At 44.0% G+C, this 60,719-nt stretch overlaps 1 protein-coding gene across 1 annotated transcript; it reads left to right on the forward strand.

The window, feature by feature from the left end:
• Positions 1–39,273: 39,273 nt before the first annotated feature.
• LOC117354616 (zinc finger protein 420-like) lies at positions 39,274–56,743 on the forward strand. The gene is made up of 4 exons (XM_033932414.1): positions 39,274–39,452; positions 42,541–42,667; positions 49,094–49,204; positions 54,563–56,743. The coding sequence occupies exons 1-4, from the start codon at positions 39,429–39,431 to the stop codon at positions 56,227–56,229; spliced, it is 1,929 nt and encodes a 642-aa protein (XP_033788305.1). The 5' UTR covers positions 39,274–39,428; the 3' UTR covers positions 56,230–56,743.
• The last annotated feature ends 3,976 nt before the right edge of the window (positions 56,744–60,719 follow it).

Here is a 60,719-nt window from a genome sequence, read left to right on the forward strand (position 1 = left end):
AATTTTCGAATCGAAGTGTAGTGCTAAGTCATTTGCAGAGGGTAACTTAGAGTTGTGTGTGGGTGTGGTGTAGCGAGCGGTGTCAAATAAATTTGTGATCAGGTTGAATAGCTCTTTTGTATTGATTCCTTGTGAACCATTACAAAATGAGTTGATTTTAATTGAGTAGAATGCTTTACGTTTGTCTTTTATCATTTGTTTGTAGATTTTTATGTTAGCTCTCCATTTGTTACGGTCTGTTAGTTCTCCTGTTTTTTTCCAAGTTCTTTCTAGTCGTCTAGCTAGTTTTTTCAGTTTTAGAAGTTCGGTGTCAAACCATTTGTTATATTTATTTGCATTGCTTTTGCTATTGCGTATAGGGGCGATTTTATCTAAAATGGATGTGCTGGTTGTCATCCAGTGATCCCAGAAATCGATTCCTTCTTCTATCTCTGATTGCAATTTATATTGTGACCAGAAATCTATTGGATTAATATAGCCTCTGGTGTGATGTTCTCTTTTTATTATTGGGCGTGTTTTAGATTTAGAATAAGACCAGATTAGCTTGAAATAATAAGTAAAATGATCAGACCAGATATGACACCAGGTGCCTTTACGTATAGAGATGGCAGGGTTTGGGATGTCCTTTGTGGACATGGCTACCATATCTAACTGATGGCCTTTTTCATGTGTTTGTGTGGGTAGAGGGAGGTTGTAATTGAGTAGGGATAGAAAGTTTTTAAACTCTTTCGCGTTTGTATTGTCCTCTTCATCTAGGTGTAAGTTTATGTCTCCTGCGATGATATTGTAAGAAGAACCGAGTGAATTGTTTAGGACAAATGCACAGAAGTCTTCTTTGGCTTTTGGCCAGCTTTTTGGTGGGACATAGAATAATATGCATGATAGGGATTCTTCTAGATGACGGTTGCTAATTTTACAGGCTAGAATTTCTAGTTGGTCGGTCATTTTGGAATCTAATAGTTCGAACTCAAATCCATCTTTAAGAATAATTGCTAGACCTCCTCCTTTTTTTCCCACACGGTTTAGCATAAGGATTTTAAAATTGTCTGGTATACCCAGGGATAGGGGGGGCTATGGATTATTGAATGTCCGTTGGTACGCTATGGTTTGTCAAATGAGACATATTAATGACTGGTTTAGGGGGACATCTGATTTCACAGCTACGCCACTGGAGTTGGCTCTGTTTCATGTGCGTCCTTTGGTGTCCCACTATCCGATATTTGCGCCGGCTCGGCATACCTGGAAGTGGGTTTGTAAAACTTCTAAATTGTCTTCTGGGGTTTCCTTATATTTACCCATCCAGGGCAATGGAGCCTTTCAGCCTGGACTGCACAATACTGCCTTCCGGAGATGGAGTGCACAGGGACTTCAATATCTATTTCACCTATTTACGGAGGAGGGGAAACTAGCAACTTTTGCAGAACTACAGCAGGCATTTGAATTACAGTCCAATGATCTTTTTGCATATTACCAAATCCGACTCTTTCGGAACTCTTTAGCTTTACTGCACAACAGAGGATTCCCTTTCGATTTCATATAGTGGGGATCCGGGATGGTCACTCTGGCCCCAATTTGAACATTTTAGCAACAACATGGGCTGAGGACTAGCACTGCACACTAACGGCTCAACAGCTAAAGCGGGTACTGAAGACTATCCAAAAGATGTCTCCCAATATCACTCACTGGGAAATGCAGTTGAAAATTGTTCTGAGACTCTATATTCCACCGGAACGTGCAGCACAGATGGGGATTGCAGCATCTCATTCATGCCCGAAATGCGCTCAAGCTCACGCTTCCTTGGGGCATATGCTTTGGACTTGCCCCAAAATTCAACAGTTTTGGAGACATCTGGGCCGTTATACTACGATACTTTGGGGGAGGCGTTGGCTTCCGCAACCGAGAGCTCTATTTGGATATTATAATATAGCCACGCCTAAACCCAAGGGAATGACAGCATTTGTCACTAGAGTGCTTTTGATGGGGAAGAAAGCCATTCTTACTAACTGGTTGTCCCTAGATCCCCCCTCTTATGCTCAATGGAGATCATTGATGATTATCCACGCTACGCTGGAGCGGAGACAGGTGGAAGAACTGGACTGTTGACCGGGTCATAGATTTAGCCAGACCTGGGAGTACTTCTGGCAGGACCTTACATCACATGCTCGAAGTAGACTTCTGAATCTTTAAGTTTGACTCAAACTCTTAATTTTGCTATGGCACTGGACTCGGGGGTGGGGTGGGGAGGGGTGTTGTATATTGCCTGATTCTGCTTCTTGTATTTGCTTGTTTACTGTTGAAACAATAAAAATCATTTGAACATAAAATTGTCTGGTAATAAGAGGGACTGAGGTAAAAATGCCTTCTATAGACACCTTCTGTAGGGTAAGCGCTGGGGGTGTTGCCCCTTGTGACAAACCCAGCGCCTGCACAGGCTTTGTCCCGAGATCTAACAGTAAGATCCTGTGCAGAAGAGCTGACCAGGTGAGCTCTACATAGCAGCTTGAGGGAGCTTGAAAGGGAGAGGGCCAGGTAGACTGAAACCCAGTATTTCTCAACTTGGCCCTGGAGTACCCCCTTGCCAGTCAGGGTTTTAGGATATCCACATTGAATTTGCATAAACTTGATTTGCATACACTGCCCCCATTATATGCAAATTTCTTTCATGCATATTCATTGTGGATATCTTGAAAACCTGGCTGGAAAGGGGATATTCCAGGACTGAGTTGAGAAACACTGCTGTAAACATGCAGCATTTTAAACCTGCCTGCAAACCAGCAAAGACAGTAAGTTCTAAAGTGCATGTCCCTTTAAGGCTAAGACAGAGCAGAGAAGGAAAGCTGGAACTTACACAACCTGTTGCTGAACCAAAGCCCATCCCCATCCCCCTCTACAGACTGAAGGGGAGTGGTTTTGGTCTGGCTCAAAAGTGCATCAAAGGAGGTGGAGAGAGAAGAGGAAAGAGAGCTGAACGAGTCCCAGAGGAGGCATGAGCTTTCTCCAAACCTGCCAGATTCTAGAGTGCCGGACTAGCCTAGGGAGGAGGTGGGAGAGATTCTGCCCACTTCAGACCTGTGTGAACTAGAAGGGTTGGAGACTATGGAATACTAGGAAAATTGGGCAGGAACAGAAGCAGTGCCAGAGCAGATGGAAACCAGCTGAACTGAGTAAGTTCTTGTAGTGGGTTCTCTTTTCTCTCAAGGCACATTTGTCTGTGTGCAAGAAATTTTTGCCAGGAACTTTACTTACCTAAGACTGTGTAATCTTTGTGAGTTTGAAACTGTTCCTGTTTCGGGAAGCAGTCTGCACTGCAAAGGAAAAGATACTGTTTGAAGCCCCCATTTTTTGAATTCCTGAAAGGTTTCTGTGTGCCGTTACTGCCTGTGATTACAGAGCTCCACTTGGCTGAGCTGGCTGCTAGCAGTTCCTACAGCAGTTAACCCTTGGGAGACTGGTTTTCCCTTGTTCTTTGTTATACTGCAGTTGGGACTCAGGGCTCTGCCCTTTGACAAAAGAACTGAAACATCTTTGTCAACATTGATTTTTGGCTGGTGTTACTTTTTAAAGCTTCAGGGTTTCTTTTGTGATGATTCATATATACAGTAAAACCTTGGATTGCAAGTAACTTGGTTTGCAAGTGTTTTGCAAGACAAGCAAAACATTTGATTAAATTTTAACTTGATATACAAGCAATATCTTGCAATACAAGTACATACAGTATACACACATCGCAACTGAGCCGATGGTTCTTCTCTCTCTGACGCTGCAAGAGTGTAGTGACTCTTCTAAACGAGCAAAGTCTTGGAATACAAGTACATACAGTATACATTCGTCACATCATCACACTGAGCTGATGGGGGACGCTGCGGGAGTGTAGGGACTGTTCTAAATGAGCGAGGTCTTGCAATACAAGTACGTTTAGTATTTTGTATTAAAGCTTTTGGGTTGTGGAACGAATCGTTTGAGTTTCCATTATTTCTTATAGGGAAGTTTGCTTTGATATACAAGTGTTTTGGATTGCAAGCATGTTTTCGGAATGAATTATCATAAACAGAGCACATTGGAGGGCAGCAATAAATAAATGCAAGGACAACGTATCTGAAACTAAGAGAAACTATTATGCCAGCAAACTAGGAAGCAAAACAACAGACAACAAGAAATTGTTTCTCCTAGTACGACAACTAACATCACCACCAAATCAAGATTTGGCAACCCGCACCAACAAAATCTCAACACAAGACCCAGCAGACTTCTTTCTCAACAAAATCAAATCGGTCCAATCAGAAGTTGCAAAATCAATAATCCCAAGCGCCCCCCCCCACACACCTAGTGCCACTAAATGCTACGAACCTATAAAAGTTGACCAAATCTGGACCACCTTCACTAACCTCATTTGGAGTATTGCGTTCAAGTCTGGTCTCCTTATCTCAAGAAAGATAAAGCGGCGCTAGAAAAGGTTCAAAGAAGAGCGACCAAGATGGTAAAAGGGATGGAACTCCTCTCGTATGAGGAAAGACTAAAACAGTTAGGGCTCTTCAGCTTGGAAAAGAGACGGCTGAGGGGAAATATGATTGAAGTCTACAAAATCTTGAGTGGAGTAGAACGGGTACAAGTGGATCAATTTTTCACTCCGTCAAAAATTATAAAGACTAGGGAACACTCGATGAAGTTATAGGGAAATACTTTTAAAACCAATAGGAGGAAATATTTTTTCACTCAGAGAATAAGCTCTGGAACGTGTTGCCTGAGGTTGTGGTAAGAGCAGATAGCGTAGCTGGTTTTAAGGTTTGGATAATGTCCTGGAGGAGAAGTCCATAGTCTGTTACTAAGACATGAGGGAAGCCTCTGTTTGCCCTGGATTGGTAACATGGAATGTTGCTACACTTTGGGTTCTGTCCAGGTACTAGTGACCTGGATTGGCCACCGTGAGAACGTGCTACTGGGCTTGATGGACTTTTGGTCTGACCCAGTAAGGATATTTTTATGTTCTTATGTGAGCCAATTAAGCCATTGTTACATCAGTGATGAGGTTGGCTCTGAGGCACTGTGAAATGAGGCATTATGACATCACAATCTCAGCTCTGGAATGTTGCTACTTTTTGGGTTTTGGCCAAGTACTAGGGACCTGGATTGGCCATCATGAGACCGGGTTACTGACCCAGTAAGGCTATTCTTATGTTCTGTGTACTGGGTCTGTGTACAGAAGCCTGGGAAGCAGCAACATCTCTGTTTGTTGTCCAGCTGATACGCATACACCTGTTCCAAATATATTTCCACACCCAGGTCTGTGGTCGGTATAATGTGCATACCTAAATATGTTTTTTTAACGCGTAACTTAGTGTATTCTGTAAATTAAGCTTATTAAGTGTGATTCCCCTCATGCCTCTCCCTTGTATTTATGTGCTAAAGTGTACCTACTATATAGACTTCCGCTGAGCTCTCCTAGCACTTAATGCACATAAGCACAATGTTATTTAAATGTAAGTGCCCTAGAGTGGGGGCTGCAGAGAAGGGGTTTAAATAGTGACTGATGCACCTGCATAGAGGAGCTTCTTGTCGGTAATGTAATGATGATGTCTTTGGACCTCAGTGGGTCTTGGAGGGATAAGAACAGAAATTTCAGGACCAGCTGTGAGGATATTGTTTGCACAGATTCAGATTAGCCATAGTTATATCTTCAATATTGTTTGCATACATTTCTGTACAGTGGTACCTCGGAAGCCGAACGCCCCAGAACTCTAACGCTTTGGAATCCAAACTTTTTTTTGTAGTAAATTTTGCCCCAGAATCCAAACTCTGCTTTGGAATCCGAACGCCCCAGAATTCGAACGTTTTGGAATCCGAACTTTTTTTTTGTAGTAAATTTTGCCCCAGAATCCAAACTCTGCTTTGGAATCCGAATGCCCCAGAATTCGAACGTTTTGAAATCTGAACTTTTTTTTGTAGTAAATTTTGCCCCAGAATCCGAACTCTGCTTTGGAATCCGAATGCCCTGCACATTGTATATGTGTGTTTCTGCCCCAGAATCCGAACTCTGCTTTGGAATCCGAACGCCCTGCACATTGTATATGTGTATTTCTGCCCCAGAATCCGAACTCTGCTTTGGAATCCGAACGCCCTGCACATTGTATATGTGTATTTCTGCCCCAGAATCCGAACTCTGCTTTGGAATCTGAACGCCCTGCACATTGTATATGTGTGTTTCTGCCCCAGAATCCGAACTCTGCTTTGGAATCCGAACACCCTGCACATTGTATGTGTGTGTTTCTGCCCCAGGATCTGAATGCTGTTTTGGAATATTTGTTAATATTTTACCTTAAAATCCAGTGTATTTACTGTTAAAATTTGAATTTGTGGAACCCAGGAATGGGATTAATCCAATTTCTATTATTTTCAGTGAGAAAAATTGTCTTGGAACTCGAACGGGGTTCTGGAACGGATTAAGTTCAGATTCCAAGGCATCACTGTATTTGTACAGGCAACTTTTATAAATGGATCAGTGCGTGCTGAGCCTTTTAGAAAAATATTATAACGCTCAATAAGCATTTCCAGATTTCAGACAGTTCCCAGATCATGACCAGGATAAAGTTAGGATAAGTACTGCTGAAAATCAAGTTTCAATAAGTCTTGAAAATATACTGCACAGTGAGGGACTTAGATGTTGCGGAATGAGGATATAAAAAGTAAATCGTTCTGAGCTCCCTGGGGAGAACAATGTAGAAAATTGAATGAATGAATAAGAACATAAGAATAGCCTTACTGTGTCAGACCTATGGTCCACCAAGCCCAGTAGCCCGTTCTCATGGTGGCCAATCCAGGTCACTAGTACCTGGCAAAAACCCAAGGAGTAGCAACATTCCATGCCACACATGGACACCTGGAATGCACTTCCAGAGGGTGTAATAGGACAGAGTATGGTATTGGGGTTCAAGAAGGGATTAGATAACTTCCTGAAGGGAAAGGGGATAGAGGGGTATAGATAGAAGATCACTATACAGGTGCTGGACCCTATGGGCCGCCGTGTGAGCAGACTGCTGGGCACGATGGACCTATGGTCTGATCCAGCAGAGGCACTGCTTATGTTCTTATGAAAATCTTGGTGCGACTTAACCTATCCTTCCTCTCATTATAGGTTCTCTCTTAGAAACCACTGCTGTTTTCTAACTCATGAAATCTACCTTCTGTTTATATCTAGATCATCAAATCCGACATGAATGGATGAGAATAAAGAATCAAGGAGAAGATCTGGTAGAAATGGAACAAATCCAAACACAGTCAGAGAATGTCTGTGAGAATATTTCCCAGAGACTTGAGAGAATTAACATAAAGAAGTGTAAGCAGGAATTAAAGGAGCAAAGAGACCATGCGGGAGACTCAAAGAATGGAGTCACTAAGTGTGAGAGAAATGACCGGGAGCTCATTAACATCCCTGAGGACCAGGGACACCTAGCAGAGAGACTCTTCCAAATTAATAATAATAAAGTGACTTCTGAATTCTACCATGACAAGAGGAAAGGAAAAAAACACCATAAAGAACTAAAAATGCACAAAAGGGATCATAAAAATCTGAAACCATTTACATGTACTGAGTGTAATAAAAGCTTCACTCTACTTTCATCTCTAAAAAGTCACAAAATGATCCACACAGGGAACAAACCATATACATGTACTGAGTGTAATAAAAGCTTCACTCAGCTTTCACATCTAAAATGTCACAAAATGATCCACACAGGGAACAAACCATATATATGTACCGAGTGTAATAAAAGCTTCACTCAGCTTTCACATCTAAAATGTCACAAAATGATCCACACAGGGAACAAACCATATATATGTACCGAGTGTAATAAAAGCTTCACTCAGCTTTCACATCTAAAAAGTCACAAAATGATCCACACAGAGAACAAACCATATACATGTACTGAATGTAATAAAAGTTTCGCTCAGCTTTCATACCTAAAAAGACACAAAATGATCCACACAGGGTACAAACCATTTACATGTACTGAGTGTAATAAAAGCTTCACTCGACTTTCATGTATAAAACGTCACAAAATGATCCACACAGGAAACAAACCATATATATGTACCGAATGTAATAAAAGTTTCACTCAGCTTTCAAGTCTAAAAACACACAAAATGATCCACACAGGATACAAACCATATACATGTACCGAATGTAATAAAATCTTTGCTCAGCTTTCATATCTAAAAAGACACAAAATGATCCACATAGGGAACAAACCATTTACATGTACTGAGTGTAATGAAAGCTTCACTCGGCTTTCAAATCCAAGAAACCACAAAATGATCCACATAGGTTAGAAACTATTTCATAAATATTAATGTAATGTACTTACATATACTAAATGTAATAAAAATTTCACTTAGTTTTAAGCTCAAAAAGACTCCAAAGAATTCACACAGTTCACAAACGGTTTATATGTACTGAGTATAATATAAGCTTAACTCGGTTCTCAACTCTAAAAATTCACTATTTAATCCATAGAGGAGACTAATCATATACCTCTCTGAGTGTAATAAAAGCTTCAAACAGCTTTCAATCTAAAAATTCACATGAAGGAAAAAGACACTGGCTGTGAATCATCAGCTACGTCTTGCAATCTCAAATAGCTTCCTATGCTGCCTTTAATCCTTACATTGCCTCTAGAGTCATAGCAGCCCGTCTTGTAAGACTGCCTCTGAAAGTCATAGTACCCATTTTGACGAGACATAGTTTGGGCAGGAGCGACTGGGGATTGATTCTACCCCAGTAAACCAATCAAGGAAGATAGTTGGTAGCATTTCTTTGAAACAAATACCAGAAAATCCCACAGTAGAGTGTTTTAAGAGAACGAGAAGATTAGTTTCAAGTTTCAAGTTTATTAGAATTTTAATATACCGACTATCAAGCAAATATCTAGCCGGTTTACATAAAGTGTAAAAAATTTTCTAAAAGAAATGGTACAAATAATTAAAAAATTTTAAATAAAAAAAAAAAAAATTAAAATACGTAGTGAACATTAATGACTTTAACATGACAAACTGGATAGTGAGGGCAGAAAGGGGAAGGGTGGGTAAAGTTACATTGTAGAAAGAAAATGGAGATAGAAGGGTTGGGTTATAACAAATAGGGTGGGGGAAATGTATGTGATGTAGAATAGTATGTAAAGGTATGATAGTGAGGAGAAATTTAAACAGAAGAAAATGCGTCAAGAAATAGGAAAGTTTTTAGGCTCTTCTTGAATTTATCGAGATGTTGTTCTTCTCGGAGTGGTTGTGTTAGGGAGTTCCACAGTGTCGGGGCAGATACGGCAAAATTTATTTTTCGTGTGTAGTAAAATTCTTTTATAGACGGAATTAGCAGGAAGTTTTGATTGGTAGATCTCAGAATTCGAGGGGAGTATAGAGGAATGAGTAATTTGTAAGATTAAAAGGTTTCAGAAACCAACTTGCGTAAGGGCATTCTGTCCTGTACCAAGCTCTTTTTTAACGGTTCATAATTTCCATCATAGACCCCTATAACTACCTCCTCCTTTTTTTATTCTTATTTTCAACTTTTATATCAATCAGCAGCAAAAGTTACTTATCTTAATGCGCAGAGTCTCTGGTATGCCCGACGGGGACCCATTTCCCCACAATTGTGGCTTTTTCAAGGGTAATCTGGGCACTCTGCCTATACTAAAAAACACAAACCACAATTAAAAATCCCTATATATACACCCTAAAACTGTTAAAACTTCTATTTTTAAATATGTTCGTACAAATTATTAATTAAAATTCATTTTGACAATGGTACACAGTAAGTACCTCAAAGTATCAAATAATCAAAATCCAATCGCGTTTAAAGATTTTGTCACACTCTACTATCCAATTTCAATTACGGGACTAACCCATGCAAGTGAAACGACTTCTATAGGCATTAAGCAATTTAAAACTGTTGGCTTTACAGTTGGTTACCTATTAATCACAGAATAACCTTCAAAATAGCTCTTTTAGTCTTCAAGGTATTGTTATTTAACACGCCCCAATTCATATCAAGAATGATTACTCCATACCATTCAACACGACCCCTTCGATCTTCACAACAAGATTTATTATCGATCCCCTCTCTAAAAATAGTGGGAACAAGGAGAAATGATATGTTCTCTGTTTTAGCCCCCCAACTCTGGAACACTCTGCCTCTATATATTAGAAAGGACAAAGATCTTATCTCTTTTAAAAAACAATTGAAGACTTTTTTATTCAACGACGCATTTACTAACTAATTAATTAGTCTCTTGATTTTTCTTTCTTCTTTTCCCCATCCTTTTGTTTTATCCATTACATGTTTTTTTTCACCTCTATATGAGTAAAATTTGTAACTTTTCCCCCCTTTCCTCTCAGTCGTGTATGTCACTAATCTAAATGTACAGTGTTATCCCTAAATTGCTAGTTACTATTGTTTTAATTGCTTTTAATGAGATATATGTTTTTATTTAAATTTGTTTCTTTTTTATAGATAAGTTGTTAACAATTTTGTTCTACGTTTTTTTAAACTTCTTAATAATTAGATAGTCATTCTCCCCTTAATTTGTTTTAACTGTACATCGCTTAGAATTTCTTATATAGGCGATTAATCAAATAAACGTGAACTTGAACTTAATATTCATTACAAGACATTATGCATAAACCAGCTGAAATTATCAGAAGCAATTAAGGAAAGATTTATAAACTATAGTTTATAAATCTTTCCTTAATTGCTTCTGATAATTTCAGATTTAAGATAATCCATATTTAGGATTTGTAGGTACTTACCTCATGCAAAGTTGTCATTTCAAGAAATCCATCAAAACAAACTAACACCGCAGGAAGCACTTCATTCTCCCAAAGTAACCCGTTCAACTCTGTAACTCTTCTGAAAATGTCCAGATAACCTCTTATGTAATCCGCCTTGAACCGCAAGGTAATGGTGGAATAAAAGTCACTAATGTAATGTATTTGAATTTATCATCATGGGAAATTTGCTGATAACTTGTTTTTCTTCATAGGATGTCACTTCATATTTGATTACTGTATAATCTAGGATGTAACTCCATATTTGGGCTTATGTATAATCTTGTATGAATGCAGGAAGCTAAAATATTGTGTGCGAATGTTGATATATAGGGAGGCCTCTCAGTGTTGTCTGACTCAAGCTCATCTGTGGAGTGGCTGCGCTGCCTAGAACAGGGGTGTCCAACCTTTTGGCTTCCCTGGACCTGATTGGCCGAAAAAAAAAAAAAGTTTCTGGGGCCGCACAAACATGAAAATGCTGCAGCAAGACAGAGGAGGGAGCCGGCAAGACAGTAAACACCCTGGGGCAGCAGAGGAAAACACTGTATCGCCCTTGACCGGGGCCGTACAAAATACTTCATGGGGCCGCATGCGGCCCTCGGTCCACAGATTGGACACCCCTGGCCTAGAATATCTCCAATGGAGCTCCTGCCTGGCTGTGATGGGCTTCCCAGTTTGTGAAAAAAGGCTAGGATGCCGATGCTGGTGATATATTGCTTTTCTTTTTATTATTAATAAATGTTATACTTAGTTTTAAAAGAAGCTGGTGTGTTAGTCTGTTTTACAAAAGAAGCCAATGAATTAGACTTTAGAGTTAGAGTTGTGATATTTAGAGTTAGGCAGAACATTTTTGGTGCTGTTCGGCAGGATTACAATGTTTAAAAAGGGGAAAACAGAACAAAAAATACACGGTACAAACTTTGGTTGCTGGCACACCAGAAGTTGTTAATAATCCAAGATGGAATGAGAGCCCCTATGGGATGTTGGCCACAGTGTGGTCTATATAAAGTGGATTGGAGAGAAGCTTTAAAGTAGGCGTTTGACAAGGTTGCATATGAATGACTACTTTGGAAAATCGTGAGCCATGGAATCGAGGGTGAAATACGTGGATTAAAAACTGGCTTGGGCATAGGAAACAGATAGTGAGGGTAAATGGACAATACTCGGACTGGAAGAGCGTCACCAGTGGGGTGCCGCAGGACTTGATGCTTGGACCCGTGCTTTTCAACATCTTTATAAACGATCTGGACATTGGTATGAAGAGTGAGGTGATGAAATTTGCAGACGATACAAAGTTATTCAGAGTAGTAAAGACGCAGGGGGATTGCGAAGATCTGCAACGTGACATAATCAGGCTCGAGGAATTGACATCGACATGGCAGATGAGGTTCAACGTGGATAAGTGTAAAGTAATGCTTGTAGGTAACAAAAATCTCATGCACGAATACAGGATGTCTGGGGTGGTACTTGGAGAGACCTCCCAGGAAAGAGACTTGGGAGTTCTGATCGACAAATCGATGAAGCCGTCCACGCAACGTGCGGCGGTGGCAAAAAGGGAGAACAGAATGCTAGGAATGATAAAGAAGGGGATCACGAACAGATCGGAGAAGGTTATCATGGGCTATGGTGCACCTGGAGTACTGCATCCAGCACTGGTTGCTGTACATGAAGAAGAACATGGTACTACTCGAAAGGGTCCAGAGAAGAGCGACTAAGATGATTAAAGGGCTGGAGGAGTTGCTATACAGCAAAAGATTAGAGAAACTGTGCCTCTTCTCCCTCGAACAGAGGAGATTGACATGATCGAAACATTCAAGGTACTGAAGGGAATAGACTTGGTAGATAAGGACAGGTTGTTCACCCTCTCCAAAGTAGGGAGAACGAGAGGGCACTCTCTAAAATTGAAAGGGGATAGATTCCGTACGAACATAAGGAATTTCTTCTTCACCCAGAGAGTGGTAGAAAACTGGAACGCTCTTCCGGAGTCTGTCATAGGGGAGAACAACCTCCAGGGAGGGATTCAAGACAAAGTTAGACAAGTTCTTGCTGAACCAGAACGTACGCAGGTAGGGCTAGTCTCAGTTAGGGCGCTGGTCTTTGACCAGAGGACCGCCGCGTGAGCGGACTGCTGGGCAATTCTTATGTTCTTATGTAAGTACAGAGAACCTTTAACAGTGGTGAATTGTCTTGAATAAATTCCCATTGTTAAAGGAAAGAATAGGGATTAGCTGAATGGGATGGTTATTACTTTTAGTTTACAGGAAGCAACATAAATGATACAAAGAATTGCAGAGTTGGAAAGGGAAATTTGTGATTATAGTGTCGGAACAAATTGTTAATGGATAAAGCAGAGAGAGGTGCCGAGGATCTCTAATCAGAAAATAATGGATTTATATTGAAGAATCTAAGCCCAGTACTGGGCAGACCTCTAGGTTTCTAAGAAAAAAAGACAATTTAATGTAATCATTAATTTATAATGCATGCACAGTTTGGTCTATACAGTCTGCCCTTCAGGTCTTCTATCTGCTGTCATTTACCATGTTACTATGATATTCAAGTTGATTTCAAAATTTGATTTGATTGCAAAATCATAATCCAATGCAATTTACAAATAACAATAAAATCAGGGTAAGAAAAAGAAAAACACATTGATTAAACCAGACAATTAATACAACTTTTGACTAAACAGACACAAGAGGAAAAAAAAAAATGAAATTATTAAAGCTCAGCTGTTTGTTTTTTTGTTGTTTTTTTTGCAAAAGCTGCAACAGACTGCTGGGGATGCCATGGAGGATTTTAATCGGCAAAAAATTAATTATATTTGACATGGATGGTTAGGATATATGAGGTGGGGACAGCACGGATTACTCTGCATCAAGAGAATGCTAAAAGAATATTTTTTCCACAGTTGAGTAAAGAACCAGCGGTACAGGAAGCTTTTTGATCTTCTCTGGACATCCTGGAACTCTGCAAGATGGCAGTATCGGCTTAAGCCTATCGTAAAAAGTTTCTGTTTTAAGATTGTCCACTGCGTCTTCGGTACTATTTCTTCCATGCCAAGCTTTGTGAGTGAGAGCTCGGCGTGGATACTTCCAGTGATCGCCTGGAGATGTGACTTTCTAGCTACCAATATCAGATAGAACAGAAATTAAACAAGAAGCAGAGTTCCGCTGTTAGATTCTTTCAGATGTTTAGCTAGCAATCAGAGTTTCAGGTAGTTACCATAGAAGTCACTGGTCTACCAATAGGTGAGCATTTTTACTGGCAAAATATTATTTTAATTAATTGACGTGGAGGGGCATAATAGTAATAAAAAAAAGTCTAAGTCCCCTTTTGGCCTAAGGCCCTAAAACGCTAAAAGTAGCAGCAGGGAAAATGTCCATTCTCAAAAAAAAACCAACCAAATGAGTTTTTTTTGAGAATGGCCAACCTCTATGTTCAGCAGTTTAATCACCCAGACCATCACTACGTCTAAACTTAGAACACATTATCAACCAAAACATTGCCCAAGTCCCAAAAGCCCAAAACAAGACCTTTTAGGCCAGGGGTGTCCAATGTCGGTCCTCGAGGGCCGCAATCCAGTCGGGTTTTCAGGATTTCCCCAATGAATATGCATTGAAAGCAGTGCATGCACATAGATCTCATGCATATTCATTGCGGAAATCCTGAAAACCCGACTGGATTGCGGCCCTCGAGGACCGACATTGGACACCCCTGTTTTAGGCGAAGAAGGGGGCCAGTCCTTCGCCTAAAAGCTGGATTCTGTAACCGATGTCTCAAAAACAACACTGGTTACAGAATCCGCCCCCCCCACCACCACCTACAACAATCGCGGCAGGAGAAATGCCTCATCTCCCCTACTGCGATAGCAATTCCCCCCCCCCCCGAACTGCCATGACCCACGGAAGGAGAGATGCCCAATCTCTCCTGTTGCGGTTCGCGGAAGTTCGATGGGGGGATTGCGATTGTGGCAGGAGAAATGAGGGGGTTGGGCAGGTTGACTTATACCTCTTTTGCTGAAGTTTTTGGTTATACTTGCTGTACTACTAAGGGGTCCTTTTATCAAGCTGCAGTAGGGGTTTAATGCGCGTTAAACCGCCTGCCGTGCTAGCTGCTAACACCTGAATTGAGCAGGCGTAAGGTTTTTTTTATAGCCGGCTGCAGGGGTTAGCGCCTGAAGAAATGTCCGACGCGCTAACCCCACTAGCGCGGCTTGATAATAGGACCCCTAAGTCTAGGTCAGCCCACCTCCCGCCCACCTTTTGCCCTTTCCCCTCCTCTAAAAACGCCTTTTTTCGCTCTAGGTGTATAGAGGCAGAGGAGAAAGGCCTAAGCTGGTTTTAGATAAGTCTACAACCAGCTTTGATTATCGGTACTTGGAAGATCTGGCTTTTTGATCGTAAGTCAGGTTTTCAGGATATCCACAATGAATATGTATGAGATGGATTTGCATGCATCCTTGAGATGCAAATCTATCTCAAGCATATTTATTGTGGATATCCTGAAGACCTGGCTCTGGCTCTCGAGGACCGGGATTGCCTACCCCTGTCCTAGACTGAGAGTTTACCTCCATATCCTTCATAACCTTTACTCCATAATAATTTAGGAATATAACTTTGAAATCTGATATTATGGCTTCCCGATTTAAACTGTTGTGCATAAGAAATGCAATAAAATCACTCTATGAACATTACTTCACTAATGAAAGAGAAATTAGACCTTCTAGGAAAGATAAAGGAAAAATACATCTTAGTTAATAACACAAAACATTCAAATATGATGCTAATACTTGATTGATTCTTATACAGTTTCAAAAATCTACTTCTGTTATAATACACAACCTGTAAAAAGACACAAAAGTCTTATAATACAATTTATATTCATTTTATAAAAATTATACATTAGCATACAAAAGTTTTCAACCTTTTACATTACATTACATTACATTAGTGATTTCTATTCCGCTTGTACCTTGCGGTTCAAAGCGGATTACATAAGAAGAAGCTGGACATTTCCAGGAGAGTACGTGACATTTAGGGTAAGACATAGTTACAGAATGAGTATAGACTTGGTAACATTGGATGAAAGCAGTTATATTACATTACATATCAAATCTTTTTCCAGGCGTTGGTAGGTAATATGAATCGGTAGGATGAATTAGTTTTGTTTTTTTTTTGGTCAGTTGAGGATATGGTGTCAGGGAGTGGGTAACCTGGTCAGTGTATGTGGAAGAGGAGATTAGGTGTTTTGAATATGCTTTTTGAAAAGTAGCGTTTTGAGTTCTTTGCAGAATGCTTTGAAGTCAGATGTTGAGGTTAACAATCTGGTTATGGAGGGTTCGAGTTTTGCTGCATGCGTTGCTATGAGGTTATCGTAAAGCTTTTTACGATGAGTGCCGTTGAGTGGTGGGTATGAGAATGGTGTCAGTGTTCTTCTTATTCTGGGTGGAAGGTTGCGGTGTAGGCGATCGATTAGATAGGCAGGTGCTGTACCGTTGAGTACTTTGAAGATTAGACAGTATAGTTTGAATTGGATTCTGGCTCTAATCGGTAGCCAATGTGAGTCTAGGTAGGCGTTGGTGAAGTGGTCATATTTTCCGAGGGAATAGATTAGTCTGAGAGCCGTGTTCTGAATGGTCTGTAGTTTTTTGATCATTTTTGTAGGACATGGTAGATATAGGATATTGCAGTAGTCCACAAGTCCTAGTACCAGGGATTGAACAATGATCCTGTAGTGTTCTTTGTCGAAGAATTTCCTTATTTTTCGTAAGTTGCGCATTGTGAAGAATGCTTTTTGGGTAGTTTTGTTGATTTGAGTCTGCATAGTGCAGCATCTATCTATCAGCACTCCCAGGATTTTGAGGGAGGTCTGGATTGGGTATTTGGTAGTTTTGATTTCCAGGTCTGTACAGGATCTCCAATAATTAGCTTTAGTCCTTAATTGAGCAGGTAAATTATTCCAAATTGTAATGGCAGCATAAAGAAAAGAGGTGGTAAACTGATGTTTACACTGAACACCTCGAATTTGGATAATGCAAAAAAAATAATAATAATAAATAAAATCTAATAGAAGAATAATGCAACTGAGAAAAGAGCAAATTTGCATTGTTGGAAGAATTTGTTTGTAAAATCAGGCCGAAAACCAGTGAAGATTGTTATAATCTAAAATGACGCTAACCCCCCTCTTTTACTCCGGTGCGCTCACCGTTAACGCATCCATAGACTGACATGCACGCGCTAGTACTTAGTGCGCGCTAAATTGGTTAGCACACCTTAGGCCCTCTTTTATTGAGGTGTGCTAAATCAACGCGTGCGCTAAACGCTAGTGCGTCTGTAGGATGACATGCGCGTGCTAGCGTTTAGCGCGTGTTTCGTGCACGCTAACATTTAGCGCGTGCTAAAAAGCATAGCGCACCTTAGTAAAAGAGGCCGATAGTGTCTTCCTTCATAAATTATTTAGTCCATTTTCTATACTGTTCTCCCAGGGGAGCTCAGAATGGTTTTCAGGTACTTGAGCATTTCCCCCTGTCTGTCCCAGTAGGCTCATAATCTATTGAATGTACCTGGGGCAAGGGGGGGGATTAAGTGACTTGCCCAGGGTCACAATGAGCAGCGTGGGTTTGAACCCACAACCTCAGGGTGCCGAGGCGGTAGCTTTAACCACTGCACCACTCTAGAAATCAAAATGTAGTAAAAGTGAGCCAGGTTTAGGCCAATCGAGCCATTGTGACATCACTGATGAGGTTGGCTCTTAGCCATTGGTGGAATGAGGCATTATGATGTCACAATATCAGCTCTGGTTATCAGAGGCTGAAGCTTCTCACATTATTTATTTATTCAATTTTCTATACTGTTCTCCCAGGGGGAGCTCAGAATGGGTTGCATGACTTTTTTTCAGGTACTCGAGCATTTTCCCTGTCTGTCCCAGTAGGCTCACAATCTATTTAATGTCCCTGGGGCAATGGGGGGATTAAGTGACTTGCCCAGGGTCACAAGGAGCAGCGTGGGTTTGAACCCACAACCTCAGGGTGCCGAGGCTGTAGCTTTAACCACTGCACCACTCTAGAAATCAAAATGTAGTAAAAGTGAGCCAGGTTTAGGCCAATCGAGCCATTGTGACATCACTGATGAGGTTGGCTCTTAGCCATTGGTGGAATGAGGCATTATGATGTCACAATATCAGCTCTGGTTATCAGAGGCTGAAGCTTCTCACATTATTTATTTATTCAATTTTCTATACTGTTCTCCCAGGGGAGCTCAGAATGGGTTGCATGACTTTTTTTCAGGTACTTGAGCATTTTCCCTGTCTGTCCCAGTAGGCTCACAATCTATTTAATGTCCCTGGGGCAATGGGGGGATTAAGTGACTTGCCCAGGGTCACAAGGAGCAGTGTGAGTTTGAAACCACAACTTCAGGGTTTGAATCACTGTATCGCACTCTCCCTTCGTAAATTAGCAATCTGATCCTCATATGCGAGACCAGAATCTAGGAAATGCCTAGTACTTTTTATGGTTAATCAACACCCCCCTTTTTTTTTTTTTTTTTTAAACAAAACCGTGAAGGCGGTTTTTAGCACCAGCTGGCATGCTGCAGGAAGCAGCCGGTGGAGGTACGATATTTACCAGGGGGGGATGTATAGGCCACCTCATGTGGTTTTAAGATTCTTACATAAGCCACGGCTTGTAACATGGGGTGGCTTATTTAACAGTTTAAAAACATGTATAGGCATTTTTTTGCAGCCTATACACGAGGAAATATGGTAGATCACACCACAGAGGTCCCAAAAGACCTGTTAGTGACGTAATTCTTTGCTATCTCTTCCTGTCAGGCATTAATTTCAAACCTGCAACCTTTGGTTTAACAAAAAGGCCCAATGTATTCAAAGCACATTTAAGTCAGTTGATTCTTGCTGCGTCAAAGAAAACAGGAAGTCAAAAAGCAGAAGTTATTTCTTTTTTATTTTACACTTACTACATTAAACTGATTTTCACAGTCACAATTACTTAATCCCAGAATATTTCTAATTATTTTCTATTTGGCAAGACAGAAATCAAAAGGACATCCTTAAGTCTATTCCAAGTTGACAATGTAAAACTTGATTCACTTAGATCTCAGGAAGAAGATCATCAGTTAGACAACACTGTCACACTGAATTCACTTGCATCCAATATATGAATATAGGTTACACAATTAATGAGGCTTAAATAATTAGAGAAAAAAACAAGTCTTCATCAAGTAATTTCCTGTTACATTTCCCAGAATTTTCAAACGCTGATGACATACAGAAGCCTAGTTCCTCTAACAGATTCAATAAAAAAATGCACACAGGTTATGTTCAGAAACTTCATTCTGCCCCCGGGCATGGAAAAGCAGAGCAGATAAGCATTAGCAAGCCAGATCTATATCATTTTCTTACCCATCCAGCACATGGAATCTCAGGAATGTCCTGTGTTCTGGAAATATCAGAATGTGCAGGTAGGCTTCTGTCAAGTCTAGGGAAGCTAGAAATTATCTCGGAGCCACCACTGCAATGACTGACTGCAAAGTTTCCATGCAAAAGTTTGGAATGTTCAGGGCCTCATTGACATGCGTAAGATCGAGAGTAGGTCTGCAGTCCTCTCAGCCTTTCTTGGGTGCTATGAAGACTCTGGGAGTATCTGCCAGAGCGCAATTCTTCTGGCAGCATTGGCTCTATGGCCTAAACTGCTACAAGTCTCTGTATTGTTGCTAAAACTATGCACAACTTTTTCTGGGTGCCCCACCAGGGAGTCTACAAACCAGTCTGTTAGAGGATGGGCAAACTTGAGCTTGTGCCCTCCCCAAATGATCTCCAGCACCCAGTGGTCTGTTGAGATCTGCTCCTAGATTTCTGCATATGTCAAGAGCCTTCCTCCTATCTTCAGGGGTAAGACTTCGGCCCTGGTGTCGTTGCAACTTCTTGGAGGTTGAACAGGGATGAGAACTGAAGGTTTGGCTTTGCCTAGGTCCTGTGAATCTCTGTCTTGATCTTTGAGATAAGACTCCTCCCGGGTGCTGACAAAAACACCTGGAATTACAAAAGTTAGACCTCCCTGAACCTCTAGAGCAGTGTTTCTCAAAGTTTCTCGAGCCGGGGCACAGTAAAGGTAATGGCCACGGCTTGAGGCACCTGGAAGTGCGCAGATGTCACCGTAATGACATCACATGCATGCGTGGATATGAGGTGAACAGCTGCGGTAATGAGTAGACCCCTGACGAAACTTCAGTGAAACATGTCGGGTCTTACCGTACAGTCCGTATCAAAAGCAAGATTATACCATTACTAAGCTAAGTGATAATACTAATAAGATAAGAGATGCATGACATTTAAATTGTGAAGAGACCGGTGAGGATTTCACTACTGGTATCTCCCCGTATATACACCTTGGTGGGACGGAGGAGTGGTGGTTCTGAGGTCTCATGATAAGATAAAAAGAGTGTCTTTAAAGCATTGTGAACATTCAGTTATATTAGACATTGGATTTGCATCCATCTTTGGCATTAACTTAACATTAAATTTTTCCATTTTTCTGCTTTCTTCTCAAAATCTACTTTTCCATGTCTTACCTTTCCATCTCTCTCTCCTTCCATTGTCTGACATCTCTCTCCTTCCCTCCCCCCCCCCAGTAATCAAACATCTCTCTCCTTTCCTCCAAGTAGTCCATCTCTCCCTCCTCCCAGTGGTCCAACATTTCTCCCTCCTGTCCATCAGTCCATTTATTTCTCTCTTTCTCCTGCATGCTGCTTCTCCTCCGGTCCTCCTTCCCTCCCCCAACCAACTTCTCTCCATGAGTCCAACTTTATACTCTCTGCCCTCTCCCCCTTCCTCCGAGTGTGACATTTTTCCTTCCATCCTTTCTGTCCTCCCAATCCATCTTGCCGTCTCCATGAGTCCAACACTTTCTGCCTCCTGCACGCTTTCTCTCTCCTTGCCTCTTCCCTCGAGTGAAATCCCTCCTTCCCACCCCCAACCCAACATGCTCTCTCCCCATGCATTATTTCTCCCTCTCTCATTACTCCCATTCCTGCAACAATTTTCTTTATTTCCTGCCCCCAACCCCACTCACAACTAATATGATCTCTCCCCATTCACCATCTCACCCTCCCCTCCAGTGTGCAGCACCTTTCCTTTCCCTCCTGCCAGGTCCAGCAGCGCCTCTTCTCCCTTCCCTTTCCCTCCCTCCTGTCCAGCAGCACCTCTCTCTCTCCCCATGTCCAGCAGTACCTCTCTTCCTTTCCCTTTTCTTTCTCCCCTGTCCAGCAGTATCTTTCCTCTCGAAGCAGCTCACTGTGCTTTTAACTTCGCCACACAGCTGCCGCTAGCATTAGTTTAGACGTGATTCCATCAGGGAGCCTCAGGGTCTTTGTTAGGCTGGCCTGCCTCTGACGAAAGAGGAAGTTGCATCATCAAAGTGGACCGGCTTAGCAAAGGCCCCAAGGCTGCCTGATGGAACCGTGTCTAAACTAATGCTAGTGGAAGCTTTGTGGCGAAGTTAAATGCATGCTGATGGGATGGTGAGAGAAGGCGAGGAAGGCAGGAATCCCGGGAGATACACAGCGGCAGCAGGAAGTCGCTAGACATGTAGTGTTGCCACCGTATCGCGTGCTGAGAACCTCTGGCTCTACAGGACGTGCCTCTCGTGGCGCGAGGCACATCCTGTAGGCAAATCAGCGGACTGGCGCTTCTCTTCCTCCTCACTGTGCTGTGGCACACTTGGAATCTCAGGAGGCACACAGTTTGCGATACACTGATATAGGGGCTTTGCCCTGGAGCGGTAATCCTTTTGGCGCAACTCCCTGCTGGACCCCACAGGTGCACATTTATATTTTTGGTAGGTTGCATACATCAGGGTAACAAAATTGTGGTCAAAGATCTGACCTGGATCCTCCAGGGATTTCTGCAAGTCTAATGTGTGCTTCCCCACAGAAGCGCTTTGCCTGCGATGCATAGTTGTATTTTATGGGCTCTAACAGGGCTTTGAGACCTAGCTCTCAAGCTTTCTGTTACTCATGACCTGCAGAAGGACCAGAGGGAGCTAAACCCATGGTTCCCACCTCCCCATTGCTTGTTACATGGCCAGAGGAACACAGATGTGCCTCAATAGCCTATCCAGCACAAATTGGGCATGCTATAGGGGTAAAACCATCTGAGTTCATCACAATTGATTTAAACCAAAATTGAGCTGTTTTGGAGGCAGAGGCTTTTAAAATAAAAATGGGAAATCCAAGATGACCATCACAGCAGCGTTTTAGCACCAAAAGACCTGTGGGAGCAAAACTATAAATCTAAAATCACTCAAAATAGGATTTTAGAGGTAGTGGACCCTTGGGACACTCTTAGAAACATTTAGTTTTGCCATAGGCAGTAATGAGCTGCTATATTAGGATGGGAGGACATAAGAGAAGTGGAAAGACAGTGGTCTAAGCTGAAAGGAGCGATAAAAATGGCTACGGACCTTTATGTGAAGAAAATCAATAAAAACAAGAGAAAAAGGAAGCCGATATGGTTCTCCAACCTAGTGGCTGAGAAAATAAAGGCGAAAAAGTTGGCGTTCGTGAAATATAAAAAAAAACAAGAAGAGGAGAGCAGAAAAGACTACAGGGTGAAACTGAAAGAAGCCAAGAGAGAGATACGTCTGGCGAAAGCATAGGCGGAAGAACAAATGGCTAAAAAATGTAAAAAAGGGAGACAAAATTTTTTTCAGATATATTAGTGAAAGGAGGAAGATGAAAAATGGAATTGCTAGGCTAAAAGATGCTGGGAACCAATATGTAGAAAGTGATGAGGAGAAAGTGAATGTGCTAAACAAATACTTCTGTTCTGTGTTCACAGAAGAAAATCCTGGAGAAGGACCGAGATTGTCTAGCAAAGTTACACGAGAAAATGGAGTAGATTCTGCGCCGTTTACGGAGGAGGGTGTTTATGAGCAACTTGAAAAACTGAAGGTGGACAAAGCGACGGGACCAGACAGGATCCATCCCAGGATACTAAGGGAGCTCAGAGAAGTTCTGGCGAGTCCTATTAAAGACTTGTTCAACAAATCTCTGGAGACGGGAGTGATTCCTGGGGATTGGAGGAGAGCCGATGTGGTCCCTATTCATAAAAGTGGTCACAGGGATGAAGCAGGAAACTACAGGCCGGTGAGCCTCACTTCAGTTGTTGGAAAAATAATGGAAGTGTTGCTGAAAGAAAGGATAGTGTATTTCCTTGAATCTAATGGGTTACAGGATCCGAGGCAACATGGCTTTACAAAAGGTAAATCGTGCCAAACGAACCTGATTGAATTTTTTGATTGGGTGACCAGAGAGCTGGATCGAGGACATATGCTAGATGTAATTTACTTGGATTTCAGCAAAGCCTTTGATACAGTTCCTCATAGGAGGCTGTTGAACAAACTTGAAGGGCTGAAGTTAGGACCCAAAGTGGTGAACTGGGTCAGAAACTGGCTGTCGGACAGACGCCAGAGGGTGGTGGTTAATGGAAGTCGCTCGAAGGAAGGAAAGGTGTGTAGTGGAGTCCCTCAGGGATCAGTGCTGGGGCCAATCCTGTTCAATATGTTTGTGAGTGACATTGCTGAAGGGATAGAAGGAAAAGTGTGCCTTTTTGCAGATGATACCAAGATTTGTAACAGAGTAGACACCGAAGAGGGAGTGGAAAAGATGAAAAAGGATCTGCAAAAGTTAGAGGAATGGTCTAATGCCTGGCAACTAAAATTCAATGCAAAGAAATGCAGAGTAATGCATTTGAGGATTAATAATAGGAAGGAACTGTATATGCTGGGAGGAGAGAAGCTGATAGAAACATAGAAACATAGAAATAGACGGCAGATAAGGGCCACAGCCCATCTAGTCTGCCCACCCTAATGACCCTCCCCTACCTTTCTCTGTGAATAGATCCCACGTGTCTATCCCATGTGGCCTTAAAATCAGGCACGCTGCTGGCCTCAATCACCTGTAGTGGAAGACTGTTCCAGTGATCAACCACTCTTTCAGTGAAAAAGAATTTCCTGGTGTCACCTCGTAGTTTCCCGCCCCTGATTTTCCACGGATGCCCTCTTGTTGTCGTGGGACCCTTGAAAAAGAAGATATCTTCCTCCGCCTCGATGCGGCCCGTAAGATACTTGAACGTCTCGATCATGTCTCCCCTCTCTCTGCGCTCCTCGAGCGAGTATAGCTGTAATTTGTCAAGCCGTTCTTCATATGGAAGATCCTTGAGACCCGAGACCATCCGGGTGGCCATTCTCTGCACCGACTCCAGTCTCAGCACATCCTTGCGATAATGTGGCCTCCAAAATTGCACACAGTATTCCAGGTGGGGCCTCACCATGGATCTATACAATGGCATAATGACTTCCTCCTTACGGCTGACGAAACCCCTTCGTATGCAACCCATTATTTGTCTTGCCTTGGACGAAGCCTGCTGCACTTGATTGGCAGACTTCATGTCCTCACTGACGATCACCCCCAAGTCTCGTTCTACTACCGTTTTTGCTAGGATCTCGCCATTAAGGGTATAAGACTTGCATGGATTTTGGCTGCCCAGGTGCATAATTTTGCATTTTTTGGCATTGAAGTTGAGTTGCCATGTCCTAGACTGATATGCAATGACGGGGAGAGGGACCTTGGGGTGATAGTGTCCGAAGATCTAAAGGTGAAAAAACAGTGTGACAAGGCAGTGGCTGCTGCCAGAAGGATGCTGGGCTGTATAAAGAGAGGCGTAGTCAGTAGAAGGAAGAAGGTGTTGATGCCCCTGTACAGGTCATTGGTAAGGCCCCACTTGGAGTATTGTGTTCAATTTTGGAGACCGTATCTAGCGAAGGACGTAAGAAGACTTGAGGCGGTCCAGAGGAGGGTGACGAAAATGATAGGCTTGCGCCAGAAGACGTATGAGGAGAAACTGGAAGCCCTGAATATGTATACCCTAGAGGAAAGGAGAGACAGGGGAGATATGATTCAGACGTTCAAATACTTGAAGGGTATTAACGTAGAACAAAATCTTTTTCAGAGAAAGGAAAATGGTAAAACCAGAGGACATAATTTGAGGTTGAGGGGTGGTAGATTCAAGAGCAATGTTAGGAAATTCTACTTTACGGAGAGGGTGGTGGATGCCTGGAATGCGCTCCCGAGAGAGGTGGTGGAGAGTAAAACTGTGACTGAGTTCAAAGAAGCGTGGGACGCTTTGGAGTTTATCAGAAAATTAATGTGTGTGTGTGTGGTAATTGATCATGAGATTGGATATGATGGATTTGTCATCCCTAACTATGGTCAGCTATGTTTTTTTGTTTTGATCATGAGGATGTGGTTTTGGTTACTGTTGTAGCCAGATATGTTTAGTCTATGGTGCAAATATTTAAATTCCAAATCATGGACAGTTGTAACAACTTGTGCAACAATCAAGATGGCTCCTTTGCCATGAAGGTTTTAAGGGGGAGAGTGTTGGCTGAACCCTTGTTGAGTGCCCTTCATTGGTTGGGCCAAGGGCTGGGTCTGGGCTTTCAGGGGGTTCCCTGAGCCAGAGGAGAGGGAGAGAGACTTCACTGGCCCAGAGCAGGATTAGGGCTTTGCTCAGCCCAAGTTGTCAGCTGCCGCAGTGCTTGCTGGGGGAAAACTCCTTCCTGTTTCCTCTTTGGAAAGGAATTGGGGGCTCTTTTACTGGCTGCGGGAGAGAAACTAGACAGAGCTGACAAAAAGATTTGGGGCTGGAAGTTTCTCTTCAGTCTTCCCACATTCCAGCGGGAAAGAAGACAAGGCTGGTGACGTCACAAGGGCTGAGAGGCGCGCTTTTCTTCAGGCTCTACTGGGGCGGGAAGAGGCGGGGGAAGCTCCGCCCCCCTTTGTGATGTCATCGAGCAGTCGTCGTCCATCTTCTGCTGGGAAGCTGAGAGCTTCTGCTCTTCTCTCTCCTCCCAGCCCAGGGAAATGGCTGCAGGAGCTTCTGCTCAGGTAGTAGCTCCCCCCTCCCCCACTTTTCCTGGCAGGGGGAGGGGCTAGATGGGGGGAGGGGACTTGGAATGACACCACCACACTCCAGTCCAAGGGAGGAAGATTCTCAAAGCCCACCCTGTCTTTAACAATGGTCATTAAACCGGTTCCAGCCGGTTTAGTGTGGAAGTACTCTACCTCAATTCTCAAAAGGGGCTCACCCTGGTCTTTTCCGAGCTTCCTAGCAGTCTCCAACTCTTCCATGGAAATATAGTACAATGAGATCATTAATATTTAAACCAGGGATCTCAAAGTCCCTCCTTGAGGGCCGCAATCCAGTCGGGTTTTCAGGATTTCCCCAATGAATATGCATTGAAAGCAGTGCATAGAAACATAGAAAGATGACGCAGAAAAGGGCTACAGCCCATCAAGTCTGCCCACTCTTCTGACCCACCCCATCAAGTCTGAGTGCCAATGACCCAGATCCTTAGCTCGACCCCCATAGGGATCCCACGTGGATGTCCCATTTATTCTTAAAGTCGAGCACGCTGGTGGCCTTGACCACCTGCACCGGAAGTTTGTTCCAGTGATCTACAACCCTTTCTGTGAAGAAATACTTCCTGGTGTCACCATTAAATTTCCCTCCTCTGAGTTTGAGCGGGTGCCCCCTTGTGACCGAGGGTCCCCTGGGGAAGAATATATCGCTTTCCGCCTCAACACGACCTGTGATGTACTTAAATGTCTCAATCATGTCTCCCCTTTCTCTACGCTCCTCAAGAGTGTATAGCTGTAGTTTGCCCAGTCTTTCTTCGTATGAGAGACTCTTGAGTCCGGAGACTATTCTAGTGGCCATTCGCTGGACAGATTCAGCTCGAAGCACATCTTTTTGGTAGTGTGGTCTCCAAAATTGCACACAGTATTCCAGGTGAGGTCTCACCATGGTCCTGTAATTGTCTATTCCTTATAGTACGTATTCTTACTGTGTTCTTGCTGTACACCCCCTTGAGTGAACTCCATCAAAAAGGCAGTAAATAAATCCTAGACCTATATGAAAAATGAGTTGATCTTACATTTTTGATCTGTGCAGAGCCAGGACCAGGAGTAGTGATGAAAAAACAGACCTCTGTGAATCTATTTTGATATATTGATAGAGAGATAAAGTGATCATGATTTTTAAAAGAATTGCAAAATACAGTTTTAGAAATTCTGTTACTGCAACTTTAGAAAAACTCCTCAGCGCTTTAGCACTGTCCAAATAAGGTCTGACCTGGAGCAGATTTTGGCTCCTCCTCAATTTACCCCCGACTCATCTCATCCGATTGCTGGTGATCACGGCTGACATCAATCTTCATTGGGCAAACGATCAGGACAGGAGAAAGGCATGGAGATGAAAGAGAGCCACTGAGCACACATTCAGCCACTGACCATGTGTCCTGCTGGAAGAGAGATGAGGACAAGGCGGCAGACTGGACAGATGATGAAACACGGTCCTGGCTGGCTCTTGCTAAAGTTCTGGAGGCAAAGCTGGTCAGGCTTTTTCACTTCCTGTGCTGGATGGTCCTGGGAGGCTCTTCTGTCTCTGATACAGCCCAGCTGCCTTGGACTTAGGTGCTGAGCTTGACCAGGGATCATTTCCAGCTCCTGCCTGTACATCAGTGATTTCAGAGAAGTTTCGAGACCTCTATCACTTTTGGGAGTTCCTCTTGCTCCTTTCTCCAACCAAATGAAGGTCTGACATGAGAGAGACACTTTCTCCTGCCAGGGTTCTGCTCTCATAAAGTCCCATTATGACATCAGCACCTCCCCTTCTCCTATTGGTTACCTGGGGATTCTCTGCAGGTTGTACCCAGAGAGAATTCTGCCCATGAGCTCTGGAGATCACTGCAAACCTCCTTCACATTCCACTTACACAGAAGGAAAATTTCCTTAAACTCATCGGACACTGACCTCTCGGTACAGATGAAACTAAACGAATCTAAAACAAAACTACTCTGGCTCGGCCCAAAATTCGAACACCTGCCCACACTTTTCACACTACCCACAGGCGATACACTACAGCTCGAGTTCTCATGCAAGGTCCTTGGTATCTCTATCGATTCCTCTCTCTCCCTCAATGACCACCTCAACTCCTTGGCAAAATCATGCTTTTTCAGCCTTCACATGCTGAGGAAAGCTAGATCCTACTTCAGCCAACAACACTTTGCCATCCTTGTCCAATCCATCATCCTCTCCAAACTAGATTACTGCAACGCCATCTACTTAAATCTATAAAAAAAAAGTATTCTAAGACTCCAGCTAATCCAGAATACTGCAGCCAAACTGATCTTCTCAAAACGCAAGTCTGACCATGCCTCCCCACTCCTTGCCAAACTTCATTGGCTCCCAATAATCTCCAGAATCCATTTCAAATATTCCTGCCTGGCTTTCAAGATCATTCACGGAATCCTGCCTCCTCTTATGCCCACTGTCTTTCAATTCCTCCAGTCCCGACTCCTCCAGAACTGCCCAAAGGCTTAAACTAGCCTTCCCCTCTCCACGCGGCATCCACTATTCAGGCAAACTGGGAAAATCCCTTCTCTTCAAAATCACAGGTCTTTGGAACGACCTCACCACCCCTCTGCGGAACCTGAGCTCCCTTCAGTTATTCCGCAAACAACTGAAAACCTGGCTTTTCAGCAAATTGTAGCTCTATCCTTCCCCCTTTTCTCTTCCCCCTTCTACACATAAGTTCATGTAATCCTTTTTCTTCTTCTCTACCCACTATTTTAAGTTCTTGTAAACCGTGTCGAGCTCCATTCTCATGGAGATGATGCGGTATATAAGAACATAAGAACATAAGCAGTGCCTCTGCCGGGTCAGACCATAGGTCCATCCTGCCCAGCAGTCCGCTCCCGCGGCGGCCCAAACAGATCACAACCTGTCTGAATCATCTGAAGGGGCTCCCCTGCCACCTTGGCCTCCCAATTTGGTCCTGCCTTCCCATCGAAGTCCCAGCCCTCCGGTCCTGCACATGCACGACCTGGTTGGTTTATACTCATTACCTGACAAACTTTCTATACTTTTGTTACATCCCAGCTCCTCCCTCAGTATCCCATGATCCCTTTATCCCTCAGGAATCCGTCCAATCCCTGTTTGAATCCTTGGACCGTACCCTGCCTGATCACTTCCTCCGGTAGCGCATTCCAAGTGTCCACGACCCTCTGGGTGAAAAAGAACTTCCTTGCATTTGTTCTGAACCTATCTCCCTTCAGTTTCTCAGAATGCCCCCTTGTATTTGCTGTCCCCTTCAGTCTGAAGAATCTGTCCCTATTCACCCTCTCTATGCCCCTCATGATCTTGAAGGTCTCTATCATATCATATTAACTAATCTAGATCTGTATAAAAGCCTGACCGTGTTTGCTCCAATGATCTGCACACATGGTTGAGATATATCTTGAGATTTGCAGAAAAAGCTATTTTCCTTTTCAATGGAACACATGATCTTAAAAATAGATTAAAAACGGCCTGTACAGAAGCTGATAACAGAAACTATTGTAGCTGGTGCATGGGGAACAGCTCCAAGGATCAACGGTTAGTTGGGGTAGGGAATCCAAAGAACACAAAGAGAGGAATCCAACAGTCCTGCAGTAGACTTCGAACAACAGAGAACCAAGGAAAAATACTGCTGAAACGATGTACTTGATCCCAAGTCTTTATTTCAATCAAACATTATGTTAGTGTGTTCCACCTTTGTAGTAAAGGAACAAGGACCCGACACGGTCCGTGTTTTGATTAACACATCTTCCTCAGGGATCTGAAAATATCCTTTATAGGCCAGAATAATATGCAAAAAAACTGAACTACGTCATGAAACGGGGGTACTTGATGAGCTGTGTATCAACGGATGGCTGATAGATCATATTGGGTCCTTGTTCTTTTATTACAAAGGTGGACCACACTAACAACGTTTATTGATTGAAATAAAGACTTGGCATCAAGTACATCATTTCTGCAGTATTTTTCCTTGGTTCTTTGGGGTAGGGAATCCATCTTTTCTCACCATCTCTGTATCTGAGTAGCAGGGTGAAGGAGAAGATTGCTCTTTAAAGCCCTACTTCACTGAATATAGATTCCACAATCATGTTCTCTACAGACTTCTAATCTGTTAAACAAATTTATATGTACTCCAGAAATCTGTATGTGATAAAAATTATCTATCTATCTATCTATCTATCTATCTATCTATCTATCTATCTATCTATCTATCTATCTATCTATCTATCTATCTATCTATATGAATATATTGCTTGTTTAGCCTATGGTGCAAATGTTTGAACTCCCAATTATGGACAATTATAACAACTTGTGCAACAATCAAGATGGCTACTTTGCCAGGAAGTGGCATAAAATTCTGGGTCAAGGGTGATTTTTAAGGAGGCAGAGTGTTGGATGAACCTTGTTGAGTGGCTCTTCCTTGGTTGTCCATCCGGTTTTGGAAAAGTTTCAAACTGCTGTGTCTGGACTTTCAGGCCTTACCTTCTGGCCGCTCCCTCAAAACTGAAACTGCCCGCAAACGCTCCTACTCACATTTCATACCCAAACTTTGGCACACAATCCCTCAATCTGTCAGATCACTAGATGGACTCTGGAACTTCAGGAAGGCCGTGAAAACCTTCCTCTTTACTAACCCAGCGCTTTAAAGTCATTCACCCTGAAATGCCACCCAGTCAACGCACATATGTCACTTAATTTCACCAGATGCTACTTAGTACATATGTTTTATTGTCATGTCTCTCCCCTCTCTGCCCACACTTTTCAACCTATTCATAGCTTCCCTAGGCACAGTGGCGTACCTAGGGGGGGGCGGGGGGGGGGGGCGGGCCGCCCCGGGTACCAGCCCTGAGGGGGTGTTCCCGGCCTTGCCGCTCAGTCCCCCCCCACGCCCGAAGGACCGCTCGCCCCACTGACCTTCCAGCACACCTATGAAGCAGCCCGCAGCAGGATCGCGACGTCAGCAATCCCTCAGCTGCTTGGGCGCTGCTTCCTGCGCCGCGGTCCCGTCCCTCCTCTGACGTCAGAGGAGGGGGCGGGACCGTGGCGCAGGAAGCAGCGCCCAAGCAGCTGAGGGATTGCTGACGTCGCGATCCTGCTGCGGGCTGCTTCATAGGTGTGCTGGAAGGTCAGTGGGGCGAGCGGTCCTTCGGGCGTGGGGGGGCAGTAGCTTAAGGTAGCCCGGCGCAGGAAGCAGCTCCTAAGCAGCGCAAAGATAGCTGACGTCGCGATCCTGCTGCGGCTGCTTCATAGGTAGTGCGGGGAGGCCAGGGGGGCGAATGGTCCTTCGGGGTGGGTCGGGGCATCAGGCCTTCAGGGTGGGGCGGGCGGGCGGGCAGGCAGACTTTCAAGGGGGAGGGGGGGTGACAGGCAGGCAGGCAGGCCTTCAAGGGGGGGTGCAGGTCTTCGGGGGGGGGTGCAGACCTTCAAGGGGGTGCAGGCCTTCAAGGGGGGGACAGGCAGGCAGGCCTTCAAGGGGGGGACAGGCCTACAAGGGGGGGGACAGGCCTACAAGGGGGGGGGACAGGCCTACAAGGGGGTGCAGGCCTACAAGGGGGGGGACAGGCCTTCAAGGGGGGACAGGCCTTCAGGGGGGGTGCATGCCTTCAGGGGGGGGTGCCGACCTTCAAGGGGGTGCAGGCCTTCAAGGGGGGGACAGGCAGGCAGGCCTTCAAGTGGGGGGACAGGCCTTCGTGGGGGTGCAGGCCTTCGGGGGGGGGGGTGCAGACCTTCAAGGGGGTGCAGGCCTTCAAGGGGGGGACAGGCAGGCAGGCCTTCAAGGGGGGGGACAGGCCTACAAGGGGGTGGGACAGGCCTTCAAGGGGGTGCAGGCCTTTGGGAGGGTGCCAACCTTCAAGGGGGGGGTGCAGGCCTTCAAGGGGGGGGGACAGGCCTTCAAGGGGGGACAAGCAGGCAGGCCTTCAAGGGGGGGGACAGGCCTACAAGGGGTTGGGACAGGCCTTCAAGGGGGTGCAGGCCTTTGGGGGGGTGCCAACCTTCAAGGGGGGGGGACAGGCCTTCAAGGGGGGACAAGCAGGCAGGCCTTCAAGGGGGGGTCAGGCCTTCAAGGGGGGGGCAGGCCTACAAGGGGGTGGGACAGGCAGACCTTTAAGGGGGGACAGGCCTACAAGGGGGTGGGACAGGCAGACCTTTAAGGGGGGGATAGGCCTTCAAGGGGGGACAAGCAGGCAGGCCTTCAAGGGGGGGTCAGGCCTTCAAGGGGGGGGGACAGGCCTTCGGGGTGGGTGCAGGCCTTCGGGGTGGGTGCAGGCATTCGGGGTGGGTGCAGGCCTTCGGGATGGGTGCAGGCCTTCAGGGGGGGACAGACCTTCGGGTGGGGGGTACAATCCTTGGGGGAGGGTGCAGGCCTTCAGGGGTGGGGTTTAGGCGTTCAGAGGGGGACAGACCTTCGGGTGGGAGGTAAAGTCCTTCGGGGGGTGCAGGTCTTCAGGGGTGGGGTGTAGCCCTTCTGAGGGGGGACAGACCTTCGGGGGAGGGGGGGTCCTGGTGTAAAAGTACACAAAGGGAGAGAGGGAAGGGGGGGTTCAAAGATACGTGCATATGCCAGACTTTGGGGGTTAGAAATAATGGGTCTAAAAACAGAGGAGTGGGAGAGAGATGGTGCATAATGGGATTTAGGGAGGGAAGGAACAGAAAGGGAGAGAACTTGGAAACAGGGGATGGTGTGGAGGGGGGATAGAGATACTGGATAGGAGGATAGTTGGGAACAGAAAGGGAGAGATGGTGGATCCTGGGGTGGTGGGGAGTTGAGAAAAGGTGAATCTGTGGATGGAGACAAAAAAAAGGAAAGATGCCAGATCTCCGGGAGAGGGAAGGGAAACGGAAGGGGAGAACAGAGATGGCAGACGGATGGTTAGCACGGAGAAAGGAGACCCTGGCAAGCAAGACAACAAGAGCCTGGGACCAACAAGATTTGAATATTGATCAGAGAACAAAAGGTAGAAAAAATAATTTTATTTTCTGTTTTGTGATTACAATATGTTAGATTTGAAAAGTGTACATGAGACAGCTTGAAATGGGAACTTTTCTATTTTTGTGAATGGCAAGGCTGAGTTCAGTTAAAATATATGCTTTATAAGAAAATATAATAATGTGTTTTATAAAGTTTATAAGCATTGCTGGCATACTCGGTGAGGTGTTCCTAGTGTTGGTGGTGGTGGTAGCATGTCAGTGTGTTGAGAGGAAGAGGTAGTCTGGGAAATTCTGCTGAGCAAACTCTGGGCCCATTTCCACCCCCAGTTAGTCCACTCCACTCAACTGGTTCACACACTGAGTGGGTCTTTGGGTGTTATTTCTGGGTAGTTGTTTTAGAATCTCTTCCAGTGGTTTGTCAGTATCTCCTTCTGGTCCAAGGAAGGAAACTTTGTCAACCTTAGCATTGACCTTCAGAATATGTTTGTAACAGCGCTGCTTGTGTGGCATTAGGCTATGTAGTGATCGAAAGAAAAAAACAGACCTTTGCACATTTTTGCACTATATGGTGGGTGTATGAGGAGATTCATTTCCTGCACAGTTAAGTCCATGTGAAGTTACCTTGTGCTGTATTTGACATCTAGCAAGGTCTCTGTTTGGAAGGAAAGATCTAAACTTAAAAATGAAGTGGCCAGAAGTTATGTTAAAAGTAGATAGCGTAGCTGGTTTTAAGAAAGGTTTGGACAAATTCCTGGAGGAAAAGTCCATTGTCTGTTATTAAGACATGGGGGAAGCGTCTGCTTGCCCTGGATTGGTGCACTCAGCAGCAACAAATACTAGTTTTGGCTGGCTCTTTCCCCGCATTTCTCCTCTCTTCCCCACGATTTAATATCCAGTTCAGGCAGTAAGTAAATGCATCGGCAGGGGGGGTCTGGTAAGTCTTGGGGGCTGGGGATGGAAGGTGAGAATCAGTTCTGTAGGCTATCAGAAATTTGCTTAATTATCTACTCACACAGAAAAGCAGTAAAGTCAATAGGTTCTCTGAGTGGGAACAACCTGTTTGATCTTGCACTCTTGTGATTGACCAATTGTTTATCACTGTTTAATTTATCACATTGATTAATTTGAGCACACCTGAGGTGTCCTATGATGGTGTGCACTGCAGGCAGAGGAGCCTTATTGTGTAAAGCACTGGAGAATTCTCTCCTCTCGCTTACCTCTCACGCTGAGGACACCCTGCTTCAGTATAATCATTTATATGATTTATCTTATAAACATTATTACGTGGTCTTTTCCTCAAGTGCTGAGACATCAGGTTGTTCCCACTTGGAGAACCTATTGACTTTTACTGCTTTTTCTGTGTGGCTTTAACATTTTTGCTATTCAGTATACCTAAACTATTATTCAGTAGAAAAAATATGGTTTGTTCAATCAAATCCTGTGTGGACATTGGACTTCTATGAGTGAATGTTCTGCTTGATTGAACAAACTAAATTTTTTCTACTGAATAATAGTCTAGGTACAATGAAAGTAAATAGCAAAAATGTTTGAGTAGATAATTAAGGAAATCTTTTTCATATTGCTTGCTTATGGACTGGGAAAAAAGACTGTTCAAGCAAATGTCTCCAGAACTGCTTTAATGGAAAAATGTGATTTTTTTTTTTTAAGTACTTTGTGAAATTTATTGTTGTTGTGAAATTTATTGTTATACTTTGTTTAAACTTAAAAAGCGGTGTCATTAACAGTGAATCTAATCGAAAAATCGATTCAACAGGGTGAATCGAATCGAATTAAATATTTTTCTCTGAATCGGGCAGCACTATTGGCTACCATGAGAATGGGCTACTGGGCATGATGGACCATTGGTGTGACCCAGTTAGGCTATTCTTATGTTATGTTCTCATCTGTAGGGGCCTTTGTTTTCACTTCTTATTTTAATGTATTTTTTTCCTGGGAACTTATCAGTGTTTTTTTATAATGGGAACAAAAATGGAAGAGAATTAATGTGTGTGGAATGGGGGGGTAACTAATTTCTTCAGCTAAATAATTCAATCCACTTCAAACAGACATAGGAGAACTCACGCACCATTCACACACCCTCCAACCAAAAACGTCAAAAGAAAAAAACTGTTCGACAACCTCCTAGCCATTCGAGCTGCAACACTTGACCCCCCAACTCTACAACCTATTGACCTCGACCACAAACTACAAAACCTTAAAAAAAGAAATAAAAACCCTTCTATTCAAAAAACACATAAAACCAAACTAACATAATCAGAACTGTCCCAAGCATCACCTGCAACTACTCCATATGTACTTCTGATGTCATGACAATTCCGACATAATTTTATGTTATGTTATGTTTGGAATAATGGTTACATAAATGAGGTTCAATAAAAGAAAATTTTCACTGCCTGTTTCTATTCTGACCATTTATTCCATTTCATGGTTATTGCAAAAAAAAAAAAAAAAAAAAATTTTTCCATGAGGGGGGGGGGGTGTCAAAAAATGATGGGCCCCGGGTGCCACATACCCTAGGTACGCCACTGCCTAGGCACCACCCTGGACGCCCTAAATATTACTTCTTTTAGCTATGTGGACGACATAACCATCCTCCTTCCATTCGACATCCATAACCCAATCTCCACAGGACGCCTGAAAACTACATTGGAAACAGTAGAAAAATGGATGACAAATCATAAGTTGAAGCTGAACTCAGACAAAACTAAATTCCTACTACTAGAGAAGGACAAAAAACCATCCCTAACAGAACTGGAAGTAAACTCAATCAAGTACCCAATACAGAGCTCCCTCAAAATCCTAGGTATACATTTAGACAGATGCTGCACAATGCAAACACAAATCCATAAAATCACCCAAAAAGCATTCTTCACAATGCGAAATCTAAGAAAAATCAGAAAATTCTTTAATAAAGACCAATTCAGGATCATTGTCCAATCCCTTGTGCTAAGTATTGTAGACTACTGCAACAGCCTTTACTTACCTTGCCCTACCAACACAATAAAAAAACTACAGACCATCCAGAACACAGCCCTCAGACTCATATACTCACTCAGCAAACACGACCACATTACCAATGCATACTTAGAATCTCACTGGCTACCAATAAAAGCAAGAACCCAATTCAAACTCTACTGTCTCATTTTCAAAGTAACCCACGGCACGGCACCCAGTTACCTAAACAACCGTTTTCACTACTACCTCTCACCCAGAAGAAGGAGAACACAGAACCTTTTCACCTACCCACCTCTCAACGGTACTCGTCGTAAGAAACTTTACGACAATCTTCTGGGGACACATGCAGCTAAAATCGACTCTGACATCTCAAAACTACTGACCAAAACAACAGACATAAAAGAGTTCCGTAAAGAAATAAAAACACTACTGTTCAAAAAATATCTCCCATCACTCTAACCACCACCCAATGAGTTCCCAATCAACGCCTTTGGAAACACCCACCTATAGTATCTCTTTGTCTGTGATCTAGAATGTACTGTAACTCTTTTACACTACACCCGATTTAACTTGATTCAGTTGATATGTATTATCTTCTGTGATATGTATTATCTTCTGTGAAATTGAAGTATCATAATTCTTTACTGTTCCTGTAACTTACTCTTATCCTGTAATGTAATTCTACTGGAATTGCCCAGATATCTTCTATATTGTAATCCGCCTAGAACCGCAAGGTACAGGCGGAATAGAAATCCCTAATGTAATGTCTATATTGTAATTTATGTAAACTGTCATACCTGCTCTGTCTGGATTATTATGGATGTACTTTGTAACCCGTTCTGAGCTCCTTTGGGAGGACGGGCTAAAAATCGAATAAATAAAATAAGATGAGGGTCCTCGAGTTCCCTGCTGGCAGCTACATTTGAGCCAGAGCACGTTTTCGGTTGTATATAATTCAGTCACATGACACACAAGGCAAGGTGCACAAAATATGGTCGCTGTGGGCCGATATTTTGGCCAATTCTGAAACAGCGATGTTCCAACAAGTTTGCCTGGGAATGATTTGCGCAAAGGTTCGCCATAATCCCATAGGATCGGTTGCTGTCAGAGCGACTTTAACATGTGCGCAGAGCTGGTTTGGGGAATCCTGAACAGCTGAGCAGTAAGGAAAGCCCCAAAGCAGGTTCCTGCCACTCAGCTGTTGGCGCGTTTTCCTTTTTTTTAATGGCACAGATGTGCGTGTGTTACACATGCACAATATTTGCCCCATTGAAAAAAAAAAAAATGAGACCCCCCCCCAATGATGCCCTGCTGAGCCCCAGAAACAAAATAGAGGTAGCAGGGATGCCCACGCCCCCCTGGCCGCTGCAATCCCCCCCCCTGCACTTCAATAAAAATCAGCTTCAGGGATGTCCACTCTTGCCACTGCAACCCCCCCACCAGGACCCCACAAACTGACCCCTCCCCTTCTCCACTTTAACAAAAATTGACCACTCCCTCCTGCCACCAGATGCTCCTCCCCAGCCCTGGGAGGGGCCTTAGGCATCTGAGCCTTCCCCATGCAACTTAGGATGCACCGGCAAGGGGAAGGACCACCATTTTGGAGTGGTGGGACTGGGTATCCTTCCTGCTGTCATCTTAATTTAGAGGTACGGGGGTGGGGGGTTCAGGGAGGGGCATCCGGTGGCAGAAGAGAGTGGGCATCCCTCCTCCCGATTGTTGGTAAAGAAGAGTGGAGGAGGAGTCGATTGGGAGGGGGGGGTCGCAGGAGGGAATTATCCTTCCTGCTGATTTATTGGTTCTGGGAGGTCAGCGGCTTGACATTTTTTTTATGGGCCACATTTTGAGTGTTTTACACATCATTGCCCATTGAAAAAAATTTGAAAAAACAGGCAGATCTGTCGGATTTTTTTTCCAGGTTGGTATTAGCAATCCAATTCTGGCATGCAGCGTTAGGCCATCGATGGGATGGCTCATTTTAATATTAATGACCTCATTTACATGCCAGAATCGGAGAATGTATGACAACACGGAAATCCATGCGGTGAACCGTTTTGAGAATTGGATGGGCAAATTCCATACACGATCGGAGCGTTTTTTGCATCTTGCCCTTGGTCCCAGAGGAGAGTCTGGGATTCTGCAGAGCAGAGTGTGTATCATTCACTGGCCAGAGCAGGAGTCTGGCAACTAGAACCCAGTTACACATGCAATCTCCCAGGTCGCAAAGGGCAGGGGTGTCAAAGTCCCTCCTCGAGGGCCGCAATCCAGTCGGGTTTTCAGGATTTCCCTAATGAATATACATATATATAAAGGGTATTAACGTAGAACAAAATCTTTTCCAGAGAAAGGAAAATGGTAAAACCAGAGGACATAATTTGAGGTTGAGGGGTGGTAGATTCAGGGGCAATGTTAGGAAATTCTACTTTACGGAGAGGGTGGTGGATGCCTGGAATGCGCTCCCGAGAGGTGGTGGAGAGTAAAACTGTGACTGAGTTCAAAGAAGCGTGGGATGAACACAGAGGATTTAGAATCAGAAAATAACATTAAAGATTGAACTAGGCCAGTTACTGGGCAGACTTGCACGGTCTGTGTCTGTGTATGGCCGTTTGGTGGAGGATGGGCTGGGGAGGGCTTCAATGGCTGGGAGGGTGTAGATGGGCTGGAGTGGGTCTTGACGGAGATTTTGGCAGTTGGAACTCAGGCACAGTACCGGGTAGAGCTTTGGATTCTCGCCCAGAAATAGCTAAGAAGAAAAAAAAAAAAAAAAAAAAATTTAAATTGAATCAGGTTGGGCAGACTGGATGGACCATTCGGGTCTTTATCTGCCGTCATCTACTATGTTACTATGTTACTATGAGATCTATTAGCATACAATGAAAGCAGTGCATGCAAATAGATCTCATGTATACTCATTGGGGAAATCCTGAAAACCCGACTGGATTGCGGCCCTCGAGGAGGGACTTTGACACCCCTGGATTTAGGTCTCCCAAGTTGGAAGCTGCAGCAGGCATTTTCCTTTTTGCAGGATTAGAAATGAAATTGAAGCTCTTTCTCTACTGCAGACAGAACTGGGATTAAAAGGCAGGAAGAGATTTGGAGCTGGAAGTTTCCGTCCAATCTTTCCAAATTCTAGGAAGAAATAAGACTGCTGCTCAGCCAGACTGGTGACGTCACAAGGGAGGGGGCGGAGCTTCACACCGAAGGCTGAGCCCGGTGAGAGACAGACGTTCTTTTCTTCCGGCTCTGCCCCTTTTAGTGCTGATTGGTCAGAATGGTCCCTGGGGCGGGAAGAGTCCGCCCCCTAGCGCGGATAAGGGAGAAAAGAGGAGGAGTTTCAGCTCCCTCCGGTGCTGATTGCTCAGAATTTCCCTGGGGGCGGGAAGAGGAGGAGTTTGGGCTTTGTGCTAGCCCCACGTCAGTCCTAAGTGTTCGGCTTCTTTCTGGAGTAGTGGAATGTGGGTGGATCTCAGCTCTGAACAAGCCCCGCCCCTTCCAGGAGGAGACTCGGCAGCGCTAGGGCGGAATCTAGGAAATGCCGTGTGAAGCTCCGCCCCTTTGTGACATCATCGTTATGCACCCGGAAGAAAACCGAATCGTCCATCTTCTTTGTGCAGCTCTGCAGAAATCCTCAAGTGTCAAATTCAGCTTCTGCTCCTCGCAAGAGGCAAACTCTCGTCTAGAGGAAGAACCCCCCCCCCCGAAAAATTGACTTCTAATCCTGCAAAAGCAGAGAGGGAAATGCCTGTAGGAGCTTCTGAGCAGGTAGGAGATTCCCCTCTGAACACTGCCCCACTTGCTTCCCCTGGCAGTGGGGCTCATTCTCCTCTTATCTGGAGGGGGGAGGGAGGGCAGAGTCCGCTATGAAGATGGGAGAGGGGTTTGGAACCTGTACATTGCCTTTTTATAATTGCTCATCCACACTCAAAATGGTTTACACTATATACAGGTGCCTACTTTGTACTTGGGGCAGTGGAGGATTAAGTGACTTGCCCAGGGTCACAAGGAGGAGGGCTAGGAGGCAGCAGCTCTACCACTAGGCCCCCTCCTCACCTGCATGGTCCATTCAGGCTGCCCAGCAGTCACATTCATTCACAAGGCTATGTTGAACCAACAATCCAGTGGGTTGCTTCATTTTACTTTTTGAGTTCCACTATAAGATGTGTTCCCCTCCCCTTGAGATTTTCTAAGACCTGTACTAAGATGATAGGAATACACATACTTGCTCCCTGATCCGACCTTGCCATTTTCAGGGCTCAGACCGCGAGAAAATCTGCCCTGCGCTGGCCCTACTTCCCAGCTACCGGAGTTGCAATTGAAACCTACTCCATCTGTCTTGCCACATATGAGATTCAGACCATAGAAGTCCATCCCAGCATTGGCTACATCACTCCACTGCTGGGCTGGAGTTAGCTTTGCTGGCAACTCCATCCTGATCTGTCTTACTATGTAGAGCACAGTTCTTCAACCGCCGGTCCGCAAAAAAATCTTGCCGGTCCGCAAAGGATTCGGTCCCCGCAGCAACAAAAGGCCGGCGTCAGCTGACTTGCAACTTCCTGTTGCAGTCGCCGTGCCGGGACTCCTGCCTTCCACCGCGTTTGCCTCTTGCCTTGTCTCCTCACCTCCAGACCACCAGCAGCAGCTCTGTTTGCTTTTAACTTCGGCACAGAGCTGCCCCTAAGCAGTAGTTTAGCGCGGTTTCATGAGGCAGCCTTGGGACCTTTGCTAGGCCGGCCCACATCGCATCATCGAAGCGGGCCGGCCTAGCAAAGGCTCCAAGGCTGCCTCATGAAACCGCGCTAAACTATTGCTTAGGGGCAGCTTTGTGCCGAAGATAAAAGTACACAGAGCTGCCGCTGGTGGTCTGGACTCTTGGGCCGCTGAAGAAAGGCAAAGAGCAGCTTCCTGGAGGTCTCCCTTCCTCTCGCCTTTGCAGGTCCCTTTTTTTTTCCTTCAAACGGCAACGGGCCCCAGCATCGACATCAATCAAGTAAGTTCCACTGTTCCTTGCAAGCGGTTCTGCTCAACCAAAGCTTCCCCTCTGACATGAGCCACCCTCAAGGGAAAGAAAGTGACCTGCAAAGGTGAGGGGAAGGGGGGCAGAAGGGGGGGAAGTTGGGGGGGGGATAGAGAGAAAAGGGGCAGATGATGAAATGGAGGAGATGAGAGAGAGAAGGGGACAGATGATGGAAGTGGGAAGAAGGGAGAGAGAGCAGAAGGCAGATGGATGTCAGTTGAGAGGGGAGAGCAGATGCTGAATGGAAGTGGGGAAAGAACACATACTGGATGGAAGGAGGAGATAAATAAAGGGGGAAGAAAATAGTAAGATAATGGAGGGGTGAGGGAAAGGGGTGACAAGCTGTGAGTAGACACAGTGAAAAGAGGGAAACGGGACTAAATAGTAAGAAAGAATTTAATTTAGATGGAGGCAGAAAATAGAGAAGGAAGACCAGAGAAGAAAAGGGAAGAGAGAGCAGAGAATGATATCAGATCTGAGTGAAGGAAATGAGAAGAGAGAGATGCTAAAAACCACAGGGGCGAGGGAAGGACAGAGATGCCAGACCATGAGGGGAACAGAAGGAAGATGATGGATGCCAGACCAAATTGGGGGGGGGGGGGCAGGAGGAGAGATGGCAGGGAAAGACAGACAGTGAATGGAAGGGGCAGATGCTGGACTGAAGAGACAGAGAAGGTTATCATGCCACTGTACTGGGCCATGGTACGCGTGAGTGGACTGCTGGTCATGATGGACCTCTGGTCTGACCCAGCAGTGGCAATTCTTATGTTCTTAGGGCAGACACTGGCTGGAAGAGAGTGAAAAGGCAATGAAAGCAGAAACCAGAGACGACAAAAGGTAGAAAAAAATAATTTTATTTCTATCTTGTGATTCAAATATATCAGATTTGAAATATGTATCTTGCTAGACATAACTGGGGAGTGCAAAGCCCAGACAGTGCTTCTTTAGCTTCTGGCCTGTGCGCTGCTGGCTGGGAAGGATGAGAGCCATCTAAGGAGGGAGGAGTTTAAAAAGGGACCAAGCAGGTATGATTAAAGGTATGGGGGATGATTAAAAAAGGTACTGGGGGTACGTGGGGGAATGATTTAAGGTACTGGGGGGCAGATGGGGGATGTTTTAAGGTACTGGGGGGCACATGGTTGTTTAGGGGGGATGATTTAAGGTACTGGAGGGTACGTGGGGGGTATGGGGCCTGCCTGCCTGCCTGCCACTAGGCCTTCTTGTTCTGTCCCAGCCTACCACTAGACCACCAGAGGGGGGACAGGGGACAGAGCTTGGCAGGGAGAATTTGGTTCAGAGTGTTTTTTTTTTCTTGTTTTCCTCCTCTAAATCTAGGGTGCGTCTTATGGTCAGGTGCGTCTTATGGAGCGAAAAATATGGTAATTATTCCCATATCATTCGAGTAAATACCATGTTGTAATAAGAAGTTTATCAAATTGGTAAGCCATTGAAATAAACTATTTGGCAATGAACTTAATCTTGCAGCTCAGGGATCCAATCTGCAATCCAATTTAGAAAATCGTGAAAGCATCGTCTTAACATCATGCATGTCAACCAACTTAAATAAGTCCAAATACGATCTCCTGGAAAATCATTTGAGGTTTCTGTTGTTTCTATTTGAGCAATAATTATCCCTAAATCTACTTGTATAGATTTTACAATCCTTTTTATCTTAGACTGGAAAACATCTGCGAGGTCCTGAGCAGTAAATGGTATAAGACAGTTTTGTACAAGTACACCTCTCCTTGTATTTGCACACTAAGCAACTTATGTGCACCAGGTCTACAATGATGGTGATGCAGAAGGCACTGAGTGTGTTCCTGGTTTGTGTTTCAGATGCAGGTGACGTTTGAGGACATCGCTGTCTCTTTCTCCCAGGAGGAGTGGGAATATTTAGATGAAGGGCAGAAGGAGCTTTACAGGGAGGTGATGAAGGAGAATTATGAGACTCTGATCTCCCTAGGTAAGGAGACATTTTTCTGCACTTCCTTTGCTCCTGAAACTTCTAAGAGTGATGAGGATCTCTCTGTACTAACCCCTTATCTGAATCTGACAGAGTGAGGGACCATAAGACCATCTTGTGTGTCCTACAAGTTTTCTCCCTTTGAAATCAGAGACAGGTTATTCTATGTTTCTTGAAGAAGAGCTAAAATCCAGGGTCAGAATAGCCCAAATACTCAGAACCTGGCTGCAGAAGATTAGGTCTTTGAGACCAGTGAAAACGAAGGGAATAGGGCCAAATTATAATATAGAAGCAGAAAGTGGCATAATTAACAGCAGCATGGCATGCTCTGAACAGTCAAAATGATGACCTCATCTGGTTTTGAATATCATCAGGAAGAAACTTCATAGAAACATAGAAAAAACATAGAAAGTGACAGCAGAAAAGTGCCTCAGCCAACTTCAAGCAGATTACTATGTTTGTTTTGTCTGTGGAGAAGGCTTCATCAAAGGCAAGACAAATGATGGGTTGTATCCGTAGGAGTTTCGTCAGCCGGAAGCCCGAAGTCATAATGCCGTTGTACAGATCCATGGTGAGACCTCATCTGGAATATTGTGTACAATTCTGGAGACCACATTACCAAAAAGATGTACTGAGAGCTGAGTCGGTTCAACGGATGGCCACCAGGATGGTCTCGGGGCTCAAAGATCTCCCATATGAGGAACGGCTGAAAAGATTATAGCTATACTCACTCGAGGAACGTAGAGAGAGAGGAGACATGATTGAAACGTTTAAATATATCACGGGCCGTATCGAGGTAGAAGAGGATATCTTCTTTCTTAAAGGTCCCTCGGCCACAAGAGGGCATCCGCTGAAAATCAGGGGTGGGAAATTTCATGGCGACACCAGGAAGTATTTATTCACTGAAAGGGTGGTTGATCATTGGAATTAACTTCCACTTCAGGTGATTGAGGCCAGCAGCGTGCCAGACTTTAAAAGGAAATGGGATATACATGTGGGAACTCTAGGGGTGTAATGTCATGGGGGGTGGGTCATTAGAGTGGGCAGACTTGATGGGCCATGGCCCCTTTCTGCCATCATCTTCTATGTTTCTATGATTTATGATTGTTCTCTTGTGAACCGCCAAGAGCTTTAGTTTGTACGGTATAGAAATATTCCAGTACAATAGGTGTGTCATTCCGGACACGGAGGTTATCACCCCATGGGTGCAAGTCATATACAGAAGGAATCCACTCCAGGTTTTTTCTGTGACCCTCCTACTTCATTGGGAGCTGTACTGCCACCTGCAGTTAGTACCCAAGCATGCAAGTGCTCCATCAAAATTATGTGACGTAAGGACGCAGCACTGCTTGTCCAGAATGACACACCTATCTACTAGAAAAGTTATTTGACACACCTATCTACTAGTGCTGCCCGATTCAGCCTCTGAGGCTTTGGATGAATAGAGGCATTTGGATTTATCAGATGAGTTGAAGGACACTTTTTTTGAGTGCGCACCATTCTGATTGGGTCAATTCCACATTTATTTTTGTTCTTCAGCATTGGATAATAGTCATCAGGCTTGATCTTCCCACGCTCCTGCTCCATGCAGATCAATTATAGGAAATGGCTGCCTTGAGCTCCCGTAGTCTCTCGAGACTACGATGGGAGCTCAAGGCAGCCATTTCCTATGAGCGATTTTCACGGGCCAGGAGCATGGGAAGATCGCTCCTGCTCTGAAAACCTGCTAGACCACCAGGTAAGGCTTAAGGGGGGCTTACAGGGCTTAAAATAGCCGGGGGAAGCAGGGGTTAGGGGCAGAACTGGCCCGAATATTATTCACGTTTTTTTTTATATTCGCGGGCCAGCTCTGCCCCTAACCCCCGTGGATACAGAGGGAGAAGTGTAGAGGCAAAAGCTCAGCTTTAGAAACCCAAATGAAAAACAAGTGAAGTTGAGCCTCTTGATCAGTCAACTCTAGGCACACACGTTTGCGTTGCCTGTGAGACCATCTGATTTCTGATCAAAGAGCAATGTCTCTTTCACAGTTGCATGCTCAAGTCTCAATGACATTAGCACAACATGAAGAGGAAGGTAATAGGCATCTCTGAGAGCTGGAGGACAATCACTGGGACACTGGGTTATCGGGGTACAAATTATATCACAGTGATAGAGTGGATTAAATTGGAGAGGGGAGGCGTTGTACTAAATCTTAAAGAGGAATTGAGTCAAAGAAAATAAACATTCTGCGTGAAACAGCAACGTGGATTCCTTATGGATAGAAATTCCATGTTAGAAGTTAAGGCGTATGCTGGTAGGAGCTGTACTACCATCCCCCAGGGCAGACTGAACAGACGGATGTAGAAATGTTTACAGAAAGCTGGCAAATTGGTAACAGTGTTGGGTCCGCTGGGAAAGAGTGATAATGACATGAGCTGATATCTGGTGACTAGGGAAATCTACTGTAGCAAAGCATTTCATTTTCACAAGGGTGACTATGGTAAAATGAGGAAAATGGTTAAAAAGGATCAGCCGCCAAGGTTAGCCTTTTAAATCATGCATGGACGTCGTTTAAAAATACCATTTTAGATGCTTCATTGCTATTGTTTTATAGCATAAAAACGCATTTCTGTACCGCAAAACCATTAAGTTCTATGCGGTTCACACAAGATAAGGATCAACAAAATGAATAAAATAAACAGAATCTATCTAACTTCCAAGAGATTGACTAGAAAGATGGGTTCCCCTTCCCTTATATTTTAATCACTTTGTAAATCATTTAGATTTTTGCTAATTGGACTATTATTCAGGACTTGCACCGGTCACCCACCGAGATCTAACTTACATCCTCAGGAAGGTTTGTTGCTGGTCTTTACTCGGTTATGCTCCACTACCTTCTTTCACATTTGCTAAAAATTTGTAGAGCAAGTTTGTAACTCGCATCAAAAATCATATACAAAGGGACCGTTTTAAGCTCTTAACGATAAGTGCATTCCGTATTGTAGGAACAACTCCAGTAAGAAGTGCTGAGCGAGGATCTGCTAAGGGGAAGAAATACTCCATTTGACTATCTTAGCTGCTTGCATTCAAACTTGGGGAAAGTTGCCTTTTAGTTATACAGTAGTACCCGATTAAAGGGCAAAGTCAAAAGGTCAGGGGCAGTGCAGGGTGACTCATCAAGGAAGTGTAGCTTGCATCATTTTGGAAACACAAACAATTGTCCTAGTGGGTTTATTGCAGTGGCAACTCTTTTAGGAGGGGTAATATGCTGTTCCCCCCCCCATGTATGAGTTGTGAAGACTGAGGACCCCTTCCTTCACTAGTATCATTTTCTATCAACCCCTTATTTCAGGGTTGTGCACATTTTCCCTGCTGCTCTTTTCAGATTTAGGGAAAGATACTTGTGCCAGTACTTGTTTCAAAGCAGAACAGAATACAGTGGTACCTTGGATTATGAGATTCTCGGAGAGAACGTAAACTCACAGGCCTTGAGCATGCGCAGATGCTCAAGGCCCAGCAAGAAGAGGAGGCTGATTTTCGGGCACTGGCACCAACGCACAGGACATGCCGGTGCCCAGAAGACAGTAAGAAGCGGCGGGGGGGGTGCCCATTTGCAGCGGAGGGGGTGCCCAATCGCGGGAGGGGGGTGCCCAATCGCGACGGGGGGGGAGGGTGCCGGATCGCGGGGGCGCTGCTCGCAAATCGAGGCACGCTCGGTTTCCGAGGTGCCGATTTTGCAAATGTTTTGCTCGTCTTGCAAAACACTTGCAAACCGGTGCACTCGTAAACCAAGGTACCACTGTATTAATAATTTTAATAATTGTTTTCTCAGGTATTTTAGCTAGATTGTGAGCCTTCAGGACAGTTAGAGAAGTTTCAAGTACCTAATTTTATTTTTATTTTATTATAACCCGTTCTGGGCTCCTGGGGAGGACGGGATATAAAAATGAAAAATTAATTAATTAATGTTTGGGGTGTTCTCCCCTTTGCCCTCCTTCCAGTGATGTCTCTTATTACAGTGGTTCTTGACTGCTTTTGTACAAACTGAGAGAACAGGAGCAAGCATGCTGGGAAGGAGGCGGAGCTGAAAGACGAGTGATATCATTCTGCAAGCAACTTGCGGGTTCAGATGCGTAACCCTAGCTTTCAGGACTACTAGACACATCTACAAGAAAGAAGATTATTGAGGTATGAACCTAGCCTTTCTAAAAAGCTCCAACGCTCATAGGGGAGCCAGAGAGAGAGAGTCGGGGAGGCAGAGAGCAGGTTGTGGCAGAGAGCCGGGGTGCCAGAGAGAGAGTTGGGGGAGGCATAAAGTAGGTCACGGCGGAGATTAGGAGAGCCGGGGAGGCAGAGAGCAGGTCACGGCAGAGAGCCGGGGAGCCAGAGAGAGAGAGTCGCACCCACCCCGACTCTCCCTTGTTGAGCCGCGGCCTGCCAGAGCCCGCCGAGACGCTCCCTTGGTTCCTGCGGGAGGGCCGCCGCACACGCCACGGGAGGGAGGGGTTTGCACATATCACTGCAAAATACATAATGGCCTCATATGCATTCATTTTAATGCAATTGTGGACATGTATTCGGCGTGAGTCAACAATTCTCTTCTGAATTGCTTGGGATGTACAACTGCACAGACTTGTGGAAGCAGTGGCATAGTAAGGGGAGGGAGCGGACCGCTCCGGGTTTGGGGCATTCGCACTTCTCTGTCCCATGTGAGTAGTTGCTCGCGCTGTGAACCACCTAGAACTATGTGGTGTGGTGGTATACAAAAATAAAATTATTATTAAAGAAGTTCAGGGTTAGGAAAGGGAGGGTGTAAGTGCTCCTTCTGCACCCCCTATGCCACACTTACACGCACCCTGTACCTCTTTTAAATCTTCACCAGTGTGAGCAGCTTCTCTGGTCTGCTGCTCACGCCAGCCTGGCTCCTTCTGAAATCACTTCCGGGTCACGGGACCAGGAAGTGATGGCAGAGGGAAAGCCAATGCTGGTGCAAGCAGCAGGCCAGAGAAGCTGCTCACACTGGTGAAGATTTAAAAGAGGTACAGGGTGCGTGTAAGTGTGGCATAGGGGGTGCAGAAGGAGTGGAGGTTGGCATGGAACGAGAGGGGAGATGGAGAGGAGGGCACGGTGAGGCACCACTGTGTGGTAGCTTTCTGCATCAGCCCCTGAGAGAGTGATTTGCCAAACCATTTACTTGAGGAAATTCAATTTCATTTATAAATGGGCAAAAATGACCTGAGAGAAATGTAACCCCACAACCACCACTGCTTTCCTCCTTTAAATGCAGCTAAGAATATAGATTGATACCACAGCACGCATACTTTCAGCTGCTGGATAAAGAGGAATTCCTATGGGCTTGTAGAGGTCAAGGGAGAAAATCATTGCATAGACCTTCAGTTTTCAAATATACAGAAGCTGAACTATCCCTGTTCCGCCATTAACACAAATGACAGAAGCAAAGGATGCAGGCAATTTATAACATGTATCCTTTGAACTTGCTAAATTCCAGAAGCCTGGGTAGTTTCTCACTGAAAATGTGTGTAACATATGGTCTGTAAAATCACCCACACATACTGTCTGAAAATCATTGCCAAATGGCAATATTTATTTGGCAGAAAGGGAATTTTTTAAAAATAGTATAAGGGAACTGTGTGAACCCTGCACCACAGTGGCCGAGGTAGAGCCCTGCAAATGCGTCCTTCCCCTCCCTGGGCGGCCCGGCTGTGTGGGAGGGAGAGCCGGGGAGGCAGAGAGCAGGTCACGGCAGAGAGCCGGGGAGCCAGAGAGAGAGAGTCGCACCCACCCCGACTCTCCCTTGTTGAGCCGCGGCCTGCCAGAGCCCGCCGAGACGCTCCCTTGGTTCCTGCGGGAGGGCCGCCGCACACGCCACGGGAGGGAGGGGTTGTGCGTCGCCGACAAGCTGTATGTTGCCGACCCTATCTTAGACGCAGAAAGGGGAGGTGGGAAGGGAGACAAAGTTAGAGTGAGAGAGAGAGAACGGAGGAACGCTCAGGGGCGAAATGTGCAGTACACATAATCAGGGGCGAAATGTGCGGGGGGCGAAATGTGCGGGGGCGAAATGTGTGGGGGCAAAACATCCGGGGGGCGAAATGTGTGGGGGCGAAATGTGTGGGGGCGAAATGTGTCTGGGGGCGAAATGTGGGGGGCGAAATGTGAGGGGCGAATTGCTGGGGGCGAAATGTGGGGGGCGTTTGATACTATTTCACGGCAGTCCCATTATTAGGTTTCATTTTGCTGTTTTCAACTTTACCTCATTTATTTTATTTATATATGATCATTTTACTATTGTTGTGATGTTAACAGAATTGTAAGTTTTATGTCAAGCTGTATCTGCTGTACACTGCTTTGGGTGAATCTCCTGCTGCGTGTTTTTTTTTTAATAAAAGGGAAGTATAACTCAGTTTTCTTGTTTATTCCTGCAAACAGGCTACGTAAGAATAAGTCCTGATCCGTTATCATGGATTAAACAAGAGGGAGAGCCAAATATCCAGGATCCCCAGGAGCCAGGAGAGAGAGAAGTTAGACATTCATACACAGGTGAGTAACAAATAGTCTACAGAATGATATGGGGTATTTTTCAATACAGCTGAGTATGAGGAGATATTGCAGAGTACTGGTGAATAATAAGTATTATATTACTCCTTTTTGCTCTTTACAGAGTACAGCTGAGTAATAATAACTCATACTGAGTAAGAGGAAGTGTTGCATAGAAACATAGAAATATGTTGGACAATCACATAGCAGGAGGGAGAGAAGACCGACTAGTGACATGTCTTCCGGGGGCGAGGACGAAGGACATCACCGACAGAATCGAGAGAATCCTGGAAGGAGCTGAGACGGAGGAGACAGCAGTGATAATCCACGTTGGAACCAACGACGTCAGCAGAAAGAATTACAACAGGACTACACTAACTGAGCAGTTCAAGATCCTGGAGAGGAAACTGAAGCTGAGGACAAGGAAGATAGCCTTCTCAGAGATCCTGCCAGTACCGAGGGCGGATGCAAGGAGGCAGACCGAACTGAAAGCAATAAACGGTTGGCTGAGGAGATGGTGCGAAGAGGAAGGTTTCCACTTTGTATGGAACTGGACAACTTTTTTGGGGAAAAACAAGCTCTACAGGAAAGACGGACTGCACCTGAGCACGGCTAGAATGAGGATGCTGGCACACAACGTCCAGAACGGCATAGACATGGCTTTAAACTGAGGAGAAGGGGAAAGCCGATAGTCGATCTGACATCGACACATCGGACAAGAGTATCAAACAAGGATGTAAAAGAGGGCTCGAGACTTTTTGGAAAAAGGACCCAAAGGTGCAATACAGGGACCCAAGGAACAAACAAAACTAAAAAGCAGGAAGAAGAGAGAACAGCAGGAGCCAGAGGGACATCCAAAAATGGGGAAGCAGGCTGAGGACGAGATAGTCACACCACAGGAGGAGGATGAACGAAACGAGGCTCGGGGACTGGCAGCCCATGAGGGGGTCGGCAGGAGCACCAAACCATGAGGAAAACCAACAGGGAAGGTAAACAACCGGGACTTAAATTGCCTATACACTAATGCAAGGAGCCTAAGAACCAAAATGGGAGAGCTAGAAGTCATAGCCAGTAAGGAGGACCTAGACATAATTGGAGTCACAGAAACATGGTGGTCCGAGGATAACAATTGGGATGTGGTCATACCAGGGTACAAGCTCTATAGGAGAGACAGGACATACAAGAAGGGTGGAGGAATAGCGCTATATATAAAGGACTCCATTCTTTCAACCAGGATGGAAACAACAGTAAGGGCGGACGGCTTGGAATCACTATGGGTTAAGCTACCAGGAGGAAATGGAGCAGACATAAAATTGGGACTGTACTATCGCCCGCCAGGGCAATCAGAAGCAAATGACCAGGACCTAGAGGCTGAATTGAGGCAGGTATGCAAAAGCGGAAGTGTGGTGGTGATGGGGGATTTCAACTACCCTGGAATAGACTGGAGTATTGGACACTCAAACTGCACAAGGGAAACAAAATTCCTGGAGGCTATGAGGGACTGTTTCATGGAACAACTGGTCATGGAATCAACACGAGGAGATGCCACTCTCAACCTAATCCTCGAGGGGCTAGGGGGACCCGCAAAAGAGGTGGTAGTACTAGCGCCACTAGGAAACAGCGATCACAACATGATCCAGTGCAAATTAACAATAGGAACATCAAAGGTGAAAAGAACCACAACGACAGCACTCAATTTCAGAAAAGGGAATTATGAGGCCATGAGGAAAATGGTGGGAAAGAAACTCAGCAGCAGCTCAGGGAAGATGGAGACTGTAGAAAAAGCCTGGTCCCTACTCAAGGACACGGTGCACAAAGCACAGAACCTGTATGTCCCCAGGTTTAGGAAAGGATGCAAAAAGAATCGAACAAAAAACACGGTGTGGATAACAAATGCAGTGAAAAAGGCGATAAGGGATAATAAAACATTGTTCAGAAAATGGAAAAAGGACCAAACCAAGGACAACCAGAAGGAGCACAAAAGACACCAAAAGGAATGTCACCGAGTGATTAGGAAAGCAAAAAGAGAATATGAAGAGAGACTGGCGGGGGAAGCAAGAAACCTCAAACCATTCTTCAGGTACATGAAGGGGAAGCAACCAGCCAGGGACCATTGGATGATGGAGACAAGAAGGGAGTGGTAAAGAAGGAAAAAGAGTTCTTCTCGTCAGTCTTCACGAGAGAGGACACATCCAATATTCCAGAACCCGAGGAGATCATAAGTGGGGATCAGGATGAAAAGCTGGTCAAACTAGAGGTAAGCCAAGAGGATGTCCTCTGACAGATAGACAGACTGAAGAGCAACAAATCACCAGGTCCGGACGGCATCCACCCAAGGGTACTAAAAGAACTGAGAAACGAAATAGCGGATACACTTTGCCAAATATGTAACCTATCCTTAAAAACTGGGGAGATCCCGGAGGACTGGAAAATAGCAAATGTCACGCCCATCTTTAAGAAGGGATCAAGGGGTGACCCGGGAAACTACAGACCGGTGAGCTTGACCTCGGTTCCGGGAAAGATGATGGAAGCACTGGTTAAAGACAGCATCTGCGAACACATAGAAAACAATGGACAGCTGAAGGCGAGCCTGCACGGCTTCTGCAAGGGAAGGTCATGCCTCACGAACTTACTGTACTTCTTTGAGGGAATAAACAGCCAGATGGATAAAGGGGAATCCATAGACATCATTTACTTTGACTTCCAAAAAGTCTTCGACAAGGTACCCCACGAACGGCTGCTTAAGAAGCTGTGGAACCACGGGGTGCAAGGGGATGTCCACCGACGGATCAAACACTGGCTGGTAGGCAGGAAACAGAGGGTTGGAGTAAAGGGCCATTACTCAGACTGGCAATGGGTCACGAGCGGAGTTCCACAGGGGTCGGTGCTGGGACCGCTACTGTTCAATATATTTATTAACAACCTGGAGGCGGGAACAAAATGTGAGGTTATTAAATTTGTGGATGACACCAAACTCTGCAGCAGGGTTAGAACCGCGGAAGACTGCGAAGACCTGCAAAGGGACCTAACGAGGCTGGAAGAGTGGGCAAAAAAGTGGCAAATGAGCTTTAACATAGAGAAATGCAAGGTCATGCATGTAGGGAAAAAGAACCCGATGTTCAGCTACAAAATGGGGGGATCATTGCTAGGGGTAAGCAACCTTGAAAGAGACCTGGGGGTGATGGTGGACACAACATTGAAAGCATCAGCACAGTGTGCAACAGCCTCAAAGAAAGCGAACAGAATGTTGGGTATCATTAAAAAGGGTATCACGACCAGGACGAAGGAAGTCATCATGCCGCTGTATCGTGCAATGGTGCGCCCACATCTGGAGTACTGTGTCCAGTACTGGTCGCCGTACCTCAAGAAGGACATGGCAGTACTTGAGGGAGTTCAGAGAAGAGTGACTAAACTGATAAAAGGTATGGAAAACTTTTCATATGCTGACAGGTTGGAAATACTGGGGCTATTCAACCTGGAAAAGCGGAGACTTAGAGGAGACATGATAGAAACCTTCAAAATCCTGAAGGGCATAGAGAAGGTAGACAGGGACAGATTCTTCAGACTGTGGGGAACCACAAGTACAAGGTGGCACTCGGAGAAATTGAAAGGGGACAGGTTTAGAACAAACGCTAGGAAAGTTCTTTTTTACCCAGAGGGTGGTGGACACATGGAACGCGCTTCTGGAGGTTGTGATAGGCCAGAGCACGCTACAGGGGTTCAAGGAAGGTTTAGATAGGTTCCTAAAGGATAAGGGGATTGAGGGGTACAGATAGAAGTAGAGGTAGGTTATAGGAATAGTCAGGGACCACTTCACAGGTCATAGGCCTGATGGGCCACCGCGGGAGCGGACTGCTGGGCGCGATGGATCTCTGGACTGACCCAGTGGAGGCAACTTCTTATGTTCTTAAAGGCCAAATGGCCCATCCACAGCATCCACTATCTCCTCCTGTCCTTAAGAGATCCCATGTGCCTGTATAGGAATGATACTGCACACACAAGGCTCAGAGTGGGATGAGGCGACCTAAAGGATGGTCTCTCCCCCTTTTATTGAGAATCATAGTTCCATTAATTACTTAGCTAATGCTCTACAAGGTTATAATGTCATAATGCATTTACAGTGAGGACTAGACCAAGGCAATACATTGTTTACGTATTTCATGTGATTCTCAAAGTTACTATCTCACATGATATATGAATACATAATAACAGTTACAATAAAGTGATTCCCAATGTGTACATTTCTGATATGTCTCAAATCTTACTATGGCATGTGACAGTCCAAAGGTTATAATGCATACTTCTTAAGCTTTCTGGATTAGCTTTAAGTCAAGGCTTGCTCAGACAAAGTCTGATTGTTGCCCATATAAGGGATGCTTAAACAAGATAAGGAATAAGATAAGGGTAAACCTGTGTCAGGTTAATATGTGACAGGAAGGAGGAGAAATGCCTCAGTATTCTGTCTCAAGGTGCAAACCTTGTCCTTGCTTAGAATGGGAGAGGAGGGAGAGGGAATGAGAAACAGGGCCTCAGATCCAAACACAGGCCTAGATCCACACACAGGGCCTAGGTCAGTGTGCCAACCTGGCCTGTGTTCAGAACTGCCTGTATGCTGACCCTGCCTGTGTTCTGATGTCCTGGATCAGAACTTATCAGATCTCCATCCCTACATGCCTGTCCCACGCCTTTTTGAATTTAGACGGTCTTTGTCTCCACCATCTCTATTGGGAGACTATTCCACCCATCTTCCACCCTTTCTGTAAAAAATGTATTGCCTTAAATTACTCCGTAAATTACATCTCTTAACTTTATCTTTTGCCCTCTCATTCCACCGCTTCCTTTCAAATGAAAGAGACTCTGCTCATAAGCATTTACACCATGTAGGTATTTAACTGTCTGTATAATGATTCAAAATGTTGTGTGATTGTGGCACTGAGGTACCCCCCTCTTCAAACCCAGCATGCACCCAAAAAGAGGGAGAAAAGGCCTCAGACTAATGTAGCAGTATAGGAACAAAAGCTACAAATCAAAACTGCTTTTGATACTTTCACTGGCAAAAACTCCCTCGCAGAACAGCTCAGGTTTAGAAAAGTGCAAAGTCACCCGGAGGCACATTCAGGGACTTAGCTGACAAAAGTCGACTTGAGCTCCAACGCTGTCACGTCTTCTCCAAACTTCCCAACAAGTGACCTTGGGAGTTCATAGTTGCATTTTGTGCTATAAAACTAATTTCTTAAGCTTTTATCAAAGCTTTTATTTTATTTTTTTATATCTTATCTAAGAATGTTTCTCTCTCATTTGGATTATTTTGTACATGCTACATCTTTATTATTATGATAAAACCTTTTTATCCTTAAACAGGTTTAAAATTTATTCAGAAGATCCATGAAAGTGAGAGGCCATTCGCATGTCCAGAATGTGGCAAAAGTTTTAATCACCAGTCAAGTTTAAAACAACATGAGAAGATTCATAATAGAGAGAAATTATATTCATGTGGTAAAAGCTTTAATCTGCGATCAAATTTAAAACTACTTAAGAGGGTTCATACCAGAGATAAATCATATTCCTGCCCAGAATGTGGTAAAAGCTTAAGTCAACGATCACATTTAAAACAGCACCAGAGGATTCATACGGGAGAGAAACCATATTCTTGTCCAGAATGTGAGAAAAGCTTTAATCGGCAATCAAATTTAAGAAGACACAAGAGGGTTCATACCAGAGAGAAACCATATACCTGTCTAGAATGTGGTAAACGTTTTACATGGAAATCATCTTTAGAACTACACAAGAGTTTTCATACTGGAGAGAAACCATATTCCTGTCCAGAATGTGGTAAAAAGTTTATTTACCAATCAAATTTAAGAACACACGAGATGATTCATACCAAAGAGAAACCATATTCATGTCCAGAATGTGGTAGAAGATTTTGTGTAGAATCAAATTTTAGAATCCACAAGATAATACATACAGGGGAGAAACCACATACCTGTCTAGAATGTGGGAAAAACTTTAGTACACAATCAAATTTAAGAAAACACAAGAGGATTCATAACGGAAAGAAACCATATACAAGTCCAAAATGTGGTAAAAACTTAAGTCAGCGATCACATTTAAAACAGCACAAAAAGATTTATATGGGAGAAAAACCATATTCCTGTCCAGAATGTGGGAAAAACTTTAGTACACAATTAAATTTAAAAAAACACAAGAGGATTCATACCGGAGAGAAACCATATATAAGTCTACAATGTGATAAAAAATATCATGATCACTCATCTTTAAATATGCATAAGAGGATTCATACTGGAGAGAAACCATATTCTTGTCCAGAATGTGGGAAAAGCTTTAATCAGCAAATTAATTTAAAACTGCATAAGAGGATTCATACCAGAGAGAAACCATATTCCTGTCAAGAATGTGGGAAAAGTTTTACATGGAAATCATCTTTAGATCGACACAAGAGTTTTCATACTGGGGAGAAACCATATTCCTGTCCAGAATGTGGTAAACATTTTACATGGAAATCATCTTTAGAACAACACAAGAGCTTTCATACTGGGGAGAAACCATATTCCTGTCCAGAATGTGGGAAAAGTTTTATTTACCAATCAGATTTAAGAAAACATGAGATGATTCATACCACAGAGAAACCATATTCATGCCTAGAATGTAGTAAAAGCTTTAATCAGCAATCAAATTTAAGAAGACACAAAAGGATTCATTCCAGAGAGAAACCATATTCATGTCTAGAATGTGGTAAAGGCTTTAATCAACAATCAAATTTAAGAAGACACAAGAGGATTCATTCCAGAGAGAAACCATATTCATGTCCAGAATGTGGGAAAAGCTTTACTCAGCAATCACATTTAAAACAGCATCAGAGGATTCATTTGGGAGAGAAACCATATTCGTGTCCAGAATGTGGGAAAAACTTTAGTACACAATCAAATTTAAGTAGACACAAGATGATTCATATCAAAGAGAAACCTTATACAAATCCAGAATGTGATTTTAAAAATCATGATTAATCATCTTTAAATATGCACAAGAGGATTCATACTGGAGAGAAACCTTATACCTGTTCATAATGTGGTAAAAGATCCCTCCACTTTAAAAATGCACAAGAGGATTTATACTGGAGAAAAACTATATTCTTGTCTAGAAGGTGAGAAAAGATTTTATGTGAAGTCTGCTTTAACAATATAATAATATAATGCTTATATTCTTCCACAAAAATCAAACTGACCACCAAAAACATAGAAGAAATAATTTTACAAAAAAATAAAAATATATATATCTCTGAAATGGGCTCAGTGTCCACAACTCCCACATGAGAGCCACTAATCAAAAAAAGTGGCACTTTGCTGCTATTAGAAGAGAAGATGAGATATAATATCAGCTAAGTGCCACTTGACTAGTGGCTTTGTTAAACGATGGTGGATCAATTTTTCACTCCGTCAAAAATGACAAAGACCAGGGGACACTTGATGAAGTTACAGGGAAATACTTTTAAAACCATTAGGAGGACTAGTTAAACTCTGGAACGCATTACCAGAAGTTGTGGTAAGAGCGGAGAGTGTAGCTGGTTTTAAGAAAGGTTTAGACAAATAAATGGAGGAAAAGTCCTTAGTCCGTTATTGAGACAGACATGGGGGAAGTTACAGCTTGCCCTGTAGCACAGAATGTTGCTACTCTGGGTTTTGGCCTGGTACTAGGGACCTGGATTGGCCACTGTGAGGAGGGGCTACCGGGCTTGATGGACCATTGGTTTGACCCAGTAAGGCTATTCTAGGTGGCTGAACAGGGCCAACAAAAATGCGGTGATGGTCCCAGATTGATTTCTTTGCGGCTCTCATGTGGGAGACGTGGGCACTGAGCACTTTTTCAAAGATATATTAAAAGTAACTTACACGTGTAACTTAACTTACATGTGTAACTTACACGTCTAAGTTACACACTTAACTTACATGTATAACTTACACGTGTAAATATGTACTAATAAGTACGCACTTGTAAATACGCACTTGTAAATACGCACTTATAAATACGCACTTGTAAATACATACTTGTAAGTACGCACTTCTTTTTTGTTAAATTTATTTCCTGTATGTTTTTGGTGGTCAGTTTGATTTTTGTGGGGGAGAGAACATCTACAAGTCCAGCCTCCATTTTGTCTAGGTTCATTCCCAATAAGACCTTAGTTCTCTAATAACCAATGATCGTGAGAGTAGATATTTCAAAGATATAATCATCCACAAATAGTGATAGTTTATGTAACATCCCTTCCACTCCCTCTATGTCACTACAGTTCCATACTGCTTGTGCCAAAGGCTCCATCACCAACGTGAATTGGAATGGGAAAAGTGAGCAGCCTTGCCACATCATATTCCCCAAGGGAAGGCTGGATGAGTCTGCCCCATTAACTTTTATACATGCTTCAAGGGAACTATAAAGTTCAACCAGGCAACAACAGGATCTAGGTCCTATTCAGTTTTATGGAGCACTTTAAACATAAAAGGCCAATGGATCTTTTTTTTAATTTTTTATTGATTTTCCAAATATCAACAGTATATAAACATATAATAAATCAAGAAAAGCGTATTCAACATACAGACATACATGAGCAACCATTTTATCCCCCCACCCAATGACTAATCAATAAAAACACAAATACATAGATTCTTTCAATAACCTTTCCCTATTTAAAATAGTATTGTAATCCCACCCTCCTCCCACCCACCCTGGATGTATATTCTCAAAGGGCTAAAATTAAGATAGAAATAGCCCCCCTCCCCCACCCTCTCACCCTTCCCTGGATGTGTGTGGAAATAAACAAAAAATTAAAGTTCAACCAGGCAACAACAATCTAGGTCCTGTTTCATTTTCTAGAGCTCTTTAAACATAAAAGGTCAATGGATCCTAACGAAGGCTTTCTCTATGTTAAAAAATAAGCTCTTTCCTGCTAGCCCATTAAATTTAACACTTTGTGGCAGACTGGCCTGGATTACCAGGAGCGGTTAGCACACATACACAAACATTTTTTTTCACGTGAAAAAAAATGTTTTATTGTTTGCCTCACACAAAACACAAAATATAGCTGTGGCTTACCTCAGCCAAGCCGCTATAGGCATCAATCCTTTCTCCAAAGCCTGCCTACACCTCTGTCTAGGGAAACCAAGAGTCGCTTTCTGTCTTTCAGGGACCTCTCCGATTATCTCCCTGCTAGGACATTTATCCTTCTTTCTGACAGAGCCCCCCCACCCTTGTGACTTAGGATTGCATCACTCTCCCAATGTGCTTCAGCCTGAATCGTAGTGGCTCAGTGCCTTCAGAGATCTGTAGTTCTTCCATTCTTGGGCCAGCGCCCTGTACTGCCCACTGACATGGTAACATTAGTGAATGAGAACCCCTTACTCTCTCACACACTTGTTTGATATTATCTGTTATTTGTCTGCTGGGGACAAATGCTACTTGTTCAAGATGAACCAGTGGGACAACTGTTTTGCCAGGCAATTCAGCAGGTTTTTTGCTATAACTTAAAAGGTTCATATTTATTAGTGATATTGGTTAGTACAAACCACAGCAGGTTTCATCCCTACTAGGTATATGTAATATAGTAATCCCCACTGTGTTCATTACCTTGGATACAAACCCTTCAGCCCTAAAAGAATTAAATACTCTGGGTCGTAAGCAGAACCAGCTGAGCTGCAAATACTTTAGAACATAAGAACATAACATAAGAGTTGTCATGCTGGACTGATCATGTTTCCAGCAGTGGCCAACCAAGATCACGAGTGCCTGGCAAGATCCCAAGCAGTGAAACAGATTTTAGGCTGTATATCCTAGGAATAATTGGTAGAATTCCCCAAGCCCTTTTAATAGAGGCTTATGGACATTTCTTTTAGGAAATGTGCCAAACCTTTTTTCAAACCCTGCTAAGCTAACTACTTTCACCACATTCTCTGGCAGCGAATTGCAGAATTTAATTGCATTTTGAGTGATGAAATATTTTCTCTGGTTTGTTTAAAATCTACTACTTAGTAGCTTCAATGCATGCCCCTAGTCTTAGTATTTTTAGAAAGAGTACACAAGCAATTCGCATCTACCCATTCCATTCCACTCAGTATTTTATAGACCTCTGTCATGTCTCCCCTGAACCATTTCTTTTTCAGACTTAAGAGCCCTAGCCACTTTAGCTTTTTATTTATTTAATTTGTTTTCTGTCCCGTTTTCCATAAAGAACTCAGAACGGGTTACCAGTTAACATACATAATAAACAGTTAACAAGTTACAATTTATCTGAGTGATTTTCCTCATAGGAAAGTCATTCCATCGCTTTTATCATTTTTGTCGCCCTTCTTGTACCTTTTCTAATTCCGCTATATCTTTTTTAAGACGCGGTGATCAGAATTGCACACAGTATTCCAGGTGCAGATGCACCAAAGAGAAATACAAAGGCAATATTTTCATCTTTGTTTTCCATTCCTTTCCAAAATAATTCCTAAAATTCTATTTGCTTTCTGAGCCGCCGCCGCCGCACACTGAGCTGAGGGTTTCAACGTATGCTCAACAGTGACACCTAGATCCTTTTCCTGGGCAGTGACTCCTAACTTGTGTCAAAGATTTCTGGTCATTGTGAGCGTGACAATGAAGAAGCTGCTGGAGGGTGAGGGAATGGAGACCTTGACCCAGTGAGATACATACAGGCCAAGGCAGACATGTGCAAATTAGGGTATGGGATAATAGCAGCAGAGCAGTGTGGTTTGAGTGTTTACAGAATTTGCAGAGTGAAGGTAGCTTGTGGTATCAGAGAGAACAGGGGAAAATTTTAGGGTGGCAGTTGAGAGACTGTGGGCTGGTGGAGACAGGATCTGTAGCACTAATTATTAGGGTGAAATAAAACTGTCAGGCAATCAGTTAAGCATCTCTTACTCGTGTTTAGGGAACCTGCTACCAGCCAGGTTCAGATTTACGCAATCTTATTAGAACGATAAGACCAGAAGATCTGAAATTGATTTTATTTTGAAAATAAAAGAATATATATATCGTATATAGCCAACTGTAAATAACAACTCACAAATATCTCTGTAGAAATGTCAGCACACAACTAGTACATATGTAATCACTAAGTAATTAGAAAATATGGAGGAAGTGATGTCATCGCTGGGGAATGGACGGCTGAATCTTTGGCTCCGTTCAGAGAGAATTTGTTTTACATTTGTTCTCCTTCCTTGACTTGTTTTTTGAGTAGTGGAGTGAGACGACACGAAAGCGGCTTGACAAATTTACGTTTACGGCAAGTGCCGATGGTAACCGCCGTGGACAAGCAGAGACGCCAGCAGTCGCAGGAGAAAATAAAATGGCGCCTGACCCGTCGGAAGTCGAGTTGGACTGGCGACGAAGAAATTACCAAGAAAGATGTGTCTCGTTGGTTTTGGGACTTGAAGGTGGAGATGCAAGGATTGTGCGCTGATATTAAAGCAGTGTTAGCTGATCTTCGCAAAGATCTTGTGACCTG

Source organism: Geotrypetes seraphini, chromosome 2 (genome assembly GCF_902459505.1).
Source record: "Geotrypetes seraphini chromosome 2, aGeoSer1.1, whole genome shotgun sequence".
NCBI lineage: Eukaryota > Metazoa > Chordata > Amphibia > Gymnophiona > Dermophiidae > Geotrypetes > Geotrypetes seraphini.

Excerpts from the sequence above, each read along its gene's own strand:
- LOC117354616 (XM_033932414.1), top strand. The coding sequence starts at position 39,429 with ATGCCTGTAGGAGCTTCTGAGCAG. Across the intron at positions 39,453-42,540 it reads CTGTAGGAGCTTCTGAGCAG|ATGCAGGTGACGTTTGAGGA; the intron begins GTAGGAGATTCC and ends TTTGTGTTTCAG. Across the intron at positions 49,205-54,562 it reads AGTTAGACATTCATACACAG|GTTTAAAATTTATTCAGAAG; the intron begins GTGAGTAACAAA and ends ATCCTTAAACAG.